Source organism: Oryza brachyantha, chromosome 5 (assembly GCF_000231095.2).
Source record: "Oryza brachyantha chromosome 5, ObraRS2, whole genome shotgun sequence".
NCBI lineage: Eukaryota > Viridiplantae > Streptophyta > Magnoliopsida > Poales > Poaceae > Oryza > Oryza brachyantha.
The window spans coordinates 11,351,370-11,421,303 of NC_023167.2; the positions used below are offsets into that span (position 1 = coordinate 11,351,370).

The 69,934-nt window shown below is 40.3% G+C and overlaps 7 protein-coding genes and 1 long non-coding RNA gene across 16 annotated transcripts in view; 7 read left to right on the forward strand and 1 right to left on the reverse strand.

The window, feature by feature from the left end:
* LOC102719018 (protein BONZAI 3) overlaps positions 1-3,045 on the forward strand; it is an 8,337-nt gene extending 5,292 nt beyond the window's left edge. The window contains exons 11-16 of the mRNA XM_006655192.3: positions 29-105; positions 181-318; positions 1,000-1,164; positions 1,241-1,354; positions 1,744-1,840; positions 2,150-3,045. Of these exons, the coding sequence (XP_006655255.1) occupies positions 29-105; positions 181-318; positions 1,000-1,164; positions 1,241-1,354; positions 1,744-1,840; positions 2,150-2,304 (746 nt within the window). The 3' untranslated portion in view covers positions 2,305-3,045. The remainder of the gene's footprint in view (positions 1-28; positions 106-180; positions 319-999; positions 1,165-1,240; positions 1,355-1,743; positions 1,841-2,149) is intronic.
* A 12,530-nt stretch (positions 3,046-15,575) lies between these two features.
* Positions 15,576-21,213, forward strand: LOC102706752 (RNA-binding protein BRN1-like). The gene is made up of 9 exons (XM_006654262.3): positions 15,576-15,942; positions 17,320-17,402; positions 17,824-17,875; positions 17,989-18,114; positions 18,223-18,305; positions 19,406-19,591; positions 20,189-20,525; positions 20,610-20,753; positions 20,836-21,213. The coding sequence occupies exons 1-9, from the start codon at positions 15,672-15,674 to the stop codon at positions 20,964-20,966; spliced, it is 1,413 nt and encodes a 470-aa protein (XP_006654325.1). The 5' UTR covers positions 15,576-15,671; the 3' UTR covers positions 20,967-21,213.
* Positions 21,214-23,441: 2,228 nt separating this feature from the next.
* Positions 23,442-25,603, forward strand: LOC102707031 (nascent polypeptide-associated complex subunit alpha-like protein 1). The gene is made up of 4 exons (XM_006654263.2): positions 23,442-23,593; positions 23,943-24,027; positions 24,804-24,928; positions 25,017-25,603. The coding sequence occupies exons 1-4, from the start codon at positions 23,522-23,524 to the stop codon at positions 25,350-25,352; spliced, it is 618 nt and encodes a 205-aa protein (XP_006654326.1). The 5' UTR covers positions 23,442-23,521; the 3' UTR covers positions 25,353-25,603.
* Positions 25,604-32,010: 6,407 nt separating this feature from the next.
* Positions 32,011-33,877, forward strand: LOC102707311 (nascent polypeptide-associated complex subunit alpha-like protein). The gene is made up of 4 exons (XM_006654264.3): positions 32,011-32,163; positions 32,547-32,625; positions 33,137-33,261; positions 33,339-33,877. The coding sequence occupies exons 1-4, from the start codon at positions 32,092-32,094 to the stop codon at positions 33,672-33,674; spliced, it is 612 nt and encodes a 203-aa protein (XP_006654327.1). The 5' UTR covers positions 32,011-32,091; the 3' UTR covers positions 33,675-33,877.
* On the forward strand, positions 33,856-37,319 carry LOC107304189. The gene is made up of 4 exons (XM_040524358.1): positions 33,856-33,891; positions 35,747-35,843; positions 35,985-36,225; positions 37,008-37,319. Exons 1-4 carry the CDS (start codon positions 33,856-33,858, stop codon positions 37,099-37,101), a joined length of 468 nt encoding a protein of 155 aa, XP_040380292.1. The 3' UTR covers positions 37,102-37,319.
* Positions 37,320-39,771: 2,452 nt separating this feature from the next.
* Positions 39,772-43,915, forward strand: LOC102707587 (eukaryotic peptide chain release factor subunit 1-2-like). Its single transcript, XM_006654265.3, has 3 exons — positions 39,772-40,000; positions 41,920-43,383; positions 43,467-43,915. Exon 2 carries the CDS (start codon positions 41,949-41,951, stop codon positions 43,266-43,268), a length of 1,320 nt encoding a protein of 439 aa, XP_006654328.1. The 5' UTR covers positions 39,772-40,000; positions 41,920-41,948; the 3' UTR covers positions 43,269-43,383; positions 43,467-43,915.
* A 2,345-nt stretch (positions 43,916-46,260) lies between these two features.
* Positions 46,261-63,730, reverse strand: LOC102707871. Of its 6 annotated transcripts, none has more exons than XR_005811784.1 (6): positions 62,754-63,730; positions 58,593-58,679; positions 57,218-58,481; positions 57,056-57,114; positions 55,224-55,728; positions 46,261-46,524 (listed from the first exon to the last, which is right to left on the reverse strand). It is a non-coding gene; the product is annotated as an uncharacterized LOC102707871 (long non-coding RNA). The 6 variants fall into 6 exon arrangements; XR_005811783.1 differs by lacking the exon at positions 46,261-46,524 and adding an exon at positions 50,994-51,402; XR_005811780.1 differs by lacking the exon at positions 46,261-46,524 and adding an exon at positions 53,498-54,020.
* On the forward strand, positions 57,853-59,981 carry LOC102708057 (cytokinin dehydrogenase 9). Of its 4 annotated transcripts, none has more exons than XM_015837696.2 (6): positions 57,853-58,468; positions 58,566-58,693; positions 58,777-59,037; positions 59,139-59,401; positions 59,488-59,539; positions 59,631-59,731. In XM_015837696.2, exons 1-6 carry the CDS (start codon positions 57,877-57,879, stop codon positions 59,640-59,642), a joined length of 1,308 nt encoding a protein of 435 aa, XP_015693182.1. In that variant the 5' UTR covers positions 57,853-57,876; the 3' UTR covers positions 59,643-59,731. The 4 variants fall into 4 exon arrangements, with proteins under 4 accessions (XP_015693182.1, XP_015693184.1, XP_006654329.1 ...); XM_015837698.1 differs by having other exon boundaries at positions 59,475-59,539; positions 59,631-59,721; XM_006654266.2 differs by having other exon boundaries at positions 59,488-59,981.
* Positions 63,731-69,934: the final 6,204 nt, after the last annotated feature.

A 69,934-nucleotide genomic window follows, 5' to 3' on the forward strand; every position in this document is an offset into this window, starting at 1 on the left:
GTGCTTCTATTCCCTGGTTTATCTTCAGCTTCAAATGGTGATCCCCGTGCACCTCAGTCTTTGCACTACATTGACCCCTCTGGCAGACCAAACTCATACCAGCAGGTCAGGGCTTGTTTGATCTGCTAGGTTATTATAAAATGATAGAAAGGCTGCAAACTGAATTATTTCATCTATCAGGCGATACTAGGGGTTGGTGAAGTTTTGCAGTTTTATGACAATGATAGGCGATTCCCAGCATGGGGTTTTGGAGCTAAGATACCACAGGGCTACATATCCCACTGTTTTAATCTTAACACAGCTACGAATGATTGTGAGGTGAGATTCATGGTTGATTAGTTATTTTTTACATGTGAGTGGTTTGTCCTCTCTCTTTCTAGTCTAGGAAAAATATAGGAACTAGAACTTCCCACCAATATGTTTAAATACATTTGTCACCATTGAAATTCTTAGATTGATGTGTTGGTTTGTTTCAGTATTTTCCAATAATAGCCTTCAGTAAAAGTTGGCATAGTCTTTTCTTGTTCACAATTATTAGATAATGCTGATTCTGAAATTTAGGAACTGTAGTAGGACTTAGGACTTTGCTTTTAAGCCATTTTTTGCTCAGCTGAAAATGCCTCCAGCTTTGTCGTTTCTTTTACTTATTTCGTATGTGTAGATATTGTTGATTCTGAAATTTAGGAACTGTAGCGACTTAGGAAGGTTAAAAGTTGGCATGGTCTTTTCTTGTAACATTCACAATTAGTTAATTGCTATCCACTGCTACAAGTATGTTTTTACTATCAATATTTCTGTATTATTGTAGATACCTGCTGTATTACCGAAATCCTGCTGAGCATTGCCAAAACAATGAGCGACATGCAGACTAATGTCATTTGCATTTTTTTTTTACTTTTTGCATGTCATTTGTATTTTATTAGGTTAATCCTATGGTTTTTCTGTCAATACAATATTTTTCACATTAATTCATCTATATATTTTCAATTTCCATTACAGGTCGTAGGAGTTGAAGGCATCATGTCAGCATACTCTTCTACCCTTTACAGTGTCACCCTTGCTGGGCCAACCCTGTTTGGGCCAATTATCAACAAAGCTGCAGAGATTGCCAGCCAATCCCTTAAATATGGAAACAATAAATATTTTGTCTTGCTCACCATCACGGTATGCAACCAGATTTTTGAACATTTGAATTTCGACCTCCGTCAAATCTTCATCACTCACCTGAACATTTTTGCAGGATGGAGTTCTCACTGACATTCAAGAAACAAAAGATTCTATTGTGAGAGCTTCCGATCTGCCACTGTCAATCCTCATCGTGGGCGTTGGCAATGCTGATTTCAAGCAAATGGAGGTAAAACATTTACTTCATGGATAGTAAACATTTACTCTCTGAGCACTAGAGCATGTTATTGGTCGCACTGTAAATTAAAATAGGTGTGATATTTTATACCTCATCCAGTAACCTCGTTTCTTTTCGTGATGCCTATCTGTGTGGTCTGCAGTAGCTCCTGCGTTTTTTCATGCTATGATGGCCAGAATTTTCTGATTGCATGTCAAATGTTGATAATTGGCCCTTCTACTATAACCAAAATGTCAAATGAGTGCTTATTGCAACCCATTGCTTTGTGTGATCTTGTTCTTGTTTCTTTTTTTTTTTTTGAACCGGAAGTTCATGTTTTTATTTCCATCCCCCAATGTAGAACAACACTGACGAAAAACCCACCTGTTCTCTTTTGGCAGATCCTCGATGGAGATAACGGCAAGCGGCTGGAGAGCTCGACCGGCAGGATCGCGACGCGGGACATCGTCCAGTTTGTCCCCATGAGGGATGTCCAAGGTCAGCCGGCTGACTCACTCGCATATGCAACCAGATCACACCCACTGACACAGAGTCACAGCAGTGCTCCTTTGAAATCTTTGCCCCCGTATTTTTGTCTTATGCTTATAAGTCAAAATTTGAATTTTTAACCTTAAATTTAGAGTTGATTTTAGGGTTTTCGTCTAAGTTTATTTTTTAACCTTGGCTTTCAGATCATTAAGAATATGTATATAAAATTTTTATTTATAATTTATTTTTCGTTCACAAATACACGGAACAATCACCTCCCCTTACCACTGACATGGACGGGCCCTTCCACTCGTGCAGGCGGTCAGATCTCCGTCGTCCAGTCGCTGCTGGAGGAGCTCCCGGGGCAGTTCCTGGCCTACATGCGCAGCCGGGACATCAAGCCGCGAGCAGCACCTCTCCACGACGCCTCTCCCGCCGCCGCGCCCGCCGTCTACCCTCCTCCAACCAAGTGAGGCCGCCATCCCTCCCCTCCACTCCACAGCACTCCTTCCCTTGTGCTTTGGATGGACAGGGCGTCCAGTCCAAAAACCATCCCAAAGCTCCCCGCAAAATCCCCAATGTACATTCATTCTCTCCTGCTTCCAAACCTTAGCCTAGAATCCTGTCAAATATGGGCACGCTCTGCATTTGTTAGGGTGATTTTTTTTTTAGCTCCTTTTGGGTTGGGTTCGGTGGTTGTGGTGGTTATGAGTTGACCGGGGGCGGGCGGTCGAGGGTGGAGGCGGAGGTGGAGGGTGGCACGGGGGGCATGTGGGTGCTGCACTGGACGCCAGCCTAGAGTTCGTGGGCACGTTATGGAGCCAAGCGAGCGCCCTCCCCTCTCGATCGTATCGTGTCGCGTGTGTGCGTGTTGGTCCTCTTTTGCACAACTGGAATTTGCTGGACCGGTCGTGTTTCTTTCTTCTTTTGCCGCCGCAGCCGCCGTTTACGTGGCGATATAGGAGTGTTTTTTTTTATATACTTCCTGTTGTTTCTAGTTCTGGTGTGTGCGCCCTTCTGGCCCGGTCTTTTTTTTTTTTGCGTGAGTACGATGGATCCGTTTCATATTAGAAGATTTTTTGTTTTTGTTTGGATTCATCAACTTATCATGTATATGTTTTGTGTATGTGTCCGTATTTATTAGTACACAAATCAATATAGACAAGACCAGAAAATCTTATACTATACATGGACAATATTTTCTTATACCATACATGGACAATATTACTGTATGTTGTTGACACAATTCGCACTAGTGTAATGCAAATATTGTACTAGCACACACGAAGCCACGAAGGCCTAGAAGATTTGCTAAACTTTATAGCAAGTCCAAAATTCTCGGGTTAAAGTGAGAACAAGTTTAGTTGAATCGGTCGATGGTGACCAGACAATCTGATTAGAAACATAGTAATTGAATTTATTATTAAAATAAATATGGAATATAATGAAATTTTGACCATTCAAAATCTAATTTACTTTATTAGGAATAATCTTAATATATTGGACTAAACTGAGATAATATAAGATTATGACTAATAAAAATAAATTAGAGATTGAACGAATCTATTTTAATTACTAAAGTTGCAGTAGCCGTCATTGGTATAAGTATAACCTGTAGTGAATAAATATATTAACCTAGTAATCAATTAGTTTAGTTAAATATAATCTTGATAAATCGAACTAAACCGAGACCGAGACAGTATAAGATCATACTTAACCAAAACAACATGTAGATAATTTAAGTAGTTCTATATTTTACTATCAATCTATCATAAGTTGATGATGAGCGTTTATGGGGAAACAACTCATTGGCTAAAACTCCGATGAAATAGTAGATAAAACAAAACAATCTAGTAACTACTAATTGATCAAAATAACCCTAAACATTGGGTCTAATCGAACTGAAATCCCAGAAGGAAAGCCTAGGGGTGGGGGGGGGGGGGTTGAATAAGCTTTTTGAAATTTTCTTCAAAATGCAACGGTTAGTAGGGTCGACCTGTCCGATCGGCGCTCTTGGGTTGGACCGAGACCTCTGGTCGGACCGTCCGGGTATGAACACTGAACTGTCCGATCAAGAAAAATAGGGACTTTGAAAGTCCCCCTTTTCTGTGAAGTTCCTGGGAACATGGGGTGCTCATGTGTAGAAGATAAAGATAAAAAGATTGCAGGAACACAGAGAAAATAGGAAACACAAAAAATAGAGACAAGCGATTTTCTCTCGAAGTTCGGATCATTCGATCCTACTCTCCGTTGAGGCGCTACTGTGAGTGGGAACTCTCTCAGTACTTTCCCTCTCTTGGCTTCCTCCCACAAGGCCAACACGAGTCTCCGAGTTCACACCTTTGAGCTAGCAAGCCCTTGATCTACCACCAAGGTCAAGATTAAGTCGCTTCGCTCAGCCAAGGTTATAACTTGCTCTACCCTGTAGTCCTTTATGAAGAAACACAAGAATCCACTATCAAACTTACCTATTTTCTTGCGGAGGTTAGACACGGACCTTCAAAACTTCTTCCCGGGCGATCCACAAGACTTGGAGACTCGCGGGCGACGCCTATCCGTCTTGGATATCACTCTCCAAGAGTAATAGGCCACCTTGCCACCACATGCATTCATTTTCAACCAAAAACAACACGATCTCTCACTAATCTAGAATCACAACCCTAGCCTTGATTCTTGCCTTAATCTCTCTAGGAAGTGTTTAGATTAGTGTGGGAGGCTTAGGAGGTGCTAAGTTAGCCCTAAGAACCCTATGGTTTGAACTGACAGACTCACCAATGGCTAGAATCCCGAGATTCAATTTACAGTGGTGTCACACGTCATGTAGTCGTTGGGAAAAGTGCCATGGGTTGGACCGTTCGGCTAGGGGGCCAGACTGTCTGGGCCAAGTCTTATGATAGAGTTGTGAGCAGGGGTCAGACTGTCTGGCTCTAACCGGACTGTCCGGTCCTGCTTCTCTCTGGAATTTTTCCAAACCTAAGCTTCTAACTCACTCGACTCACTCATGGATACATGTAGCGACTCAGTAACCCCTCTAAATAATACAGAGGTCCTACGACTCAAAAACAAAAACAAAAATCATCTTCAACCGCTTTGACTCCGTAGAATTTCGCCTCACATTCGCCTTAAGCAATTTCGCGCAATCCATTCATGAACCGATTTCTCTCCCTCTCTGCATTCACAAGTCATTAGTGCACACATGCTTGACTATCATTGCCATTAATCATCCAAAACACGCTTTAGGGGCTAGATGCACTCTAAGAGACAATGTAAGATCAATAATAACAAATAGCAATTAATAAACTTAACTTAAATACTCAAAGTGATTGATCAGAACAATTTAAGAAATACATATAACTTGAATCAAACTAGTAAGATTGATAGTAACAATACAAACTTTAATTAAAATATTGGATCGGACCAAGAAAATCTTACTCTAATTGTAAAATAAATTTACAAAAATTGTAATATGAAGTTGGTTCATCAGTATGAAATCGTTTTATGAAAATTTCATATATTTCAATTGAATTTCTCTCTTTCTCTCCTCTCTCTTGGTTGAGCCACGTCAGCTCGCTGCAACCACGCCGCCTGCACCCAGTCGTCGCAACTCCGCCGTTGCGCCTAACCGCGCTGCGCTGCTGCCCTTGCCAGGCATCAAACCCCATGCCCTAGCCTCGCGCGCAACGCTACAGTCGCGCGATAAAGCTTAGCTTGCTAATGGTTACGATACTCTCATTCTTTACATAAATGTTATTGTTATTAGGGCGACTACTTGGGGAGAGTATTTCCATGTCGGCGGGTGGATACACTCTACCTTTCTATGAAAACAATAGTTATATGAAAAATAAAAATAAACAAATGATTTCAATCAGGGCGGTTGGTTGGAATATAGGTGGTTTCTAGGAAAGGTTAGACTGCCCTAGTCAATTAAGGACCTAACCACTAAGCTATACCCAAAACGACTCCGTTCAACCGCGTTTCTTGAATGGATATATACCCAGCATAGTAAACAGCCGAGCTGAGGCAGTGCCCAAGCCGTGGTGGATTCATGTGAGTAGGCGGATGAAGCCTCCATGTAGGGAAATGGCTGGCAAGGTCTACCCTAGTGGTTATGGATTATGATTTATGTAGTTTACTTCTCACCTGAGAATGCTAGGACTCCCCTCGCTGCTAGAAACTGGATACCTCTAGAGTGCAGGGTGATTAAAGTCCTTAGAGAAGGCACTGGCGAAACAAAATTATTAGTTTTGTCATGACATGTCCCATGTGTTGGGGCAACGCTCACTTGTTGGGTATGTCATAGAATACGGGTAAAGTGTACTACCACTATAGTGTGCGTGAATCAAACTATTCGAATAATCATGCTCACGATTATGAGCACTGGGACATGGTATACACTTGGCTAGATTCTCAATAATATGATGGGATTGTGATAATGCATGATGACATTTTATGACTAGGTAACCCTCTCCTTGAGAGAGAGAGGCGAGGGGTAGGTTTTACCTTGAAAATCATGATGAAACTGTGGAGGGAAACAATCTTTGGGAGAACTTGAATGAATGACAGAACCTCCACAGTGAATAATGAGCTATGGATTAAAACTTGCTGCTAAGTGTAGGTTTATAAACTATTTTTATGAAACTAGCAGTAAAGCCAAAGAATCATAAGCCTTCCCTTGATATTACCCTGCATGTGCATAAATTCCATGATAACTTGCTGAGTACGATGGCTGTATTCACCCTTGCTATATTACCACACTAGCATTTGAGGATGATACCATGGTGGATCCTTATGACCACCTCTGAGGCTTCTGAAGGCGAAGTCGCTTAGTAGGTCTTAGTCGCTGGTTGTTGCTTGCGGCGAGCCGTTGCATTGTCTACTTTCATTGTCTTGCTGTAATTGCTTATGTGTGAACCTGTTCGGTTCTAGAACTCCTATTTGGCCTTGGGCTCTATCGTAATAATGTTGTTGTAAGACCTAAGGGAATGTCATTGTCATGCACAATGTGATTCCTGTTATGAAAACGGGGGAGCCTTGACATGTTAGTTTGGTTGGTCAAGGGGATGCCCCCATATAAATAAGATATTTTTGGAAAAAGCTAAAAATCAAAGTTTGCTTGTAATTATCGGCCCCCTTTCTTGAAAGGTTTTTTCAAAAATTTACTAATCCTTATTTTATGTCAAGCAAACAAAATTTATAGATGACGAGTATTGGACAATAGCTTGGATGGGTAGACACACCAGTCGGCTGCCTTGGAGGGTACGATGAGCACTTATGCAAGATGAGGTGTTTGCGCTACCCTACTTTCCCTACTTATAAGACACAGTGGCCTCTAGGGTAGCCAACTGGTGTGTCCATCTATTCGAGTGATTGTCCAAAACCCGCCATCTATAAATTTTGGTTGTTTGAATAGAATAAGAGTTAGTAAATTTCTGAAAAACCTTTCATGAAAGGGGGACGAGAATTACAAGGAAAACCTTGATTTTTAGCTTTTCCAAAAATATCGTCGGTATGTGGGGACATTCCCTTGACCAACCTAACTAATAGGGCAGAGCTCTAGTGGTCTTATCCTACAGTCATATGGCTTTGATATTAACTTGGTGGAACCCCCTGTTTTTGTAAGAGAAATCTCATCGTACATGACAGTGCCATTCTCTGGATCAAGTAGATGGCACACATGAATTCGAGATATAACATCACATAGCACATACACTTAGGTCTTACCACAACATTATTACAATAGGGCTTGAGCCAAATATGAGTTTGGAACCGAACATGTTCACACACAAGCAAAAGTACTGCAATTAGACAATAGATGTAGATTACGCATAAATTCACCATAGGCAACAACAAGAGACTAAGACCTACTGAGCGCCTTCGCCTTTGGAAGCCTCTGGGTAGTGGTATCTGAGGATGATACCATTGTGGATCCTTATTACCACTACCCGGAGGTTTTCGAAGTCGAAGACGCTTAGTTGGTCTCGGTCACCTATCGATGTATGTGGAGAGCCACTGCTTAATCTACTTCTGTTGTCTTATTGCAGTACTGTTGCTTCTATGTGAACCTGTTTGGTTCTAGTACGCCTATTTTGCCTCGAGCCCTATTTAATAATGTTGTTGTAAGATCCAAGTGTAAGTGTTAGGTGATGATATATCTCGAATTCGTGCGTGTCATCTGCTTGATTCAGGGAATGCCACTATCATTCACGATGGGATTTCTGTTACTAACATATAGAATCACACATCAATCAACTAGAAAGATTAAAGATATAAAGATAACTTGGATTGGAACCAATCTGATAACTAACAGTTGTATAAAATTGATCAAAATATTGGACAAAACAAAGTAAGTCTTGATCGAGAACTTAGAGTATACCCAGCAGCTCATCTAAATTTGATCATCCATATCTTCATTTAGATGATCATCTAAAACTGTTTTATCCTCCATATCTTTTTTATTCCAGCGGATCATCCATATATGACATCTTTTATATCTCTTTGGATGATGGAAAGAGAACATTCTAATATAAAGTTTCTCTCTCCAAATATGAATGACATCCATAAATAGAGAATATGATTGATGTTCTGCTGGAGCTTAACTTTTATCTTTTATCCTCTATTTTCAAGATGGAGGATGTGATGGATGTGCTGATGGGGATGCTCTTACCCAAGTGATGGATGTCAAACTTAACTGATGCAACTCATCTGAGAGCTCTCTTTGACGAAACTATGACTAAGAAGGCGATGCATGGAAAGCATATTGAGATTGATATATCTTTACAGGGTCCCGAGTACATATATTTATATTGTTGGGCAGAGTTAAAAGAAAATGAAATCATAAGAAACCTATTTTATCTCCTATTTAAAAACCATCGGTCTTTTTTGACACCTTCCTGCGCATGAATTGGCTTTCCAAACCTTTCTGAGACATACTTGAAAAACCGTCACCCTTACTGTAGAAACCTTCTCGGAAACGCATCGGCTTTTATTTTTTTTACTATATCTTCACAACTATCGAAACACTAACAACCAATAAAATATTACCGTTAATAGCAGTGCAGGGGCGCTAATTATGGACCAGAAATATCGGATCATTTTATTGTTTTGATGTCTATGAATTGACCGCTTACATGTGAAAAAATTGAGTGATATTAGCGTATGATGACACCGGTGAAGTGTTTTTTTTTTAATCTCCACTGATTATGATATTCCAGTATCGAAATGTGGTGTACCCAAACATCTACGGAAGCAACATTTCCAAACATCACATTGTGTTTTGTTCTCATAGTTTATGTTAAAAACCAATTAATTGTTTATTTACAAAACAACGAAAATTATTGGTTAAATCGAAGAAGGTAGCCAAGCACCAGAAGTGGAGGATGGCTTTGTCAAAGATTTTATCTGAAGGGGAGACAGCCGCTACGGAGGACTTTGCCCTTTGGGTTGGCAGTGTTTATGGGCATCATTCACCGTGTTCTCTTCTTTCCTTCCTTCGGTCCTTCCTTCCTTTTTCTTTTACAGGCCTGGTTGAGTTCCAAAAGTATTGTATCAAATTTTTGGACGCCTAATGTAACATTAAATATTGATAAAAATTAAAACTAATTACATAGTTATAGGGGAAATCATGAGACGAATCTTTTGAGACTAATTAGTGTATGATTAGCCATAAGTGCTACAGTATCCAGCATGTGCTAATGATAAATTAATTAGACTCAAAAGATTCGTCTCCCGATTTTCAGACGGAATCTTAACTTTGTTTTATAATTAGACTACATTTAATATTTCAAATGTGTGACCGTACGTATCGATGTGACCCATCTCCCAAAAGTTTTTTGGAATAAACAGGGCCTTATTCTAAACACATGCCAAAGCACTGGAATAATTATTTAGGACATGTTTAAAGGTAGAGCTTACTATGGACTCTTATCTAATCCACATCAATAACAAGAACATATTTTATAATGGTACGTGCACACGTAGACTCACGTATGGTATCTTCATTAATACAATAAAATAATTTTATTATACTATTTTTTATCCATCCTCATGCAATAAAGTTTTCTTTAATAAATGCTAACAGTCATGAATAACAATGACTTTTCTCTCCTCTTCTCTCTTTCCTTCGCGTTACAAGTTTGTTTACGTAACGATTAGTAGAGTCAACTAATAAGCATCGTGTACGTGCCCTTAGATCGCCGGTACACCATGTGTCTTTCTTCCGTCCTCTTTACATGTTTTGCAGCATTTGTTCTTAAGCCGATTCCTTCTTCGTTATCAGTTGACAAATTTCAGTTGCTGATGAAAGCATTAAATCCTACGTATAAATTATTCTGGAATTGGACATGCCAGCCGATCAGCTATTTTTAATGAACATGCATGCATCTACACCAAAGGAATAAGAGCCATAAATACATGTATTCATTAATTCATGATATTCCTTTATAAATTGAGCTACTATTAAAAAGATGATAGCATTGTTTTTTTTTCTGCGGTTGTGATTAAAATATTTGCCTCCATTTCGCGGGCAAATATGATGTGCAAACTCACTACAGAGGTGGAAAACATGAAACCAGCACGTGCGAGCTTCTCAATATTTTTAAATCTCAAATATGGGAGAGGTGATGTTAGACAGTTGTACAAAATTGCGAGGTCAAATCTAACTTTGTTTGCGATGACATATTCAATTAGCTAACGATGAACAAGATGGGCAAAATTTTAATCTTGAAAGTTTATACAGCTCACTAACATCATCTTATCTGTGCATTGGCTGTATATACCCCTTTTGGATAGAGTCCGGATATCAATCTATTATCTAAAGAGGACAATTATAAATTTGTTTGAATCGTTATTGCAAATCTATCACTAGAAAATTATAAAATTGTCATCAGCATTATCGTTCAAGTGGCATCTTTGCAATAAAAAACCAATGACAGATTTACAAATGCATGTTATCTAAAAAGAATATTACCTGTACATATTTCTGAATATTTTTAAAATACTTGCCCCTCTATAACTATTTAGTACTCGTCTCCACACTTACTCTCGAGCCTTCATGTGGTTGCATATAGCATATATGCACCTCCTTTTCATTTGTTTCGCATAGCACAATAACTAACAAATATATGTCATACTGAAAATATATCTAAAACATATTTTGTTGGTATATTAAAGTTTTAGACTTACATGTTTTATTTATCATTGAGAATTACTCCAGAATACTCAAAGAAGCAATTCGATGCTTCTGTAAAAATAACTTACGAGTAGACCCATAAAGAAATTAATCTCCTGTTTAAAAATCTATGTTTGTATTCTTATTCTAGCTAAAAAAAATAATATTGCCCCTACAAATTTAAGGCTCCTTCGGAAAAAAAACAAAAGGTGAAGATTTTTTTTGGAGATTCAAGTCCTTAGGATAAAATTCCTATGATGCCATTTGGAATATAGGATTGATGCCACAAAAGTTCTTTGAAAATCCTAAGAAATGAGTCCGATTTTGGGGAAAGGCAATCCATAGGCCGTACCTCACTGTTCTTCTCTTGCGTGCCGTCGGAATGACTATTTTACAAACCTTGCTTCATCTTATACATAGAAATTTGTGTTCATAGCAATTTAAAAGCTAAGGTCACCTCCAACAATAGAGATAGCATACTATCTATAAGCATTCTAAAAGATAATTTTTTCAATGGTCTATCTCTTAGCAAGTAGCTTATAATATAAATGACCCTACGAGTTATTCTCACTTGGCATTAAAATATGTGCAAGAGACCACCTCTTAATTAAGAGATAGCTTTTATCTCTCTTCTATTAAAAAAATTGTATAGTACATCCTATAGATAGCTTATAGATACCCATTGGAGGTGGCCTAAAAGTGGAAAATAAACTACAATAGAAAAATCTTTTAAGTTGACTCAAAAATTAAGATTGAAAATTCAAATTTTGGTTTATAAGCATAAACAAAAAAACAAAAGGTGAGGATGACTATTACAATTAGGGGCTTTTTGGATTCAGAGATTTTTTTAGTTTTTGTCACATCGGATGTTTGGACGTTAATTAGGGGTATTAAATATAGACCGATAACAAAACTAATTGCATAAATAAAAGCTGTTTCATTAGACAAATTTTTTAAGTCTAATTAATCCACGATTAGTAAATATTTACTGTAGCATCATATTGGCTAATCATGGACTAATTAGGCTCAATAGATTCGTCTCGCGAAATAGTCCAGAGTATGGGATGTGTTTTATTAATAGTCTATATTTAATACTTCTAATTAGTGTTCAAACATTCGATGTGAATGTGGTAGGGACTAAAAAATCCCTCAAAACAAACAAAGTCTTAAACAGTTGCAGAGCAGCATATTCAAGTGCAAGAGCAAAGAGCTAGAACGTCGAATATTAGTACTCCCTCCCTTCCATCGTCTAAAAAAAGACTGTATTTAGTCTATTTTACACAGCTGATACATAGCTGCAAGGATTAAAATATTCTTTTTTTTAACTCTAATGCAATTGTTTTTTTTCAAATCCTAATACATTTGTTATTCATTTAACAAACTCCAATGCAATGGTTGCTTAAAAAATAAAGTTTATGCAAGATAAAGAAAGAAGGTTTGTTCGGCTTTTACTTATAAGCTAAAAATTTCAACCTTAAATTTAAAATTGATTTTTAGATTTTCTTTCACCAAAATTTATTTTTCAGTCCCAGCTTTTAGATGGTTGAGGATACGCGTATAAAAAAATTATTTACAAATTATTTATTTATAAATCTGTTATTTAACTTTTTACGATCACTCCGAAGTTTGTTGAGATGGAGCGAGTACTTGAACAGAGGGATCATATACTAAATCTAAATCATTTGGGATTTGTAGCATTTTTTTTCGTTGTTGATGGCCCACATCATTCGTTCATATGTGTAGTCCCTTTTTATCAGAAAGAGAGTGACATGCCAGCTCCCTGGTAGGAGGACTGAGAGGGAGAGTTCCAATTGGCAAAGCCTCAGGCTTTATAGCCTGTCTGTCCTTGTCACTGCTGGCATGGTTTTCTGGGCTTCCATTCTTCCATGGGTGCCAAGTTACTCTCACTGCTACCGTCAGGCAAGGATAGGATTTACTGTAACTTTCTTGAGTTGACTTTTCTAGAAAATATTTAGTTTTTATTTGTTTGTTTATACTATTTAAATTGCAAGATGTAACCGAATCGTCTTTTAATGGTGAAACTTAACAAAGCGTGAGTAAGATAAGTACGCGTCAAAACATCTGGAGGATTTTTTTTTCATGGAGTTTAGTTTGTGCACAATGAGGATAAACTATGGTTTTTTGAACATGGACTAAATCATGATTGCAATATTATAGTTGACTATCGAACTGATTAGATATTACTCATAGGAACATTTATTCACGTAGCCATAAAGCTAATCCTAGAGTAGATGTTACATTATCAATAATGATAAAATCACCGAACATAATTATACCAAGCATGCTATACAAGTTAGTAGCAAAGCGATAAATATGGTATGAATCCTATGGTTTGCTTACACCAAACCAAAACAATTATTTTGACATAAGGTTAAAGTGAAGACAAATCAAAAAAAATAAAAGCGAAATGTAGTCCTCCTATGTCCTTCCTTTCATCACCCATGGGTACCTCAAAATAGAAGAAGAAGAACAAACTAGTAAAAAACTCTAAGCCAATTCCCCATCAAAAGGGTCATACAACTTATTCCCAATGATATGGCCGTTGGATATGTTACCAACTTATTATTATAAAAGTAATATATTTTTACACCACTTTAAATCAAAATATTCTTGATATACCACGTATGTTCCAAAATACATGGATTTTTACGTTATTTGTTAGAAACTCATGAGATATCAAAAGATTCCCTCTCAATCACTTTAGTGATCAATTTTTGATTTTCGAATTGATTAGATTCACTTTAGTGATCACTTTAGTCCAATGCCTATCGTTCAATAGACCCCTAAATTCGCAATTTTCCCTGGATGTCCTCTACTTTTGCGATTTCCATTAAAGTAATATTAATTCTCGAAAAAATTCCCATTCTTCCATGGTTGCCAAGTTACTCTCACTGCTACCGTCAGGCAAGTATATGATTCACTTTAACTTTCTTGAGTTGAGTTGACTTTTTCTAAATTGAAGATGAGATTCTAGAAAATATTTAGTTTTTATTTGTTTGTTTGTACTATTTAATCTGTAAGATATAACTGAGACATCTTTTACTAGTAAAACTTAACAAAGCACGAATAAGATAAGGGTGCATCAAAACACATGAATTTCTTTGCATGGAGTTTAGTTTCTGCACGATGATGGTAAACTATGGTCTTTGAACATGGACTAAATCATGATTGCAATATTATAGTTGACTATCGAACTGATTAGATACTACTCATAGGAACATTTATTCACATAGTCATAAAGCCAATCATAGAGTAGATGTTACATTATCAAATAAGACAATGATAAAATTACATAACATAATTAGACCACACATGACAAGTTAGTAGCAAAGCAAGAAATACGGTATGAATCCTATTGTTTGCTTACACCAAACGAAAACAATTATTTGGACATAAGGTTAAAGTAAAGACAAATCACAAACAATAAAAGTGGAATGTAGTCCTCCTATGTCCCTTTCACCACCCATGGGTACCTCAAAGTAAAAAGAAAAAGGGAAGGAGAAAAACAAACTGGCAAAAAACTCTAAGCCAATTCTCCATCAAAAAGGTCATACAAGTTATTCCCAATGATATGGGCCTCTTGGATATGCTACCAACTTATTATTATAAAAGTAATACATTTTTACACCACTTTAAATCAAAGTATTCTTAATATACCACACATGTTCCAAAATACATAGATTTTTAGGTTATTTATTATAAACTCATGAGATGTCAAAAGATGCCCTCTCAGACACTTTGATCAATTTTTGAATTTTGAATTGATTATATTCCCCTTCTAAGTACTTGATTGGCTTTGGAATGATTGAAATCATGAGAAAGAGTGCAAAAATGCTTATACTATGGAACCAAATTGAATCATAGAAATACTTATATTTTGGAACAAATATAAGTATTATTTATTACGTAATTGATTTAGACAATATTAGCTATTTACTTCATATCACAGAAACATGCATGCCCTAGGCAACGTAGTTCTCACATCACAATAATTTTCAAAGGAAAAACAGTTACCTGAAAGAAAATAAATAAAGAAAGAAAAAATACCACCAGTAGAAATAAATCCAAAGGCAAAGAAGAAGAAGAAGCAAGAGGGAGAGCCACAGAGATACAGGAAAGCAGTTGGAGCTAGAGCAGTCAAGAACTCAAGAGAAGAGAGAGAGGAGGAGGAAATCACAGATCACAAGGGAGCACACCAACACCACACCACCAAGCTGGCAACCTCCTCTCCCCACGAGAAATTTAACTTTTTGCCATCCTTACAAGCGGTCAAAATAGATTGTCACTCGCTGTCTATAACATATGGATACTCTTAAATCTATGACAGATGGATTCAGTGATAAATCTGTTATAAAAATCCATAAGAGTGGCAAAAAGTTAAAAACCCCCTCCCCACTGTCATCACAATCATCGTCATTACAACATCCCATATATCCATTCATTTGCTTCTCTCTCTCACACACGCGCTCTCTCTCTTCCTTCCTTCCCAATTTTTATTTCATTAATTATTATTTTACAGCTATTAATAATAATCAATCACTCCTCCTTCCCCCCTTCTCTTCCCGACTCCGTCCGTCTCCACGCGGCGAGAGGCAATCCCAGACCCCTCCCTGAATTCCCACGCCTCCTCCTCCGCCGCAAACCCTAGCTCCAATGGCGGAGGACGGCGGCGACAGGGAGCAGCAGCAGCAGGAGGGGGCGGGGGTGGAGGTGGAGGTGGCCGGGGAGGCGCCGGCTCAGGCGCCGGCGGCGAAGGGGGGAGGGGAGGAGCGGCAGGGGGGCAGGGGGGAGGAGAGCGTGAAGCTGTTCGTGGGGCAGGTGCCGAAGCAGATGACGGAGGAGGAGCTGGCCGACATGTTCGGCTCCGTCGCCGTCGTCGACGAGGTCACCCTCATCCGCGACAAGGCCACCAAGGCGTCCCGAGGTGCGAGATCCGTACGCGGGAAATTTTTCTCTGTTTTTTTCCCCCACCTCCGCGCTGCAATGCGGCTTTCGCTTCTTCGGTTTGGGGTGGTGGTGGTCGGGATCTGGGCCTCCGGGGCCGCCGCGTGCTTGCGCGTCTCGCCGCCGTCGCCGCCGCCGCCGTCTTGCGAGCGGGCTCCTCTGGCGCGGTTCCGGGTTTGACTCGGGGCAATGCCTCCGGGAAATTCGAGCTTCCGCTTTTCTGCTCGGAGGGGCTGGTTCCGTGGGGCCGGAAGGTTCCCCGCGGCTTTTTTTTTTCTGCGGGGCGCTGGTTGCTTTCGTGGCGATTTGTGTGCAATGTGGCGGGGGGAATTTCGGCTGTCCACGGGCGAATTTGCTGCCTGGGTCACGCTGGATTGTCAGCTGCGTGTGTGGTTTTGTGCTGTTTGCTATAGTCTGGTTGTTAATTGAGATGTGCATCTCATGGTCACTGCTTAGGAGCTCCGGGTACTTGCTTCAAATTTCTCGTCGACTCGCAATTGCGTTGAGTTTGTGTTGTGTTAGTGGGATTTGGCCCGATGCCGGTGCAAAACGCTTGGATTTGTTTGCTCTTATGGAGCAAGTCAAAGATTTTGAGCTATGTGGGGGTCGGGAAATGCTTTGAATTGTGGTGTTTCTCATGGATGTGTTCGACTCTGAGATGCAAAAGTAAGCGTCTGGTGTTCAATTTCATCTGCTTGATGGCCTTATATGTACACTTGATCTGGTCAACTTCAACCGGACACTAAGTATAGGTTGTCTGTGCCATCGCCAGATTCATTTTATTAGCCAATAACTGAATAAAGATGCGCTTTTTTATTCTTTTGCGTGTATTATTTGGCTGTCACTCAAGACCAATGGAATTGTACAGATGTTATTTGCTGCTTTTTTGCGTGTATTTTTAGTTCTTGCTATGATAATTTTGTCCCTTTTGCTGTAACGTCAATCACTTGCATACTTAGGAAAGCACAATGGTCAAATGGGACAATAACTGTTTCCAGCCTGTTGTGAGTCATTGTTCACTAGTCATTAACTCTTTCTATTATGATTTTGATTCTTCAGTGTCACATGCAATTGGATCTTCTTCCATTTGGTTGGTTTAAGCCAATTTTGTTCTTTTTAGGTGTGATTTGATTTGGTGCAATTCTATCTTGTTTCTTTGCTCTTCTTTCCAAAGGAGTCGGACATGAATATAGTAACTAAACTGCATTTTCCAGTGCACAAATTCCTGATTACATTTCCTACGAAAGTAGAAATTGTGCCCTTTCATGAAGAAAGTATCTACCTTTTTTTTTTCTCCAGATGACATTCTTAATTCATTATCATTTCCTTCATTTAAGATGTACTTGACCTTTTGCAGGTTGCTGCTTTTTAATCTGCCCGTCAAGGGACGAGGCTGACAAGGCGGTGAATGCATATCACAACAAGCGCACCCTTCCAGGGGTATGTGAACTCAACATTGTGTTTTCTACTATATCAGATTGACCAGAATTGAGCAGCTAATTCTTGTGAAGGATTTTTTTTATTCTTTAATTGTTCAATGTTGAAACCTTTAAATGTTCAATATGGTTCCTTTGGATATAAGTGGGGAGTGGAATCATTTTTATTTTCACCCATTCTGAGTTCTGACATGAGAGTGATACACCCATTCTTGTGATGGACAAAATTTAAAGTAGTCACCATGTGGAGTGGCAGTCCAACAGTCAATATGTTCTTTGACTTTCCACGACACAGTTATTTTAATTTTTATAGCACACCCCAACTTGCTTGAGACTAAAGGCTGTTTGTAGAATGAACACAACTTCTATCAGAGTTATTGCAACATACCTGACAGCAATTCCTTATTTTCTCTGTTTGAAACCAGGCTTCAAGTCCATTGCAAGTAAAATATGCCGATGGAGAGTTGGAAAGACTGGGTATGAAGCACTCTAAAATTAATTCGGTCGCAATTCATTTGTTATCCCCAGAATATTGTTTCAATAATTATACTGATATAAATTTGTTCTCGTGTTGACACTGTTGCTTCCAGAGCACAAACTTTTCATTGGGATGCTTCCAAAAAATGTTACTGATGCTGAAATGACTGATTTATTTTCACAATATGGGAGCATCAAGGATTTGCAAATTTTGAGAGGTTCACAACAGACAAGCAAAGGTAAAAATTTCCTGTTGACTGAGATTGACTGAGATGTAAAACACTCATCATATAGAACCGTAAACTATTCTGAGAACCTTTAGCTTACAACAACCATGGGTATTGCAGCTGGCTGTGCCTTTTTGAAGTATGAAACAAAAGAGCAAGCTTTGGCCGCTATCGAAGCTCTAAACGGGAAGCACAAAATAGAGGTTAGTGGAAATTGAATGATGAAACTTTTTTTTTTGTTGGCTTGAGTTTATAGCTTTTTGTTTGATTTATCCTGAAAATCAAACCATCTTAGGCATCTATTGCACTAACTCAAAGTCTCAGCCAAGGATAGTACTGTATCTGATCCAAATACAAACATAGTTGAACAAAAAAGTTCAAATACTGTCTCATTGTGCAGTGTTTAATATAACAAGTAATAGTTGCATGAGTTCATCCAGATCACGTTGACGACAGAAGAGTGCAGAAATAGGTTAGCCCAAATATGATGGATAATGTTTTCAAGTGGTCCGAATAATCACAGTTAGTGATGATTAGTTGTCCTAGTCAGTTCTGAGATGACTTGGTTCTAACCATGATTAGTCAGGAGGTTGCCCGATTCGTTGTGATTAGTCATCCTAATTGGTACTGAAGCGACTAGACTCGACTTTCCGATTTGATCCTGCTTCTTGAATTTATATAAGCAAAGGCAGCGTCAGATGCAGGATAAAAATTTTAGCCTACCCAAGTTACACTTATTTGCCATAAACGTGTTGATACATGTGCACATTGTCACATCACAGATTTTAGAGCAGTTCCAGCTGAATGCATGTTACTAAAAGGCGATATGTGATATCCAAAAATTTTGATTCTTGTTCCAAGAATATTTCTTAAGAATATTTTAGACATTCAAAAGAACCAGAATACCTAACTGAAAGCCTCGAGAATTTTCAACGTTAAAATCAATTAAATAGTGGTACCATATGTATACAGGAAGATAGCATGTTTTGGACCCTTGATATGATGGATTGATGGATAAAATAGTACTGTACTCAAGATTAAAGAGTGTTCAAGGCATGCATGCTATGTAATCATGTAGTCCATCATATGAAAAATGTTATGGCCAGCACTGACTTTGTCTATATAAGCCTAATCTAGTTTTAGTTATTTGTCTGGCTGTGATCCCTACTCTATTTCTTAGTTTAAACAACACCTAATAATAAATAAATGTAGCCAGCACCTTAGGTATGCATTAGCTATATCATTTTTGTTTGAATTTTCTTAGTTGGTTACATATATCTTGATGTGCCCTGATCCTTTGTAGGGGTCAAGTGTACCGTTGGTTGTCAAATGGGCTGACACTGAAAAGGAAAGGCAGGCTCGAAAAGCACAGAAAGCTCAATTTCACCCATCTAATATGTCAAATGCAAATGCAATGCAACAATCTTCATTATTTGGAGCTATGCAGATGGGATATGGTGTACCACAGTATAATGGTTATGGTTACCAGGTATTTATGACACCATGAGATTTCAATAAAATTAATTTCTTATTTTGGATTTTTAGGATGGAATAAAAAAAATTCTCATTTTCTGGGTCTAATGAGTAGATGGATAGTTCCTGGCTCCAATTCTAGTAAAATAAAAGGCAAGGAGCTTAACATCTTAATTGGAAGGACTCCCTGATCTAATTAGATGTTAAAAATCTATTAGTGCCTGATATGAGGAAAGGCTGGTTTTCCTATGAGTAGAATATTACACAACGACAAAACTATTCCTAGAATAGAAGTAATTCTAAACTTACTTTTCAGTTTGCTAAAACCAATGTTTATTACTGAACTATTAGTATTGCAAACAGCTATTGTAAAATTCATTATTATTATTAACATTAAATTGCATTATTCAAAACTGCAATTTGCACCTTCCTTAGAACTAGGACAAAACCTCGTGTGGTTGCTGTGGGAAATTTGTATGACAGAATGCTATGTTGGATACTTGGGTTTCCCTTTTTGCTAGACAACTTAGCTTTGTAGCTGCTTATAATTTGCACCTGAATATGATCTGACTTGAATTGTGTGATGTAATTCTACTTCTGTTGATCTGTGCAGCCACAAGGAACCTATGGACTAATGCAATACCCTTTATCTCCTATGCAAAATCAAGCTGCCTTCCAGAATATGGTTCAGTCTGTTAATCAAGGAAACTCAATACGTGGAGTTAATTCTGAACTTTCACCTAATTCTGCTCCTAGATCGTTTAATTCAATGCAGTTAGGCAGTCCTTATTCGCCTGTGCCTGGTATGCAGTACCCAGGATCATATCCTGGCAGTGCTATGAATAGTCGCCCTTTTGTGAATTCACACAATTCTATGAAGGTTCCAAATGCGAATGCTAGTTCCCCCACTTCTTCAAGTACTAGCAGCAACCCTGGTCCACAGATAGAAGGTGTCTCCATTATACCCTTGAAAATAAGTTATTACCCATTAGTTCTTGAATGCGTTTTATAAAGATATCTTTTCACGTGTGCAGGTCCTCCTGGAGCTAATTTATTTATCTATCACATCCCACAAGAATTTGGCGACCAAGATCTTGCCGGTGCCTTTCAGAGTTTTGGTAGAGTATTGAGTGCAAAAGTTTTTGTAGACAAAGCAACTGGTCTTAGTAAATGCTTTGGTAATTAACTTACCCTAACTGGAATTATGAGACTAGCCATTGTTTAAGCATGTTTTACTTATTGGTTCCTGACTGGGTGCAGGTTTTATAAGCTATGATTCTCCTGCCTCTGCACAGACAGCCATTAGTATGATGAACGGATACCAATTAGGTGGTAAAAAACTGAAAGTACAACTCAAGAGAGACAACAGCAAGCACAGTAAACCTTATTGACAGCGACCTTTGTATTGCCTACACGATCAGGAAATTTGGTACATATGTGTCACACAATTGATCGTTACAGTGTTTCCTCTGGCCTCCACCATGTGTTGTAAGGTGCCGGCTTGTGTATCTTTGTTCAATTCACATTCTTGAAAGTTTGTTACATTGTGTATTTTGTTGCAGCATAGTTGTAGAAACTGTACCATCAGATCCATTGTACATCAGACATTAATTCATTCAATTGTTTCCTTCTTTTTCACCACTGACGAATCATTCCTATAGTATACTCTTGCTGTGGACTTGGCTCCAGCGTTCTGATTGCATTGTCCTGTTTTTACTGTCTTGATCTGTCATGTTTTACGGGCAAATTGCACAGAAATTTAAGCCTGCTAGTGGGATGAAATCCAGTCCAAAACCAATCCAACCCACCTCTCTACACATCTCAACGCTTTCACGACCCTTCGACGCCCAAACCAAATCAGCCCTCTTCACAACCCACCCCAATCCATTTCAATTTAATGGATTCAATCCATTCTACATAAACGGATTTCATCCAATATGCTCAATTGGTGCCTAACATTTGCTCAAGGAAACCATTTTTTATGTAGAATTTCAAAGAAAAAGTCATTGTTTTCATTGTCTTACAATTATTGAAGAACTGAAAATCCGTCAAGTGTCTGCTACGAAACCAAAAGATTAAAGTGGGAAAAAACAGAGCAGTAGTCAGTGTATCAAGAATCATCATGTGTCCACACATTGACCTATTCAAACAGAGACTTCATGTGTATCAAGAAACATCATGTTTCAGTCAACAAATCATCTTGTAAAAAATTAAAAATTTCAGTGACCTGCGAATAGAAAATGTTTTCAGAAACTAATAATACAAATTACTGAAGCATGAAAAATGTATTATAGGATGACAAACCTCTAGCCTCCCTCATAAATGGTGATCAAGTTACTGCTAATGTAACCAAAAGAATTAAAAACATTAGGTCACTGTTAGACTATATAAAAAAACACATATATAGCATATAAGGACAATTTTGCAATCAAGTTTTGACAGGAACTAATCATTCCTCAACGAGAATGTACGAGTGAGGCTCTCTAACAACATCATGTGTCACATTTCTGCTTGTGTAATTCTGCTTTCCACCAAGAACAAACCAAAATGCAAAACTCTTAGTTCCCTCCTTGCAATGTTTGTCAGCAATACCAGGCTGCAAGGTTTGGAAACATCAGATAACCTTTTTGAGCGGCAAATAACTAAAAATCAAAAGAATCAGCTCAATCCAAATAACCCAAGCCCAAGTCTGCCCGATCCAACTAGTGTATTCCAGGTCTATGAAACTTAGTTTAAGGGGTTTCTATGTTCCGATTAATATTCATTTGTTTCGATTCGTATTCACCATGTATTGTATTCGATACTATTCGATTTTATTTTCATATCTAGGTTTCTGATTTTAATTTTAATTCAAAAAAATAAAAGCATATATGATAAAACTAGTTTCCGACCTGCCGATATGTCTTATTATGCTTGGAAGGTACCAGAGGTACCTATGCCTTAACAAATATTGACTTCTCCATAATACAGTGTTTTAAACATTGTATAGATAAGGTCGTTATAAAGTGTTGAATGGATCATTGTTCTTAAACTGGAAATAATTCTAGCACCTACTGCACCATAAAACATCAGTGTTTTTCAATTCTTTTTTCTCATATATATGTGTACTCCATTTTGGGGAGAGGTTTTCGAAATTTAAAGGGGACTGGAGTTAGCAATATCCATTCTCATCTTTTTTCTTCTGCTTATGCTTATAAGCAAATTAAATTTCCAACTTTAAATTTAGAGTTGATTTTGAGGTTTTTTCACCGTAATTTATTTTCCAACCTTAATTCTTAGATCATTAAGAATACGTATATAAAAGTTGTATTTACAAATTATTTTTTGTTTATAAATATGTTGAAAACAATCACCCCTGCGTATTAATAGCCTGAACTTAAAAGATTGATGAAACAGACATTGCAGTTTTCAAAGAGTAAAGAGTAAGTACATGCAAGTTAAAACAGGTCGATGTTTCTCGCTCGCAGTCTTAAATTAATACAGCCCGATTAATTTAATATTTAATATTAAATTAAATATTCCACTGTCGGGTATTTAATTTTTTACCATTGCTACAGTTGCTCGTAACTTTTTGTCGCTCAACATGTCTATAACATGTGAGCCCACACATTAAGTAATTGACAAAGCTATGGATGACAAATAGTTAAATATTCCACTGTTGACAGACCTGAATTTTGGGCTATTATAAGGCCGAAATCAGGCCTAGCAACGCGCATTAGGCCCATCCAATTGAGGTCTCATCTGGCCCAATAAGTCTAGTTCATTTTGATGGGCCGAGGAGCATCAGTGGGCCCAATAAGACGGCCCATTAATCCATTTCCATATAAAACGCGGCTAGCCTAGCCAGTGCCTCTCCGTAGCGACGCCGCCTTCCTCCGTCCGCAGCCAAGGTTTCTAGGGTTTTCTCCTGCTCGCCGGCGCCGCCACCTCCACCTCCGGCCGCACCATGACGGCCGCCGAGCTCGAGAAGCAGGAGGAGCAGCTCCGCGCCCAGATCGAGGAGCAGAAGCTCGATGGGGTGAGGACTGAGGACCCGGCCCTTTATCTGCCCCCACCGCGTCGGCCTTCTCTGTTCCGGTTCGGTTCTTGGGGGGCGATGGGCAGCGATGGTTTCTGTTGGATCTTTGTGATTGATATGCTTTTGAGTGGGTGGAGTATGGTAGATTGGCGGTAGAGGCTCAAGGATTCGGCAGCTGAGTTTGATGTGCCGGTGGTTTTATCGTGTAGTGATGCATCGGATTGGATTGCTCTGTAGCCTCAGTGAAATTTGCCTTTGGGGATCTATATACTCTGGTAGCTTTACAATGGTTTAGTCTGTGGTTTGATCCTAATCAAAACATGTCATTCTTTGGTTTCTTTGGTTTCAGGGAGATGAGCCAGTCGTTGAGGATGACGACGACGATGAAGATGATGATGACGAGGAGGATGACAAAGATGACGATGATGTAGAGGGTATGTGCAATTTACTCGATTCAAAGATGTATTGTGTTAACCTTCATCTTAATAAATGACGCAATTGCTGCATATTTTCTGTACACGTTATCTACTATTGTTGTCTAGTATGGCTTGTTAGTTTCTGAAAGTACACCTGTCAAGACCATTTTTGTTATTGGGGAAAACATTGTTTGTAAAACACCTATGCAAGTTTTTTGCTGAATGATTGAAATATTGCTTGCAGAATTTTAGTGATTTTTATGCTAAACTCTATTTTTTTAAACTTTTTGACGTGATATCTACAAGCACCTGAGCCTTAACAAATATGAATATCTGAGATAATGTACTTGTTTTGAAGTTACTAGAGGTAACCCAGCTTTAAAGTGATCATTGAGTCATTGTTCTTTAAATGCGGAGGTAGCTCTAGTACCTTAATTAAGCACCGTAAAACATGCCATTTTTTCCATAGCTTGGTTCACATAGACGTGTACTCCATTTAAGGGGGGAGATGTGCCTTAAATTTTAGAAGGGGACTGCAGTTGGCAATATAGATTGTTGCCTGAACTTAAATTGTTAATGTACCCTTTCAGGCTTGCAAGAAAAAAAGTATATTGAACTTATCGTGTGATTCTAATCCTGTAAATCTGTAATACATGTTCCTTTTTGGTAATTCTTCAAATAAAGGCGACTTATGTTTTCCCCATTTATTTGCATAGCTTTTCATTTTCAGTTGAAAATGTAAAGTCTAAACTGTTTTATTTCTAAACACATTTGCGTACTCCCTCTCTTACCAGGAGGTGATGCCACCGGAAGATCTAAGCAGAGTCGTAGTGAGAAAAAGAGCAGGAAGGCCATGCTGAAGCTTGGCATGAAGGCTGTCATCGGTGTCAGCCGTGTTACTGTGAAGAAAAGCAAGAATGTGAGCTTCTCACTGCTTGTATCTTGTCTATACAAATACTTATATTGGTTGGATTCCTGTTGCTTAGCTATTTTTGCTCCATATTCAGGTCCTTTTCGTCATCTCCAAACCGGATGTCTTCAAGAGCCCTACATCAGACACCTATGTCATTTTTGGTGAGGCCAAGATTGAGGATCTGAGCTCACAGCTGCAGACCCAGGCTGCGGAGCAATTCAAGGCGCCTGATCTGAGCAGCATGCTCTCGAAGCCTGAGGCTTCCACAGCAGCGCAGGATGACGATGAGGCCATCGATGAGACTGGCGTTGAGCCAAAGGACATCGAGCTTGTGATGACCCAGGCCACTGTGTCCAGGTCCAAGGCGGTGAAGGCACTCAAGGCTGCCGATGGCGACATAGTCACAGCCATCATGGAACTCACAAACTAGCGAGCTTCCCATTCGATCGTTTGATCTCACTTATGATCTACCTCATCTGAATGGGGGATATATATATGTTGAGATGTCTGCTGTCAGTTTTTTCATGCCATTGTTCTAAGCAGTCTTGGACGATGTAAGGATACTTTGAGTGGTCTTGAGAGTAGGTGGGGTTTCCTTTTCATCTGCATTTCTACTAGAGTAAGTTTGTTGGCCTTCTATTCTGGAACGGCGGAACAAAGAGAATAGCTATAAAAATTGAATAAGACGTGATAGGACAGATAGGACTATGGAAATGCTCAGTGTATAAATTTTTTTATGTTTTGAACGGATGGCGAATATTTGAACCGAGGGATTAATTGAGATGGAATATATTTTATATTAATAGATTGGTAAACAATAATTAACTTTTAGCTAACCATATTATTAAAAGAGGAGGAAAAGATAGTATACCAGAAATATGCGATATGGGTGCATACAAATAACAAATTTGATCAATAATTTATAAATAAACGATGGAACTCCTCTACTATTAGGCTTGTCTGGAACTCAAGCTTGGTACACAAGCTCGTTTGAAATTTCTAGTTCAATACGAAATTTCGACAAAACAGTTGAAAAAATGCATTATCGTTTTCGTTACGGTTTCTGGACAGCTTTACCGTTTCTATTTTCATTTCCGTGAATTTTCGTTACCGGTTAAAACGGTCGGGAGAAAGCGAAAATGAACAACCCTGTCACAAACCAAACTCATGCTGTTGGTGGCCCATGAGATTTTTTTTTGTCATGCCTTAGTCGAAGGAGTCCTGCTGGTTTCTGCCCAAGGCATTGATAAGAGAAACCCCACGCAGGGTTCTCGTTATCACGAGATCTCCGAAACCATGGTCATGGCTCACGATTATCATGGTTTCCTGCCGTCTGGCTTGGCAAACCCTGATCCCAGGTACCAACCATACAGCTAGAGCAGAGTGAATCCAGCGAACGCTGAAGGAGAAGGCCTTCAAGCTGCTACTGCTCTGCGCTGGCCATGTCCCTTCTTTGCAATGCTTAAATCTTTTGATTTGAACAAAATCAATTGATGGAAGAAACTCGAATATTGGATATCGTCAATTGTTTACCGTGCACAGTTGAAATAAATGCCTTTGTTTATTTCAGAGAGATGAGCCCAACGTTGAGGATGACAACGACGACTATGAGGACGAAAAGATGACGATGATGTAGAGGGTATGTAAACTGTTCTTTATTATATGATGTTTTAGCTAATCTGAATCTTAAGAAATTACTAGTGCTACAAGTTTGTCCTATGCATAGTCTTCAATTGTCATTTAATTGGTTGGATCATGAGACAACACTATGTTTTATGTTGGGTTCAGATCTCCTGAAGTTGCCCTCAACTCCACTAGGTGGATTTGGAGTGATCTTAGCCATAGGCTCTTATGTATGGATGGGATTAGTCAATTAAATCACCTCTTCCTAGTAGTGTTCTTTCTTCCACAACGTGTTGTCCTTCTCTGCTAGCCTATAGATCTATTTTTCCTTTTGCATTGTACCGTGTCAAGGCCTTCGAACTAAATAATTTCATCAATTTTTTCTACATCGACCAATTTACCTGAAAAAGATGCGGGATTGATAACTGCGTTTGTTCCTGAAGAGAGGTGTTCAGAAGTTGCAATTGTCGATCATCTAATCAAATGTTTTCTTTTAAAAAACATCAAATATGGTTTTAAATGCTTTGAATATAATTTCTGCTATGGGAAATGCCCTGATCGATGCAGCTCATGCATTCGTGCTTTGAGTAAAAGAGGAAAAAGAAGATACATAATGTAGGATAGTAGAGGGGGAAAAAGAATAATGTGAATATTGGATCTATTATATTGAGCCTCAAGGGGGCGGTATATATAGGAGTACATGTGGAGGAGATAAGTAAGGATTACATATATGAAAGGAGTCCATACAGATCAATCATATCCTAATATGACTCTAACTACCATATATTCTAATATCCCCCCACAGTCCAAGCGTGAGCAGCATGAACACTTGGACTGGAGAAGAAACCGATAAGAATGCTCAACACGGATGATAGCCCTTTGTGCCATAGTCGACCTAGCCAAAGTGATGGGTGCGAGAGACTCATGGCCGATTAAGCCGTGCATAGAGTAGCTGTGGTCGATGTAGCCGAAGTCAGAAAGCTGATGTCGAGGTAGCCGAGCCGCAGGTTACGCATGGGGTGTCATAGAGTGGTCGTGGACGCACCGGAGGGCGTCGTGGACCAGGGTGCGCGAGGAGGCACTAAAGACAATGATGGTGACACATTCAGGGCGGTTGTTGAGGAAGATGACACCAAAGAGCCGATGTAGTCGAACCGTGAAGGACGAGACATTAGGGTTTGCCAGACCTGGGGACAACTCGGGAAGAATGCGCGCAATCGTGTTGCCAATACCGTGCAGGCGAGGCAAGGGAACACCATGAATCATACGCCAATGTCGGAGGAGACTAGCATAGAAGCCCTCTAGGATGGTCGCGACGCGAGAACGACGTAGAGCGAGAATTGTCAGAGTAGCACGCAGTTGCCGGAGAAAAGCAAAGTGTAGTTGAGAAAGATACGGCGACGTTGGCGATGAGACATGCAGGACGAAGAAGAAGGTGAAGTAGTGGGACCAACGGCCTAGACGGCGACGTCGATAGGCCAGCGTCAATAGCCATGTAGAGATAGCTGAACCACCGGCCTAGAGCGGCGACGATGGCAACTTGGAGATGCAGCGGCAATGCTCGAAGTAAAGGAAGAAGAACCTGAGCGGTTGATGATGACCAGTGCGAACCGCGAGGTTGTCGATGCAGTAACGACGATGAAGACGATAAAAGCGACGAAGCTGAGGTTCGAGAGGACAACATAGTTGCAACTCCATGTCGATGCAACGACAAGAAGTCCACGGGTAATGCAACCATGCTGAGGAGGGCGCCTCTCAGCACTGCAATAACCAGTGGATTTGTGGACCATAGGCAATGACACTACGGCCCAAGGGGAGAGACACAGCGGCAACCCGAAGCTTGATGGCGTAGACGTGTAGTCGAAGACTATCGACGGCAAGGTGTCGTCGTAGCCGGAAGCTTGAATGAGTGATCAATCCGTCATTGTGCAAGGCGGGACGATGTAGTTGAAGCAGAGTCGATGCCGATGTTGGAGACATGCATGCATATGTCGACGAGGCGGTTGGCGACGCAAACCCGATCTTTGACCGGGAAGGAAAAGAAAAAGGCGACCGCATGGATAGATCGATTTCTTGGCGGTGAAGTAGAACGACGAAAAAAGCGGTGGCCGCCCCCGAGAGATCAGATCGCTACTCCCCGGCGCAGCGACGGTAGAAGTGTGAGAGCGGCGACTAGATCGCCTGCTCTGATACCATGTAGGATAGTAGAGGAGGAAAGAATACTGCGAATATTTGATCTATTGTACTGAGTCTCAGGGGGGCAATATATACAGGAGTACAGGTGGAGGAGATAAGGAAGAATTATATATATGAAAGGAGTCCATCCAAATTGATCCTATCCTAATATGACTTTAACTATCATATACTCTAATACATAAGACCTTCTCGAGCTTAAGTTTGTTGATCCTTGGCTGCCTTGGGTTCAAGAACTCGTTAATGTGGATGAACTCTCATGTATCCATGTTGTTGCTAGGGTTACTACTCCTTGCTCAGCGTGAACCAGATGTGAGGAAGGAAGAAGAAAGGGTAACATGGCTTAATCCAGCCCATTAAACAAAAAGCAGCAACTCAGATGACAGGGAATCCACCCAGTGGCGTTGAGGGCAACTCTATACTTTATTTTTCTCCGGATGTTTTTTGTGCTTAGAAGGTACTAGAGGTACCTTAACCTTATGGGATATTTATTTCCCTCCAAGTTTTTTTAAAGTCCCTGTTATATTAAATGTTTAGATACTAATTAAAAGTATTAAATATAGACTATTAATAAAACTTACCCTATATTTTAGACTATTTCGTGAGACGAATCTATTGAGCCTAATTAGTCCATGATTAGCGAATGTGATGCTACAGTAAATATTTGCTAATAATAAATTAATTAGGTTTAAAAATTTTGTCTAATGAAATAACCTTTATTTATGCAACTAGTTTTGTTATCCGTCTATATTTAATACTCATAATTAACGTCCAAACATCCGATGTGCCAAGAAACTAAAAAAAGTCTCTGAATCCCAACAGTCCATTAATAAGTATTGACTTACGAGATAATACAGGTAACATACTATAGATAACTTCACTTTAAAGCGATGAATGGATCATTGTCTTTAAAGTGGAAAAATAACTCTAGTACCTACAGCACCATAAAACATCATTTTTGTCTGTGCTTTGTTCACATTGATGTGTACTCCATTTTATGGGGGAGTTGGCAATGTAGGTTGTTGCCTTTGCTTAACAGGTTGATGAAACAGACCATTTCAGTTTTAAAAGAAAAAGTATATGCAACTTAATTTGCTATGAGTATGTGCAACTTGTGTTCTGATGATATTACCATAACATATGTTCCTTGTTAGTAATTTATTAAATAAAAAACAGCTATATTTCCAAGTTGATTTATGTACCTTTCTAGTTGACACTGTAGTGGGCTCTAAATTGAATTGTTTCTAAACACAAATGCCTATTCTTTTTTAATAGGAGGTGATGCCAGTGGAAGATCTAAGCAGAGTTGTAGTGAGAAAAATAGCATCATCCTATCTTTTCACTTATGTTTATGTTTAAAGCTAAAATTTAAAATTTTAACCTTAAATTTAGAATTTATTTTAGAATTTTTTTATCGAAGTTTATTTTTTGTCATTGGTTTTTATATTGCTAAGAATACGTACATGGAAAAACCAAACAATAACCCAACATGGAGGCCATACTGAAGCTTGGTATGAAGACCACGAAAAGCAAGAAAGTGAGCATATTTGGTTGCTCTTGTCTTGTTTTTGTAAAGGTAGTTACTAGATTCTTGTTGTACTGGATTCTATTGTTATCTGCTACGTAGTTTCTGCGATATAATGATTTTGCAAATGTTTCTCGATTGCAGTCTTGCATTCGGAATTTTTGGATTTTCAATTTTATTTATTAAATAATTCATAAATTTGTTTTTTCATTTTGAAATATCATAATTCTAACCTCCTGCCGCTCTCTAGAAGGACGGAAAGCCTACATGCTACACGGCGTGGCGGACCGCGGTGAACCCGATGACGGCGCTCGATGATTTTTTGCGTTTTGCCCCTTTCCAGCCTTACAAAGGGCGGCAAGGGGTTTTATGCAAAATTGCCGCTCACGCCCGAGAACTTCTCGATTAAATCAAACCTACATATATGTATAACATCTATAATTGTTTAATCACAACTACTAGCTTTAACTCAGTGGTTAATCCTTATAGAAGCGTATTATTTTCTCCTATTTTTGACAAACCGCGAGTGGCAATTTTACATAACGATGGCGGATGGCACGAGGTTAGATCTATGATTTTTTAAAATGAAAATTCAAATTTATGAATTATTTAATAAATAAAATTAAAATCCAAAAAATTCCTTGGATTCGTAGCAGCAGAACGGAGCATACTGGGCCGATTAATTGTACTAAAACTCCTGCCCACTACTGTCAGCTAGGCCTCATTTCCCGGCTATTGTTCGGCCAAATCTCCGGCCCAGTTACGCCGATTAGGCCCATCTAATTGACGTCTCATCTGGCCTAATAGCGTCTAGGTTTGACTCCCTCAAAAGTAACCGGATCTAATATATGACCATAAACTATAAAACCAGATATTTTAACCACCGAACTATTAACCCCATGGAGGTTTTGGAGGGCGGCTTCGCTAACGTGGCACTTACTGATAGGTGGGGCTCACATATCATACTCTCTCTTTCTCCCCCTAACCCGTACTGCCTTCGTCGTTGCCTCCCCGTGGCCGTGGCCGCATCCGTCGCCGACGCGGCCCCGCGCCTGCGATTGTTGATGACGTTGATGCCGATGCCTCCCTGCGGCTGTGGCCACCACAACCGTGCCTGCCACCATCTCCTCCCCACGCCCGCGTCCACAGGCGACGTGACCCTGTGTCTGTGGTTGCCGCCAACGCCGACGCCACCCCACAACCGTCGTCGTCACCCCTTCAGCTCCCACCGACCGCCACCACTCCGGCCCCACTCATGCCAGTGACATCCACCACGGCCCCATGCCCTGGACCGTCTTCGTCGTCATCTCCCCATGGCCGCCCCGCAGCCGACGGGACCCTATGCCTACCGCCACCGCCACTGCCTCCCCACTTGTGCTCGCAACCTCCGCTTCAGCTCCCGCTGGCCGCCACGCTCTATCACTGCTCCACCGAAGGGGGAGAAAGTGGGAAGGAAGAAGAAAGAAAGAGGACGACATGTGGGCCCCACATGCTAGTAAGCGCCATGTTAGCAAAACCATCCTCCAAAACTACCAAAAAAGTTAAATTACACCGGTTTTGATAGTTCAGGGGTTCAAATATCTAGCTTTACGGTTTAGGTCATGTATTTGATTCGGACCACTTTCAGGGAGTCTAAAGTGGACTTATTCCTAGCGTCTAGTTAGATCCGATGGGCCGAATGGCCCGGAAATTAGCTGTCTCTTTAACTCATCGCCATATAAAAAACGGCTAGCCCAGTCACTGCGACGCCGCCTTCTCCGTTCGCAGCCAAGGTTTCTAGGGTTTTCTCTTGCTCGCCGGCGCCGCCACCTCCACCTCCAACCAAACCATGACGGCCGCCGAGCTCGAGAAGCAGGAGGAGCAGCTCCGCGCCCAGATCGAGGAGCAGAAGCTCGACGAGGTGAGGGAGGACCCGGCCCTTTATCTTCCCCCCACCGCGTCAGCCTTCTCTGTTCCGGTTCAGTCCTCGGGGGGCGCTGGACAGTGATGGTTTCTGTTAGATCTTTGTGATTGCAATGCTTTGAGTAGGTGGCGTATGGTAGATTAGCGGTAGAGGCTCAAGGATTCAGTAGCTGAGTTTGATATGCCGGTGGTTTTATCATGTGGTGATGCATCGGGTTTGGATTGCTCTGTAGCCTCAGTAAACATTTCCTTTTGGGTTGTATGCTTGTGCCTTTACAACGGTTTAGTCTGTGATTTGATCCTATTCAATCTATGGAAGAAGGTAGAACATTGCTAATTGTGTATGGTGTATGAGTGAAACAAATCCTTCTTTTGTTTCAGGGAGACGAGCCAGTCGTTGAGGATGACGACGATGAAGATGATGACGACGAGGATGACAAAGATGACGATGATGTAGAGGGTATGTGAAACTTTACTCGATTCAAAGATATATTTTGTTAACCTTAATCTTAATAAATGACGCAACTGCTGCATATTTTCTGTACACGTATTCTACTGTTGTTGTCTAGCTTGTTGGTTTCTGAAAGTACACCTATCAAGTTCATTTCTGGTTCCGTCTATACATTTTTGTTATTGGAAAAACATTGTAAAACAGCTGTGGAAGTTTTAGGCTGAATGATTGAAATAGTGCTTGCAGAATATCCATTTTATGGGGGAGATGTGTCTCAAATTTAGACGGGGACTGCAATGGCAATATAGATCGTTGTCTGAACTTAAAGGGTTAATATAATAAGCCCTCATCATGTGATCCTAATCCTGTAATATATGTTCATTTTGGTAATTCTTCAAATAAAGGGAAATTCATTTTTCCCATTGATTTGTGTAGCATTTCCTTTTTAGTCTAAAATGTGCAGTCTAAACTGTTTTGTTTCTAAACACACTTGCCCTCTCTCTCTCTTACCACCTACCAGGTGGTGATGCCAGTGGAAGATCTAAGCAGAGTCGTAGCGAGAAAAAGAGCAGGAAGGCCATGCTGAAGCTTGGTATGAAGTCTATCACTGGTGTCAGCCGTGTTACTGTGAAGAAGAGCAAGAATGTGAGCTTCTCACTGCTTTTTCCTTGTCTATATATTTTTTGGATTCCTGTTGCTCAGCTGTTTTTGCTCCATTTCAGATCCTTTTCGTCATCTCCAAACCGGATGTCTTCAAGAGCCCTACATCAGACACCTATGTCATTTTTGGCGAGGCCAAGATTGAGGATCTGAGCTCACAGCTGCAGACCCAGGCCGCGGAGCAATTCAAGGCACCTGATCTGAGTAGCATGCTCTCGAAGCCTGAGGCTTCCACAGCAGTGCAGGATGACGATGAGGCCATCGATGAGACTGGCGTTGAGCCAAAGGACATCGAGCTTGTGATGACCCAGGCCACTGTGTCAAGGTCCAAGGCGGTGAAGGCACTCAAGGCTGCCGATGGCGACATAGTGACAGCCATCATGGAACTCACAAACTAGTGAGCTTTCCGTTCGATCGTTTGATTTAGCTTCCGGTCTACCTCATTTGAATGGGGGATAAATGTGTTGAGATGTCTGCTTTGTCATTTTTGTGCCATTATTCAAAGCAGTCTTGGATGATGCAAGGATGATGATTGTCTTGGATGATGTAAGGATGATTTTTAATTGTCTTGTGAGTAAGATGGGGCTTCCTTTTCTCTTCCGACATCTGTACGAAGTTTGTTTGAACTTCCAGGCCAGGGTCTTGGCTCCTGAGGCCCAGAGGAGAGGGGGTTCAATATGTTTTATGTGGGTTGGTTTTTGTTTTTTTTTTCCTCATAAATCGCTTAACTTATGAATACTAATAGATGATGATAATCTATTAGTTAGTAGGTTAGCAGCTGGTTGATTACTTGTTGGTTTATCAGTCTCATCTAAAATTTAACTTTTAAAACTTAATTTTAGAATTGATTTTATGGTGTTTTTATTGTAGTTTTCTTTTCAACATTAGACTTTTAACCACTAAGAAATAAATATCAAAGTTGTATTTTTAAATTATTTTTTATTCAGTTTATTTTTCTAACCTTTTCCTTCATAGTTTTTCAATTTTAGTGTCATCCTATTTATTTATTGGTACTGAAAAGTAAGGCTATATGTCAAGTTAAAGGTACTGTATGGATAAATGATTTAATGATTTATGAATATATTTTACAAGTAAATGTTTATTTGGCCTCGTTCACTTGTAGCAGTATCTTTTTACATATGGTCTTCGAAGGTATAGAGTTGGCCCTGGAAAGGCCCAACGGAGGGAACAGCTATAAAATCCAGTGCCGAACGGAGGGAGTAGCTGTCTTCTAAGTAATTTGGATAATTTCCGTTTGACCAGATCATTTTTTTTTGATTTGGATAGCAGGTCAGAAGTTCTAGAAATTTTTGAATTTAGAATCGAATTCACATTTTTTTCTTCGGATATAAAAACAAATACAATAAGGTTGATATCCGTCAGATTCGGATAACGGTTGGATACTATACGGAGTTTTTTGGATATCTGGACCAGTGTATCAACCATTCAATCCATCAGTTCAACCTAAATAAGTCTATCCAATAACTCAACCAATGTTACCCTTAACTGGTTTTAACTAATTGGCTTCAAACATTCTAGACGTGCATCCTACAACTGCCACATACGTTTCTTTTTATTGTATTAATAATTACTTATGTTTAAAAATATTGATGAGTTATATACTTATATTAAAAACTAATAAGTTATATTTATTCAATTATCTGTGAAACTTAGTTAAGAGGTTTCTATGTTTCGATTAATATACGTCATCATATTCGTTTTGGTTCGTATTCGCTCCGTATTTGTATCGATAATATTCGATTCCGTTTTCATATCCGAGTTCCTGATTCCGATTTCAATTTCGAAAAAAATAAAAACAAATATGAAATAACTAGTTTTCAACCGTATCCGATCCGTTTTCATCCCTAGCCGTATGTGATAGCTTGATAAAACAGTAGAATATTAAAAATAATATATATATATATATATATATATATATTCTTAGCGATTAAAAAACTAAAGTTGGAAAATAAGCTTCGATGAAAAAACTTGAAAATTAACTCTAAATTTAAAGCTATAAATTAAAATTGTCTTATATGCATAAGCAGAAGTGAACAACTACGTGTAAGTATATAAAAATGATTTTATGGGAACGGAGGGATCCTAGGAATGCTCAAAATATTGGAGAGAGAAAGTGATATGGAATACGTTTTTAGGATTATAGAATGGGAAAAATAGTTAATTATTAATTAACCATATTAATAAATATAGTATCGGTACATAAATAAATCCATATACTATTAGGCTCATATGGAACTCAAGCTTAGCTAAATAACAGTCTCATCACTTAGGGTTGATTTTAGATTTTTTTTCATCCTATTTTATTTTTCAACATTTATTTTTCAAAATACAGATATAAAAAATATTTATAAATTATTTTTCGTTAATTATACGCCGTCATTACAACGACACACCAAATTGGCACTCCAAGCTCGAGCCCCCTCTGTGCCTCGAGTGCTTTCTAAGACAGACCCCATCTACCAACCGTACGGCCGCCGGTGCAGAGCAGAGCAGAGGGAATCCAGCGGACGCCCAAGCACGAGCTGCGGCTGCTCTGCGCCGGCCAGGTCCCTCCCTCCCTCCTCTCCCCCCGCCCCGCGCGCACGCGACCTGTTCGGCGTAATGCCGCAGAGACGTTCTCTGCTGGCTGCTGCACCCATCAGTTTTCAGCACCAGTCTATCATCTTCTGCGTTCTTCTTCTTTTCAGTGGTTGCGATATCTGTGCTGGTATTGGCCTCTCGGTCTCGGAGTCGAGTCCGGCATTTCACGAGGAAAATTCCACACCGAAACCACCTGGCAGATCAGACGAATTCACCTCCAAACCTTGGCGTAGCAATGGGATACCTGCTCATCGTATTCGGTATCCTGATCTTGGTCGGTTTCCTCTTCGCTGCCGTCCTCTCCGGGTCTGACGACAACGGGCCCTTCTCCGCCATCCAAAATGACAGGTAGCAGAAGGAAAACCTCTGAATTCTCACCCGGAAGAGTACGAACCAAAATTAAGATTTTAAACAGTTGATTTTGAGGATTTTTTTTATTATAGTTTATTTTTAGTATTCGGTTTTAGATCTATAAGAACACGTATATAAATACACTTGAAGTTGGTTTTAAGGGTTTTTTTACTATAGTTTATTTTTCAGGATCCGTCTAGTGATCAAATGTTTGAAAATTTTGATTTCATCAATCAAATCCTGTCACTACTATTAGATGATAATTTGAAAGCGTGCATGCAAGTCAAAAAACACATACACGTCCTCCCCCAGCCTCCCATGTATTGACCGCGTGTTTGACAGAAGAATAAAAATCAAACGTTTGATCAATAGCAAAAATGATTTTTCACTATTTAATTTTAGATCACTAAGAACACGCATACAAATAAACATGGAGTCTATTTTAAGGGGTTTTTATTATAGTTTATTTTTCAGTATTTATTGTTAGATCACTAATATCATGTATAGAAAAGTTAATTTCATTTATAAATTATTTTTATTTATAAATATGTCATTTTATTTTTTTCACTCAAAAGACAAACGATGACCACCTATATGTGTTTCATCACTAGCTTGTGACTCAGGTGACTCTTCAGTGTACTCTTGTTTACACTACCATCTTTGATGTCCTGTTGATTCGTTTGTATGGCATGGCATCGATCTAACCTGTTCATTTTGGAACGACTACTATACCGGCTTAATATGTTCCTGCTCTTTTTATTTTTTTCTTCCTCTTGCAGGTATTACGGCCTTCTTTTACCCCTGACGCTTCCTGTGATAGTTGTGGCCGTGTATCTGCACTGGCTAAGCATGAAGATGTTCAAGCATGCCTAGGATTGGTGTGCGGTTTGTTAACCAAATTCACGATAAGTTGGTGAGTGGCATTTATGGCCTTTCGAAAAAGATGAGTGCCGTTATGAGTTACTATGTTGGAATCATGAGTTCACCCTGTCTTCTAGTTGTCGACAAACTAGTGCGTTGCTCACATTACAAACACCGACCCCCTCTTTCTGTTTCTGTTTGCTTGGGTTGCCAAAATTTAAATTTTTCATCTTAAATAAGAGTTGGTTTTAAGGTTTTTTTCACAACATTTCTTTTTAAATCAATATGAATACATACATAAAAGTTTTATTTAAAACTTATTTATTATTTATAAATATGTCGTTTGGTTTTTCTGTGAAAAAACAAATATTCACCCCTAGGTACTTTGTTGGAGCGTGAGCTCGTCGAGCAGGGGACCGTGGGACGCTCTTTGTGAGTTCGGTCCAGGGGTGCTGGCTAGGGCCCGAAAGCCTGTCAAAGAGAATGGATGAAAAGAGAAAGAGAGATCCAGGGGGGTTGGGCCCCTCGATGGACGCAAACGAATTATACAGTTTTAGGCCACCATGAGACGTAATACCATACTCATGTTGTTTGTCAACTCTGGGAGCAAGGTTAGAAGCTTATTTGTGAATGCTCTACTTGTCTTGTGTCTTCCCTTTCCGTTAGCTAGAGCCTCCTTTTATACTGTAAGGGAACACCATATGGGCCAGGTTTTTCCCACCTGCGGTGCACAGGGGCTCATTCTTCTAGGGGCTGTCGCAGAGGCCGCGGCTAGTCAACATTCTTCCCTATGCCACCGTGCCGTCGTCGTTCGGGCGCACCGACTAGTGGGTGGAGGAGGGGGCAACCCCTTGGACCTAGCGGTCCAAACCGGGGGTCACTCCTCTTCTCACACAGTCGCCCTGCGCATTTAATGCAGTAGTGACCGCGGGAAAGACAAGCCATTCCTACGGTGATCGTGCTGTCACTGCGCGGTCAGTGAGAGCTTGACATCCCCTGCTTTTTCTAGAGAGGGGCGTGGGCGTTAGGCATGCACCTACAACCGCATTGAATGTGTTAGGGCCCGCACACGATGTCCTAGGCCGCGGGGGTCGGGGGCGGGGGTCGGGGACGTCCCAACTCCACCAGTGCTCGACTCTTAGGTAGTCTTTCGGGCCTAACCCCTTTTCCAGGGATTCAACCACGTGGGCCCACGAAGCCACGTGCCACACAGGGATATCACCGGGCCCATATCTCCGACATACTTACCTACAAAAGTTTTAGTAATCACCTTAGCTAATTCTTACGCCTCTATTTATCTAAATTAACTAAGCGATATCAATATTTTTCTCTTTAAATTTAATCCATGCTAAATAATATACTAATAATTATATTTTATAGTGATTGGAGTATCTATTATATATCATGACTAGTAGTTTCTAAAATGCTAAACCAAAAAAAAATAGAATACAAGTAACTTATTTAAACAGACCCAACCAATGAAAAACTTTTAGGTGGCAAAAGTAATTGGAGGTTGGGCCCCTGGGGTCATGTGGAAAATGGGCCATGTGATTGTTAGCTCAGTTTCAATTTAACTCACGAGACTTCGGAACTATTCAAATTATTGCCAAAATAACCCTTATCAATTGGCACCCCCAAATGTTGTTACGTTGATGGCATTGCCAAATTTTAGAAGGACAATATATATTATTTTGGTTGTATTAGTTTGTTGCCACATTTTATGTATCAAAATTTGGCATCATGCGCTTCTTTGCAAGGTAAAAATCACCAATCTAAATTTTGATAGAATAATGTGGTTGTTGCAAAATACCGTAGACAACATTGCCAACATTTAGTAATAAAAAAACTGAATACCTCAGTTCTCTATGGGTTGACCAACCAATGATATGGTTTGGAGTGGCATTACTCTGATCGTAAAGTGTGCCAATCAATAAACATAAATTTCTCTTCGCGTTAGAGCAGGTGCGTATTATAACCGACTATAAACATATTTTAAGAAAATTAAAGATAAGAGAAGATTATAGTCAGTTATAACACAAATTCGAACATTGTAGTATATGTTTTTATAGAGAACTATTATATAAATTAATTATTAAATTGACTATTTGGTATTCTATTGTGCTCTTACTGGGACGATAAATACCACGTGGCATTCCCCCGCGCGCGCGCATCTTCTACGACTGAACGCGCGACCGACCAACCACGCGGACGGACGTGTGCACGCGGCGGCGCAGGGGAACTCAAAATCAATCTCTGTTGCCGCGAACGGTGCCAGGTGTTGCTATGCTGCCGCGCGCGGCGCGCGGCGCGCGAGCGCCAGGCGTGCATGCTCCGCGAAACGCGAAGGCGTGAAACAACGTCGTTTTGAGCACCCGTCCTCCCGTTACGCTATATCAATAGCTATAAAAATTATAAAAAAATTGATAAGATATATTCATATGAGTTATACACTCTATAAACATGTAAGTTTAAATTTGACTTTTACAAATTATATTAAAAAACAAAACTAAAACTAAGTGTATACATATTTAAAATTGTTTTTTTATGTTGTAGAAGTCGAATTTATTTATATAACTTATATTAATCTATCTTATTAATTTTTTTTATAATTTTTTATAAATATGTAAGTAGGTAGATACAGTAAGTAGATGGTGTTTACAGGATGTGCTGCAAACTGTTTCCCATTACTGCTGTGGATTCCTTTTCTCCTCCTCCTCCTGTTTTGCAGGACGGACGCACCGGGAACTCGTGCAAGATTTCGCCACCTCCGCCGTCCCTATAAGCGCGGAAGAACGGGCGGGAGCCCCTCACGCCGCCGACTGCCGCCACCCGCCGCCGCAGAAAGAAAGCGCTCCACCGAGCGGCCGTCCCTCCGATCCTCCGCGAGCCGCGCGCTCCCTCGATCGCGCAGGTACCCTCCTCCTCCTCCTCCTCCTCCATCCTGATGTGCGTGCGCTTCGTGTTACCAGTGAGAAAGAACGATGGGAGATTGGAGGGAGTCGATCTGTAGGGTTTTGAGGACCGGCAGATTTTGATTTTTTTTTTTGTTTTTATTCCCTTTCCTCTTTGTTTCTTCCCGTCCAAACATGACGCTCATCATTCATTACTTCTTGATCGTTCGTTCTATTCAATTTTACTTTTTTTGATTTGACAAGTTATAAGTCATGCTTAAACTACTTGTAATGATAAAGCAAATCACGATAAAATAAACAATAATTGTGTGTTGAAATCTTGATTGTTGTGTTTTTAGTAAGATTAACTTTTGAGCCATGCATGTATTGGATCTGTTTTATTTATTTCATGTATTGGTGGACACCTCTCGTAAGATTGTCTTATGACTCTAGTTTGCAGAAGATTATCTTGACGGTTCTTGAAAAACCGCTCTAACTCGCAAACTTTAAATGCAAGTTCTGCTACGTCCAGCCAGTGGCGAACCTAGGATTATCTTAGCTAAGGGTATGCCCATCCAAAAAATAACCTATACAATTCAGTAAATCCATTTAAGCAAATCGATAATAATTGTAAAATCAACAACGTGATTTAATATATATGCACCGAGTAGCACATATTCATATTCAGATTAGTTTTTTAAAAAAAATACGTATGTACACCGATTTATACCAGGCATGGAGAGCAGGGTATGTATGCAAAGGCGTACCTGGCATACCCTGTAGCTCTGCCATGCGTCCAACTACTTCAATTCAACAAAATGCCTTGCAAAAAACAGTCCCGTTATGGTCAAATGCAACTTCTTATGTCCTATGGAGTATTTTGCTGTGTTTTTCTTTTTTGATAAAAGACTTGATAAGAGCCCTGCTTTTATTGAAAGCGTAAAGAAGTCACTGCTGGGGTTACCAGCTTACAAAACAGAGTGCAAACAGAGAAACTAAACATTCACAGAAACCAAAAGCAGCCAACGCATCACACTTGCAACCTCTACTAACAACCATTACTGGAGAAGAGAAAACAGAACCCAACAGCTAAGCTTATCATCCCACCGTAATTTGCAGTGTTGGCACCGTTTTATCCATTTACAAGACAACAATAAAACAACTTTGTTTAGAACACACGGAAAGATAATCTAAAGATATTCCATTTACTCCCATGGACATGGTTGAGTGCTGCAGCTGGAACACTGCATAGTGCACATATTTCCTATGTCTATACTGTTTTTGGTCAGATGGGTAGCTTGCTGCGAACAATTGTTCATGTGTATAGGCCCTGTTTAGTTCTTAAAAAGTTTTCTCAAAAATATTACTTCGAATTTTTGGACATCTAAATGGAGCCTTAATATAAATGAACATTAAAACTAATTATACAATTATGGAGAAAATCATGAGACGGATCTTTTGAGCCTAATTAGTATGTGATTAGCCATAAGTGCTACAATAACCTGCATGTGCTAATGACGGATTAATTAGGCTCAAAAGATTCGTCTCGCAGTTTCTTGGCGAAATCTGTAATTTATTTTGTAATTAGACTGCGTTTAATATTTCAAATGTGTGTCCGTGTATCCGATGCGATGTTTTTGCAAAAAAAATTTGTAACTGAACAAGCCCTAAGTTGCCCCCTAGACTTCTTTACTTTGCTGTATATGGGTGTGTGTGTGGCGGTTTTATTTAATACGCCGTGATCCTAGCTTCCTAGGATTTATTTAGGTTTCAATGATTGAGCATGTCTATATTCAATTCTGGATATTTAAGTCCTTTCTGTATGAGTTCTCTTTCGTTAAAATTATTTCTACAAATTTTGTTTAACTTATTCAAGTTGTTCATATCAATCAATCCCCAAAACTAAATGTTCAGATCCATTTAACTTTCTCTCTTTCAGGTCAAGTGAGCTGTAAGCACTAGTCAAAGATGGGCGAGGGACATGAAACCGACAAGAACATCGAGGTATGGAAGGTCAAGAAGCTCATCAAGGCGCTTGATGCTGCCAGGGGCAACGGTACAAGTATGATCTCGCTCATCATGCCGCCTCGTGATCAGATCTCTCGAGTCACCAAGATGCTGGGTGATGAGTATGGAACTGCCTCTAACATCAAGAGCAGAGTCAACCGGCAGTCCGTGTTGGCTGCCATAACCTCTGCCCAACAGAGGTTGAAGCTGTACAATCGAGTTCCCCCCAATGGATTGGTGCTCTATACTGGGACTATTGTCACCGATGACGGCAAAGAAAAGAAGGTTACCTTCGACTTTGAGCCGTTCAGGGCAATTAATGCTTCACTGTATCTCTGTGACAACAAATTCCACACTGAGGCACTGAATGAACTTCTGGAATCTGATGACAAGTTCGGTTTCATAATCATGGATGGCAATGGAACACTCTACGGCACACTGAGTGGCAACAGCAGGGAGGTTCTTTACAGGTTCAACGTTGATCTCCCAAAGAAGCACGGCCGAGGCGGGCAATCTGCTGTCCGCTTTGCCCGCCTGCGCATGGAGAGGCGTCACAACTACTTGCGAAAGGTGGCCGAGCTTGCTACCCAGTTCTTCATCAATCCAGGCACCAACCAGGCAAACATTGCCGGGCTCATTCTTGCTGGCTCTGCCGATTTCAAGACCGAGCTGGGAAAATCTGAGATGTTCGATCCACGCTTGCAAGCCAAGGTAATCAAAACTCTCGACGTGTCGTATGGAGGAGAGAGTGGCTTCAACCAAGCCATCGAGATGTCCGCCGAGGTGCTGTCCGACGTCAAGTTTGTCCAGGAAAAGAAGCTGATCGGGAAGTACTTCGAGGAGATCAGCCAGGACACTGGGAAGTATGTCCTAGGGGTGAAGGACAGCATGACGGCTCTTGAGCTGGGTGCTGTGGACACGCTGATCGTGTGGGAGAACCTTGATGTCAGGAGATATGAGCTGAAGAACATCGCCACAGGAGAGACAGTGATCAAGTATCTCAACAGTGACCAGGAGGCAGACCAGAGCAACTTTGTGGACGAAGCAACGCCAGGAGAGTTCGATGTCATCGACAAGCCGTTGCTGCTGGAGTGGTTCGCGGAGAACTACCAGCAGTATGGCTGCACGCTGGAGTTCGTGACCAACAGGTCACAGGAAGGATCGCAGTTCTGCCGTGGCTTTGGTGGGATCGGTGGGATCCTGCGCTACCCGGCCGACATTGCTACCTACAACGACGACGACGACATGCTGGATGAGGCCGAGTATGAAGACTTCGAATAGCAATCAACTGAAACCCCGATGATGAATCCGGTCCGGAAGGAGCCTGTGCTGGCCCCAACCGCGCCGGGACAAGACCCTGAAACATCCAAAAAGATCGGTGCGAGAAGGCTGAAATGTATGAACAGTGGAGCTTGGTAATCTTGTGGTATCTTCCTTATGTTCTGTGTTTGGGCTGATCTTCTTGTACTTTGATTTCAGGAATTGGAAAGATGATCCCAGAAATTTGATGATGATGATGCTGATGCCATGGCCCATGGGGATGATAGGTCCTTCCCTCTTCACTCAAGCTTGGAATTTGTGGAAGTTCTCCCATCAGAAGAGTACAAGTAATAGCCTAATACCGTATCCACATATTATTATCTCATGTTGCTACAAATAATGAGCCAGCGTCAGCGCTGGCCACTGGTGACTGGTCTGCACTGCACTCTGCAGCATACTCGTATATTCTATGTGCCTGTGGGGCTTTCGTTTTTTTCCTGAGTTTGTATTGGGTCTGTGGCTCTGCTGTTGCACTCACCAATCACCAATTTAATTTTTTTTATTAAAAGCAGAGTCGTCATGTGCTGCTTCGCTTGAGCTTGCCATATGTTAAAGCGGATGCAACATATGTGAGGTTTTGATTTATACTACTATAATATACTCTCGTTCCGACGACATTGACTTTTTTATACATGTCTGACTATTCGTCTTATTCAAAAAATTTACACAATTATTAATTATTTTTATATTATTTCATTTATTGTTAAATATATTTTTATGCATATATATATATATATATAACTTTATATATTTGATAAAAAAATGAATATGACAAATAGTGGAACGTTTATAAAAAAGTCAACAGCATCAAATATTTAGGGACGGAGGTAAAATATTTAGGGACGGAGGTAGTACTATCTTTGTCCTTGAATGTTTGACGTCGCTGACATTTTTATATGTTTGATGTTTATGTTTGACTATTTGTCTTATTAAAAAATTTATATAAATATTAATTATTTTTATATCATTTTATTTATTGTTGAATATATTTTTATGTATATATAGCTTTACATATTTTAAAAATAAATTGAATAAAATGAACGATAAGCCAACAATATCAAATATTTAAGAACATGTAAAAATAAATTAAATAAAATGAACGATAAGCCAACAATATCAAATATTTAAGAACGGACGGAGCATTTCATGCCGGTGTTATGTGTTCATCGTAAGCTCTGAATTATGCTGTCTACGTACTGCGCATTGAAGATGTTATTGATGATGATGCAAGCTTAAGCTCTGTTCCAGCAACTTGTACATTGAAGTCACGCACTCACGTAACCACGAATGCATTTTACATCCACAGCCCACACAGGCAGCATCGGCTTTTCACTTATGCTTATGAACTAAAATTAAAATTAAAATTTAACTTTAAAATTAAGATTTAAATTTTAAATTTTAAATTTAAAGTTGTTTTTATCATATTTTTTAGCCTTTGCATAGCACATACGTAAAAATTTTATTTGTAAATATACCATTTACCTCTTTTAATATGGTGTGCCATATATTAAGTGGATTTATTTGCAAATATACCATTTACCTCTTTTAATACGGTGTGCCATATATTAAGTGGATACCAGTTATTGTTGGCTAAATTTCCTTCACATGAACACATTCAACTCAGCCCATTACAGCCCACTAGTCCAGCGAATTTGAACCATTGATTCAAGCTTTAAATGGATGGTGGAGATTGCCTCATTCTTTGAGATATGAAGAAAATCCTAGCCTCCTTTGAGAGAGCAAGTGTGCAACCATTTGAGAGTGTGAAGAACACAACCAAGCAAGAACACAAGAGAGGAGAGGAGAGTGGAGAAGAAGGTGTGCACAGGAGAGGAGAGTGGAGAAGAAGAAGGTGTGCAGATTTCAGCTTGGTGGCTTTAATCCGGTCTTCATCAAGTCAGCGATGGGAGGTCAAATGTGCTTGGATCGACACCGAACTTGGTTAGTTTGTTCCTCACTTGGTGAACTTCAATCGGTCCAGGTTTGGTAAGATTTGGTTGAGTAGAGCATCAAATTTGAGTAGTGGTTTGTTAGCTCGAGTGACTGCAGTTTTAGCATGCACAACTTATGGTAGAATGTTAGTTTGAGGGGTCAAACGGTTCCGATTGAGCTGATTTTTGGTCAATTTGTGGGGGACTCATAGATCATCATTTCTGTCAAGTTTCGTGCAATTTGTATCTATGGTTTGGGAGATATCAGTTGATAACCGAAGAGTACAGGATCTATCATTTCTATGTTTGTTGTTGTTATACCTCTTGTTAGTTGCTATGGTTGATGTCGTGGATGCCAAGTGTATAACTTGATGATGTTGTGGATGCCAATTGTATAACTTGATGATATTGTGGCTGTTATGATGTACCTTTAGATGTTATAGAAAAGACTCTATTTGTACCCATTATTGATTATAGTGAAAATTTGGAGTGGACTGGTTGGTACCGTGGTTTTTTACTTCTTAAGCTGAAGAGGTTTTTCCAAGTTAAATACTTGAGTCATTTGTGCATGCGAGTATTGTTATTCCGTCGTTGTTTCCTTGTTGAAACTATCCTCAAAGTTCATGGCAAGATGAGGGATAGATTGTGTGAAATATGTTTGTCCGTTGATGAGCTGTAGTTTGCATCGAGAGTGTTTGGTTCAGCCCCAACAAAGTGGTATCAGAGCTAAGTTAAAGTTGTTGATTTTTCTTGCTATGAAAGATGGAAGTGAATACTAGCAAAATGTATCTTTGAATGGTACAAATTACCAAGCTTGAAAGAGTAAGTTGGAGGATTTGCTTTATGTCAAATAGTACTATAAGTCAGTGTTTTCCAGCGAGATGCCCCTATATAAAACAGAGGATGAATGAAAGGCTATTCATCGCCAAGCTCGTGGGTTCATTCGGCAGTGGGCCGATGACAATGTTTTGAACCATATCATTGATGAGACACATCCACGAACCTTATGGCAGAAATTGGAGAAGTTGTATGCCCGGAAAGAAAGTGCAAATAAGATGTTCTTGATCAAGAAATTGATGAATTTGAGATACAAAGCGGGTTCTCCTGTTGCAGACCATATCAATGCATTCCAGGGGATCATAAATTAGCTCTTTTCAATGAGTATCACATTTGAAGATGAAGTGATAGCTTTGCTCCTGCTAGGCTCATTGTCGGACACTTGGAAAACCTTCAAGGTCACCACATGCAATTCAGCACCTAGGTTGCTTCGGCTCGAGTGTTGTTTGCTGGCATGAAAAACACGGTAATATATTAGTACATGAATAATTAATTATTAATTATAAAATTTAGAAAAAAGATTAGTTAAAATTTTTAAAACAACTTTCATGTAGAAAATTTTTATAAAAGTCACATCGTTTAAACCGCTTGGAAACGTGTGCGCGGAACTTTCCTCATTTTCTTTGGTTTCTCCTGGTTGGCGGCTGCTCAATGGCACTGGTGGCAAGAGAGAGGCGGTGGACCGGCAAGGGGAGGCCGGTTCTTGGATCCTGGAGGAGACGGGGTTCCATTCCCCTAACTAGCGGCGGCTGAGGTGACGGCTAGAGCTAGGCGGCGGTGGCGACCATGGAGACGGCAGCTCCGGTGGTTTCCGAGGAGGGGGCAGTGACCAGGGCAACGAGGTGGCGCTGGAGAAGGCCTCAGCTAGGGCCTGGAATGGCGGCGTGGCGTGTGGCCCGCAGCGGCCGAATAGAGTAGGCAGAGCAGATAGGGCGAACGGCGATGCTCTGGTGGCGATCCTGCCCGAGAATGAGAGGGGAAAGAGTGAGAGACACACACGAGGAACCACTATCGTCACCCCCATTTTGGGGGATTTGAGAAACAGTGGCGGCGGATTTTGAAGAAACGGCGTCGGCGGCTAACCGAAGGTCGGCGGCTTCTCAACGTCGCCGGCGACAGCTTTGATTTCTCAAGAGAAACTCGAGAGAAAGAGAGAGAGAGATGGGCTGGTATGGGCCGGCTTAGCGGGAGGCCAGAGAAAGATAGGCCGGAGAGACAAACCAAGAGAAATTAGGCCCAAAATAAATACTGAAGGGGTATGGAAATTTATTCGAGAGATATTTACATAGACGGTTGTACGATATTTTGTATAGGGTTTGACAGAATTTTTCGAATAAAGGGATCTCGGGAATTTTTTAGAAATACTTAGATGGGAAATGGGTAATTACGGCGGAATTTGAATGGTGTGAATGAACACGTTCAAATAAGAGGGAATTTCGGAATTGTTATATCTTGATATATTTGTAATGACAAGATTTATTTATACTTTTGGAATTTCTGGCATAAACTTGATAACTGATGATCGCGAAAGAATTGGGATTGGTGGCGAGCATTTGGATTGATGGCGGTACTTGGAAAAAATAAAAGAAGAAAGAAGGGAGGATTTTAAGATGCTCCAACTCAACGAAAAGAAAGACCGACAACCTAAATATTTTTACAAAAATTTTACGCTATAAAATATAGTATGTTATATCCCTACGTGTAAGGATAGTTGTGAGTCGACCTTTAGATAATTAGGATATGATATAATTTAACTAAATAAACTAATTTTTTAGTGATATTAGTTGATTTAATTGAGTGTAGAGCGTGTAGACTATGAAGTGCCGTGGGCTAGCCCATGTGCATCCACGGTTGAGAGAGTACGATGGGGGCAGGAACAGAAAGAGACATACACGTTTAGTCCTTTTAATCCGTATGATTATTCACCTTTTCAAAAAAAAATATCTGTGTATTATCTGTGCACGTTTTAAGAATCTTAATGGCATCTAGACATCTAGTGGTACTCTTTTCATCCTACTTATTTAAAATAAATAGTTGAAAAAATATTGTTCGAGAGACGACAACGGAGATATGAAAAAACAAAAATCGGGAGAACATATCCAGAGTTGAACTTTGCCAATAAGATTAACATCACAATTATGGGTATCACCACGATATAGTTAGTGCATTAGTACCATTTTCTGATGGAACTAGACGTGATCAAACGTAATGATTCAGCGAGCACGTGGCCGTCACGGTGGCGAGCTAAGGATGACGATAAGCAACTTTGAATTTCACTAAATGGAACATATTTTTTTAAAAAAAAAGTGAGACCATGTTTGTTTGGCTATATCTATGCTAGATTTAGAGTGTGTAAGTTCAATTAAAATGGTTTAATTTTTTCTCTTCATAAGAAATAGAAATAAAATCATCTATCTATATAATATTGTTTATTTAATTGTGCAACTAGGAATATTTTCGAATCAAAGCCGTACCATACCGAACCTAAATTAAAATTTAGGATAACATGTTACTGCCAAAATTTTAATTTAGATCATCATTTACCTAATTTTTAATTGAAATCAAGTAAATTTACTTTTGTGGCGCTATGGAACACCCTAACTGTCAAATCCATCGACATACATCTGTGAAGCCAGTGTACTTAGATGTACTTGAGAAGAGACATGGGGAATAGTCAAAGCTACATCCCAGATTATAGCTTAGGCTTTGTTTAGTGTTCAAAAACTTTTATCAGAAACGTCACATTAAATCTTTGAACATCTCAACGGAGCATTAAATATAGATAAAAATTAAAACTAGTTACATAGTTATGGGGAAAACCATGAGACAAATCTTTTGAGCATAATTAGTGCATGATTAGCCATAAGTGCTACAGTAACCAAATTAGACTCAAAAGATTCGTCTCGTGGTTTTCAGGCGAAATCTAAAATTTGTTTTGTAATTAAACTATGTTTAATATTTTAAATATATAATCTATACGTCGATGTGATATCTCTCATAGAAATTTTTGAAAACCGAAGGCAGCCTTACTCCTTTTCTTTTAGTTACACTAAAGGTGTATCTGCCTGATCGAACATTCATCGGCGCCAAGAGTTAAACCTCACGAATCGAGTCATACAGTAACAGTCACCACCACACCGCTGGTTTCGCGATTTAGGCTGCGTTCGTTTGTGTCGGTTACTAACCCAGTTTCTCTCGTTTCTCGAACACACACTTTCCAAACTGCTAAACGGTGTATTTTTTAATAAAATTTTATATTGAAAAGATGCTTTAAAAATCATATTAATTAACATTTTAATTATTATAGCTAATAATTAATCGATGATATGTTGGCCTTACCAAAGAATTTAGCATAAGAGCATCTCCAAGAGAATGGCTAAATTTTGACTCTCCAAATCAAAATTGGTTATTTATTTTAGTTTTGGCAACTTGAATTCTAAGAGTACCTCCAGGAGACTCTCCATCGTCACTCTACAAATCCTGGTAAGGGAGGATGACAAGGAGTCCACCCACGTGGGACCCACGGATAACAATTTTGCTAATAGAGAAATAAGTTGTCAGATTTAACCATTGAGGATTCAAGTTTAGCTATTTAAATGACATGACAAGTCAAATAGTCATTCTCTTTAAAAATATTTTTTATACAGAATTATCAAATTTAAATATGGCAAATGAGATGATCATTCTTAACGCATCATGACTCTCACGCCCAAATTAAAACTTTTACACGACACCATATCATGATCATGGTTGGATAAGCCGGGCTACAGATGCAGATATATATATGGTATCTCCAGACCGACCAAAATAATCCCCACTGACTAGTGGCTACAGTGGCAAAATGACCCCTACTGATCAAAAGCTGCACCGTTTGCTGTGTGGACTTTAGTTTGATGCAAAAATTCGACAAATCAGCGAGACCGTTTGTGCGCTTTTGTCGAGTAAAGGATTTGCCTGTCTACCTATCCAATTGGGAATTGGAGTAAAGAGTTCATCATTGACACGGGAATTTTGAGACCATTTTTTGGTAGGAGTAAACACGGGCATACTTTTGTTACTATGAATTCAGCTACCACATGGAGTATATGTGGTAAGGCCCAATAAGGCATTCATAAAAATGCAACAACCATAAAGGATAGACTGCAAGGAGAAAAACTCAAAATGAAGTTCAAATTTCGGCTTCAAATTTAAAATTTGGATGAGGTTAATTGGCTAACAACCAGGTAATGAGAGATATTTTTACTGTGCGCCTGGACATTAAATATGTAATATCTATTCAGGAAATCCTAAATGTAAACTCCTAAATCCTACAAATTAAACCAGAAACTAGAAACTAAAAAAAAGTACGACGCATGTACTGGCTAAGGGTGTGATTTTTTTTTGGCTTTTTTATAGAAAAAAATCAAATGACATATTTGTAAATAAAAACTAATTTATGAATAAAACTTTTATATATTTTTTCACAGTGATCAGGTTGGAAAATAAACTTTGGTGAAAAAAATCCTAAAATTAACTTCAAATTTAAAATTAAAAATTAAAATTTTAGCTTATAAGTATAAGCAGAGACGATAAGATATAGGTGAAACTATCTAGCGCACCAATGAATGCTTTGATTTTCTAGTATAATCTCAATTATTCCTAGCCTCTATGTAAATCATCTTAATTAATTATTTTTAGCGATTCAATCCTTGATCTGTTGTCTCTTGTTTCTTACTATGCAATTATTGATCCCATCTTTTCGCTACTACTTAATTATGTTTATAGCAAAAATTTAAATTTTAAACCTTAAATTTGAAGTAGATTCTAAGATTTTTTTTATCATAATATATTTTCTAACTTTGGCATTTAAATCGTTAACAATATATATGTACAAATACGTTGTTTGGTGTTTTTTTCTAAATAAGCCAAGCAATCATCCCCATTATTTCTCCAAATATGTGAAAACGCACGAGGCATATGAAAATCAATCCGGATAGCTACGAAGCAAACCTACTGTTATCATCCAACCTGGTTTATCCCTGCAACAACAACAACATCATGTGCCTTTGCAATTGTTCATTCGGATAATCGTCCAATTCATTCTTGCCGCGGTATTTGCCTATAGCCCACAGCACCGCACAGCACAGCACGCAGAAAAGAAAGCCTACACGAAGATACTCCCTACATTGTAACTGGTGAAGTGTAGGTAGGGGGGGGGGGGCACAGTGAATTGAAGTGGCCAATCGGGACACAAAGGCTGCACGTGACATCCAGGTTTAAGGCCTGCAGACGAAGCAGTTGCCGCCCTTTTCGTTGCGTGCTTTTACGACTGCTGCAAAGTGGTGCTCCTATTTGTCCCCAAAACAAACTTTAGGGTTAGACATGAGTATTAAATGACTAGGTAAAATTAGGTGAGAAAATTAAATAGTGAAAAGTTATAACTATTAACAAGAATATATATATACCAAAGTTATTATATTTTCATGATAAATCATAAATGCTATAAGCTATCATATTTTAAGACGAAAGATACACTGGACAGGGTCACACTAGTCGGTCTCCTGTTCTAAAAGCATCTGTGCTGTGCAAACCCCCCAAAGTTTGGGGTTCCTGCCTCCGTTTCCAGGAGCCGACGCGACACGGCAGCAAAAGGAGGCCCATGCTGGCAAAGCCGTTGATTCCTTACCATATCTCCCCCACAAAAGCGACGAGAAATATGTCAATTGGGCCACGTGAAAAAGCGTGGGCCCAACAGCGTCCACTTAACTGCAATTCTAAGGACGGGCCAATGCGACCGACGATCCCTTCTCCTTGATGAGTCACCGATGCGATGCCCCCCCTTCACCTAGTGTAGTGCAGTGCGTGCGTGCGTGCGTGCTGCAGGGACCATCGTTTCCATCTCCCTGCTGACACCCAGGAAGATGTGCATCGACGATATATATGGCCACTAGGTCCACGTTGGATAGTGCAAGTAAAAGAAAGGGGGATATTTATCACTTCTGGAACCTTCTCTCCTGTTGGGCCGATTGCTGGGGGTTGATTGGTTGGGTTTTTTTTCGTGAGAAAAGTCGAGATATATTTGTCAATAATAAATAAATTTTTATGGTTAAAAATTTAAATTTTGATTTATAGACATAAACAGAAGCAAAAGGATGCAGTGCTTGCTGCAATGACATAAGGGTTAAGAGTGGAAATGCTATCACACTCATCTTTTCACTTTTGCTTATGCTTTAAGCCAAATTTTAAATTTTAAACCTTACATTTAGAGTTATTTTGAAGTTTTTTAATCATAGTTTATTTCTCGGCATTTACTTTTGGCTTGTTAAGAATACACATATAAAAGTTTTATTCATAAATTATTTTTAGTTTGTAAATATGTGTTTGACTTTTTTCTTTGAAAAAACCAAATAATCACCCCCTATGTTTGGTTACTGTGCGTGAGAGTTTTATGAGGGGGTGGAAATTGGGAGAAAAATTCATTAAGTATTAGCCTATTAAATATGAGCTATCCATCATGATTTAAAATCTAATTCCCATATAGACTTTTTGTGACTCTCGTTTCTTTTACCAAATAGTAGGCCAAGAATAAAAATCAAACTCGCATGACTAATCTCACCATCAAATACCGAAATTGTGCCCTTGCGATAAGCGAGATAATCACGGTTTTGCAAACCCTGATGGTGACCATGGTCTGAAAAAAAAAATTGGGGCTAGTTTGAACGGTTCCCATGAAAACTAGAACCTACACGACGACTTGGATCCTTCAGGCCCACACATAAGTGACTACAATGTCTCTATCATTATAGAGTAACGGTAGAGAACGTGAATACCAAACACAGTGGCTCTAAATAGACTAAGAAACTAAAAGAACTTCTATTCTTAGCAATCCAAGCTATAGACTAGAAAACATTGAAACAGACCCAAAACCAACTCTAGAATTAGGCTTTACTTTCTCGGATACAAAATATAATTATTTTATGTGATTCAAACTTTTCAAAATATTATTTGTCTCATCAATCACTTTTCAATTAAAATTATCACGTATTTATCTCATCTGCCCTTTCATATCCATTCATTCTATATTTATTAAAAGAAATCCTTAACATTAATCTCTAATAAATAACATAGAAATATTTATATTTTAGAACGATAGTAGTAGTATTGAAATGCTAGGTACAACTTATAAAGCAATGAGCAGCCAACGATGAAAAGAGTAGGATTTCACTTATCGTTTTGGCTACCAAAACCACATGCCAGTGGTAGGACAATTATTGTTAATAATCACGATAATCATGAAAAAAATGCACAAATTTGAATTTTAAAATTTTGAATCGTACCGCTACGGTTTGGGTGGTTAGACCATGCGACAATGTGTGATTATCATGCGATATTATGTAAATATCATGGCTTCTTTGGTAGTGACAATAATCACAGCATCTGAGATCTTATTGACACTGATTTTGACAATAATGATAATCACAATTTTGGTGTTTAAACCACATGATATGTCACAATGATCACGATATATCACCACAATTTTTTCCAGATATTTTCCGAGCAGAACCGTGACAAACCATTATTATACCCTAGCAGCTTGACCGATACGATAATCACGATAAGTGAAACCTGAGAAGGAGACAGTCCTATTTCGAAGGTTCATTAAGGAAGGCAAAGGTTTTCTATAAAACAAAAATCTTTCAAAACATAGCCCGACAAGCAACCTCTGCCCGCATGATTCCAGAAATCAGAAAGAAAGAAAGAAATACTCCCTGTCCATCCTTCGCAGCTTTCCACCTTGCACACAATCCGTCTCGATCTCCAGAATCATTCCAAGCAAAAGCAGAAGCGTAGCGTAGCGCAGACGTCTCTGGGTGACCGCGGCATCAACGGCTGACTAGCGGCCTTTGGGCGTCCAAGGTGGCATACCAGAAGTGGCCATTGTTGGGGCCAGCCAGCATACTGTCCACTAGATTTGCAGTGTGTTAGCCCAACCCCACTGGTCTGGTTGTACGAGTCACATATCCCCATATATGCGTTCGAGTGTATAGAATAAATTGCTTTGGGTATGTGCATGCAACTTAACAATTTGTATATATGGGTGTAGTTGTTCTGGGGTTTTTCCCACACTGGAAATTGATTTTAAAAGAATGCAAGTCGATATTTATTTTAGTAAAGACCACCTTATCAAAGTTAGGGTGATTTTGAGAGGGGGCAGAAGAAAAAGAAGAACGAGGGAAGCCATTAGCGTATGATAAATTGAGTATTAATTATTTTAAGCTTAAAAATAGATTGATATAATTTGTAATGCAACATTTATATAGATTTGTTTTTTTAAAGAACACATTGTTTAGCGGTTCAATAAGCGTGATCACGGGAAATAAGATTTTTTCTCTTTTATGTGTCGCGGAACATTGCCTTAGTCAAAAAGTTTCAGAACACTAATAAGTACTTTGTTGTCGTTTTATCATTTTAGGTAATATTTATAAACCACTTGATAAGTTAGGAAGTTGCAAAAAGATTGAAAGCTATAATTCAAGTTTTGGGGGCTAATTTATCTGAAATTCACACCAATGACCCACCCAGTTGTCGACAAAACCACTAGGCTTAGTGGGCGGTTTTCGGTGGCCAATAGGTTTCGCAAACGCTGCTGTGGCTTTGGTTGGGAAAAATCAGGCCGGAAAGTGGCGTTCCAACGTCGACGAGGGGGCCTGGCCACAGCAGGTAGAGGTAGAGCGGCAGGGCTAGGCCATTGGTGGGCTAACATGCCGTGTGGGGGACTCATGCTGGGGACTGCGCGACGATAGCCTACTGATAATCGACAGCATGGACGGGAACAGCAAAGGAGCAGCTGAAAGCATGTAGTCAGATGCGGATCAATGTCACCTTTGTGAATTGCAGGTCACGAATTGGGGAATCTAATCTCCATTCTGGACTCAGCCTACCATGCCCATGTGGGGATAGTGCTAGGCTCCTTTTGTCAAGATGGGCACATTTCGATCTAACCATCCATTTGCTTCGGCGAAATAGTTTCTATTTTCTTTTTCTGGTAGAAAAAATTGAACTTAAGACACACAGCAAATACTCTACCACCCGACAGTTCCCACTCAGCCAAGATGAAATTAGAGCAGAATAAAAACAATAACTTTAGGCGGTTGCTTCGTGATGATACCTGTGGCTGCAGTGGCAGATCTGTCATGATACCAGCTTAGGCCATAGAGACCTCCTAAGCCCCCCATTAAATTTTCTGGGGTAAGAACGTAGAAAAAGGGGACTGAAGTTCATTCTAAAGATTAAAAGAAGAGATATTCAGCTCCCACTATTATTTTCTTCTGGATCGCCGGTGGCTCTATGATGCTTGTGATATTTCTTGGGTTAGATCATGGCAATTCCATATGTCGTTCCATGCAAAACAAACGAAAAAGGAGCTTTCAGTTTGCACATCCAGTTCCCACTTCAAGGACCAAGGAAACTAAAGCATAACCAATCCTCCTTTTCAAGTGAAGAAATAAGTCATGTGTTGATATATTTGATACGGAAATCTTTACCTTTCGTTTTCCTGGAAAAGATGTACTCTCTTTAGAGAGGCCTATTACGTGTGCTCTTAAGCAAGAAGAGCACTACAGAAAGTCATTCCTTGAAAATGATATTATGTATCGTCGCTTCAGCTACATTTTCTGCAGCCAAATCAGGATGTCATTTAGCCAAGAAGCACATAAATGTAACTGATAAGGTGGACTCTCTTCAATTACCTATTGATGATTTTAAGTTTCTACAAATTTCTGGTCAGTGGAACAGGGTATACATTGTGTTATAGGTTCCAGTGTTCAACATTTTAGTTTATTGAAATGTACCTTTTAAATGTAACTTCTGTGTTGGAAGTAATGCTAAATTGCTAAGCCCCCAAAAAAGAGTCTACCAGTTTGGTGTTCAGATCTTAATGGAGCTTGCTTTGCTAGTGTTAACATATGACCCTTTTTTTTTCATGTATGTTTCATAGAGCTGAACACCCTGCCGGCCTGCCCATGCAGGAGAGAAAGCTGTCTAGTTGGTTGTTAGAAATTATTACCTCCGTTTCAATTCATATGGATACTAATGAATCTAGGCACGCATATAAAACATATTCGTTGATCCGTATATGAATCCATGGTATGGCTAAAATATCTTATAATATGGAACCAGGGGAGTAAGTAGGTGTAATTGGAGGAATCTTTTTAGCTGTTTTTCATGAAGAAATGTACAACAAAATAACCTGAATAGTGTACATCATAAAAAGGATACCAGATCCAATATCTTAATCAAAAATGGAAGAATTAAACATACTTTTGAATTTATGCACACAAATCCCTAGAAAACTACAGTAACAGATTAAGATGCATGACTGAATCCCAATAATTTTACAAAACAGCTGATATAATATAAGATTAGACAGGCATGAATCAAATTGTTGACAAAGTTAGGCATAAAACTATTTCCCTAAAACTTATCCGTAACAAAAGTAAATACTTGGTTTTTCCCGGTCCCTTTATCTCCACTTTGCTTTACATCCATCCTGTCTATGTTTCCTACGTTTGTGGAGCTCCCAGTTATCCACAAAATTGCTGTGTTAGCTGTTCCCTAAGTTTCTTAAGTATAAACTATGAAGAGCAGGTATGATCGAATATTAAGTTTTTTTCATACATCCGTTCGTGTTGCCTTCAGACAGATATGATACACAACAAAGATCCATTGATTTTATTTTTTTTTGTAAACTCGAGCAGAAACATTGAAAAAATTACCCTGATAACTCGGCAATTCTTTTTTGGATAAAACTTAGGATGGCAACAGCATGCATGTGGGTGAAGGGATTCTACATTATCAAGCAAAAGTTTCTGGTCACTAAAAAGGGATTCTACATTGAGCTAGCCACAAAATACAAAATTCCTGAACCACAAAATATTGAGAAGGAATTATATCACTGAAGCATCAACTTGTCTAAAAATGGCCAGACAGAAGCATTGTTACCTGTTTATATGTTCTGCAAAAAATTGATCTTCATGCTGTTGGAAAACAGGCCCCAACATCTGCCAAAACATACGGGAATAAACTTTATCAGATATGCTTGACGGGATGCTTGCCACTTATGAACATGAAAGAACAGAGTTAGCATGTGATCCTGGCAAAGACCTATACGGGTTTCTGCATAAGAAATCGAATTTGAGGGATCGAGCAGGCCTTCTCAAGAGCGATCAGGTTTGCCACTGAGCACTTGATATCACATTTTTCTTATCCTTCATATGACTTGATCAGAAGCTCAATCCTTCTGAGATTCACATCAGATACATGTTCAAAACCTATATCTGTTCACTGCACCTGTTTGATCTCTACCATGTCACTGTCCCCTGAGCAAGTTGTAGTGCAAGATATGTACTGCGGGAGACTAAACGAGAGCATTATTTTTCCCTACCTCCAATCACTTACTGACAGATGCCACACCATCCTTAAAACAGAAGCCAGGAAGAAAGAATATTAGCCTCTCAAATGGAACCATCAACCACCCCAACATGTCTTCCCCCAAAAGAAGTATGTCTTCATCCAAATTTTGTACGCAGCGCATCTTCACATGGGTTCTAGTCTACCAAACAGTACCCAGGACTGGTTTGACCACACCACTTCCTGCACCAGTCCGCATACATCCTTCCAAGTTTTCCTTTAAATCTCCTTCTCTCCCTCCATCTGCACCCCCATCCCTCTGCTCTTGGCAGCGAACTATCCTCCCACACATTTTGTCTTTCTTCTCAAAACATTGCCGCATATTATTGTTCATTGTTACATAGAGAATAGCCATGAGACCATCACACTTGCATTATCTGAAGCTGCTCCTGTTAGTTGCCCTTGGTGGTGTCACCACCACACATGTGCCTCTACAAGATGTGCCTTCATCCCTGAAGGCACTCCCCCTTGATGGCCATTTCAGCTTCCAAGATGTGTCTGCTGCTGCACGGGACTTTGGCAACCTATCCAGCTTCCCACCAGTTGCCGTGCTTCACCCTGGCTCAGTGGCTGACATTGCCACAACCGTCAGGCATGTATTCTTGATGGGTGAGCACTCCACACTCACAGTAGCAGCCCGCGGACATGGGCACTCGCTGTATGGGCAGTCCCAGGCTGCTGGGGGAATTGTCATCAGTATGGAATCCCTCCAGAGTAACAGAATGAGGGTGCACCCTGGTGCATCACCCTATGTTGATGCTTCAGGAGGGGAACTCTGGATAAATGTTTTGCACGAGACTCTGAAGTATGGTTTGGCACCAAAATCGTGGACAGACTATCTCCATCTCACGGTTGGAGGCACACTGTCAAATGCAGGTGTCAGCGGGCAGACCTTCCGGCATGGCCCACAGATCAGCAATGTTAACGAGCTGGAAATTGTGACTGGTATCAGACAGACCTATATAGCATGATGATTTTATCAAATTAGAGGGTAAATAACTAAATATTGTAGCTAATTATTTATCATGATTGCCAAATGCAGGAAGAGGTGATATTATCACATGCTCACCAGAACAAAACTCTGATCTTTTTCATGCTGCCCTTGGAGGCCTAGGTCAGTTTGGCATCATCACGAGAGCCAGGATTCCACTTGAGCCTGCTCCAGAAATGGTAAGCGAAAACAATTATTCATGTCAGCTTGATGACTATAGCATTTCAATAGCATACTCATGTGTTAATTGGATGCATGACAGGTAAGGTGGATACGAGTTCTCTACTCGGATTTCACAAGCTTCACTGCAGACCAGGAAATGCTCATTTCAGCAGAGAAGACATTTGACTACATTGAGGGATTTGTCATTATAAATAGGACAGGGATCCTGAACAACTGGAGGTCATCCTTCAATCCGCAGGACCCAGTGCAGGCTAGCCAGTTTGAATCAGATGGAAAAGTGCTCTTCTGCCTTGAGATGACAAAGAACTTCAACCCTAATGACGCTGATATCATGGAACAGGTGAGCCAAGCATTACCCTTATGTCACTAAAGATGTTTATCCACCAGGCGAAAAGAGGCCAAGTCTGACGGGTTGAATTCTGTATGTATATATCTCTACAGGAGGTCAACACACTGCTGTCTAAACTTACATATATACCTCCCTCCCTATTCCACACAGATGTAACATACATAGAGTTCTTGGATAGGGTACACTCCTCTGAGATGAAGTTGAGAGCTAAGGGCATGTGGGAAGTGCCACACCCATGGCTTAATATCATCATTCCAAGAAGCAGGATTCATAAATTTGCGAGGGAGGTCTTTGGGAAGATCCTCAAAGACAGTAACAATGGACCCATATTACTCTACCCAGTAAACAAGTCGAGGTAACAAGCTTTGTCTCTTAATCACAGATACCCTAGAGATGCATCATTTTAAGTGAATAACCATCCCTGTTAGTCGTTTCATGCAGATGGGACAACAGAACGTCAGCAATCATACCAGATGAGGAAGTTTTCTACCTGGTAGCATTCCTATCCTCAGCACTTGGTCCCCATAACATCAAACATACATTGGACCTAAACAACAAGATAATAGAGTTCTCTGACAAGGCAGGTATTGGGGTAAAGCAATATCTGCCAAATTACACCAGAGAACAGGAGTGGCAGTCCCATTTTGGTGCAAGGTGGGACACATTTCAACAGAGGAAAAAAGCCTATGACCCCTTGACCATACTAGCTCCAGGACAGAGAATATTTCAAAAGGCATCAGCATCACTACCCTTGCCCTCATGACAGTATCTAGTGTAAATATTTTTTTTCCTCTGAGCATATGTTTGTAAAGAACTGTAGGTAAAGCCATAAAATTTCTTCTGTGAAAGTAATTAACTGTAGCATGGGAAACACAGTTACTAACTAATGACTATTAGCGGTGAACTGGCAGTGCACTCGTGAACATTTTCATCAAGGAGATCAAAGGAGAGCAGCATTATCTTACTTTGAGTTTTGACTTCTGCATGAAGCTCTTTGGAAGCAATAATTTGAGAATTGTGTCAATCCAAGCAACATGAGAATTCCAGCAGAACTTAAAGCAGAAAGATAAGAGTGCAATGATGAACTGAACCACTAACAAGAGGAACTCATGCTGAATGCTGTGTTAATTGGTGACAGTAGCAAAAAGCAGCTATGGGTGGGGTGATGATTAGCAAATAAATTGACTACCATAAGATACCTGTATAGTGTATACACATGCAACATGACGAATGTTCCATGACGAACAACATATCCATTTTCATGCAGGAAGCCATAATTTAATATGATACCTATAATATATTTATATAATCTGTATGGTCCAAGGTTGCCCAGAAACCACAACTACAATTCTACAAATGAGTTTTTGAAGCTGAATGGCATGCAGTATAATAGCACTTATATTTTCCTGAGCAAAACAGCACTGAACTTCATAAGGATGTATATAAAATGGGAGGTATGGTTAAGCTGCGTATATTGAATGCAGAGGTAAGAAGCTAATCAAACTACAAATACTTGATGTTTTCTCATTAAAGTTTAACTTGCCTTAATAATAAAAAAAGATTTGAGGTATTTTAGAATCCTAGTAATTATTTCCATTTAACATCAATTGCTCCAATGGCCATGGTGCTTTGTCTTTTGAGATACAAATATATGATCAACAAGGGTGTGAATTCATTTGATTAGATATAATTGTCAAGACGTAAACAGCTCGTGAAAAGAGATAAGTTAGTTCATCAAGTTCTAATGCCCAAGAGGAATTTGCAAAAGCATATGTGCCACAGATAAGATATAAACATAATAGGCATATATCATTAATATCTCTAGACCTCTATGAAAAGAGGTATAGGGATTAACCAATGATGAGGAAGAGAAACAGCAGAAGACAGAAAGGAATCGCATTCGAACAGTACCAGGTTGATCAAGAAAGTAGAAAACCTGAGCATATTTTCAATTTCCAGGGAGAAAAAGATCACATGTTTTAGTGTTAAGCAGGAAACTATAGCACAATAGGTGCCTATAAGTGGGATACGACTGCACAATCGTTATAATAAAGGAGGTGTTCAAGATACACACTGACAAGCAAGTAATAGAATTAGCAGTATTATTTTGCAATAGTTACTTTTAGTCTGCTTTTGTATCCATGATTAACAGACAGATTGTAATATATAATGGCTCAAAGTTCAATCAAATCAACCTAAATGTTTCACCCCTACAAGATATTGTCATCAACATTAGCATGTCACACCTATCACCTATTATTATAGCATGCACATATAGAAATTAGCAAGCTCAACTGAAGAAGATAACTTTGTTGATACTTGAAGTAGGGTAGAAAAAAAACTGACTGAACCAACATCAACATCAAGTGAAACAATAAGAAAGTCCATGGTAAGTTTAGCTTCAAAGAACAAAGATAGAACTGCAGAAGCGTCCAAATATTAATTACAGGTCAAAATCACTGATGGCAGGAAGATGCTGAATGGATCCACTTGATTCAACCATCCATACCCTAAATGAGTTTCATCGTTTGGTGTCCATGTGACCTGGCTCGTTTTCTTTGCAAGTTCTCATTGATATTACATTTGGATTGCATATTCTATCTATGATTCCAGGAAGTACTTTAAATGCCACAGAACTTGATGAAGGTAACAGATAAGATGAAAAATATTCCAGAGGCAGACTTCTATATTTGTCTAATTGACCTAAATCATATTTTTTTATCAATAGGTTCCTTCAGGCATTTGGATTGCATTATTTCATTTTAATGGGCAATTCCCCATAATCACGTTATTAAAAGTGAAGGTTTAGTGGCGTGCTATCTATTTTGAATTTCCCAACTTCTTGGCGATGAAACTGCATTCTTCAGAATTTCTAGAATATTGAATATTTTTCTGTAGTATTATAATCTGCACTCTTCGCAATAATGCTGCACAAACACTCTTAAAACATAGTTAGATAACACAAAAGGACTTTTTTACCCATGGTTTCATTCTTGAAACTAGTAACAACAAATCATCTGAAGAAAGCTGCTTCAAGTTCCAGCTTAGCTCTATTATGAAGTATGAATGTGTATCAGAGTTGTAACCCACGTCAACATCCTGAGCAGAATACTGTTGTGCCTTATTCACTTGACTAGGGTAAATAATCAAAATGAAAAAGAATAACATAGTAGTCCTGAAGTATATGATCTATATACTCTTATCTTCTGGTTTCTGCATTTCATATTGCAGTAACCAGCATGGCTAGAATCAAGTATTTAACCTTAGTTATGTATTGAATCTTAGTTTTCTAGATGAGCAGTAGCTGTAGCTCGATATGGTTCCACACCTTGTAGACCAAATCAGAAACTAAACATGGTAATATATGTAGCACACAATATATGTAACAATATATCATATTCATTTGAACTATTCAATAATCATGAAAAGTGACAACAGTTGAACAAAAGGCGGTCCTTCACATGAAACCAAAGGAGAGTCCCGGGGCCAGAACTACTATTGGTAATGGACCTCATTTCAACTAGTCAATGGAATGTCTAATCCATCTTATCCATTCTAGCAGCAGCTAAAAAGTGACACCAAACATCCAAAGGAGTACTCTCATGAGGCATGCCAATAGGCAAGCATGATGAAGACTTTGAAATGCGTTTGATCCTGGGTTATCAACAGATGAGGTCACAGAAAAAGTAGTTTGTCACATCAAATACCTTGCAGTATGAGGCCACGAAACTCCAGATAAACAATAATTGTATCCACTTAGCATGTTTGACATATCAACCTCGAACTCATGCACCAGCAGTACTCAATCCTTGCAGAACCAATGCTGTGGGGCTGTCGGTTTGAATGATGGTTGCCTAACGAAGCACATGATAGACTGCAAGAGTGCTAGACTGCTGTTAATCAAATTAAGATAAAAAGGGCATACTGCACTAACCAAGGACCAACCAGTATCTAACCAATTACCAAATCAAATACCATTAGTATCACGCAACGGGATTTGGCTAGCCATAGCCCAAATCGTCCCCGTAAACAACTTCGCGGGCAATCCCTACTCCAAATTTCAACCAATGCGTGCGGGGGGCACAGTGAACCTTCCACCTACTTCTCTCGCCTTATCGCGAAGCATGCGGACACCGAATCTGCCGGGTCCCCTGCCATCTATCCAGACAAACGCCCACCCTAAATAGGGCGGGTGTACGGCGACGCTGAAAGCCGGACGACAGGGACCGGCGCCTCCGCGCCCCCCCCCCCCCCCAACAATCAAGCAGCGGTGCCGCAGCCTCGATCATCGCGTGACGGGGCGCGCTGTAGGCAGAGGAGGCGAGTTGTCGCGGGGTGGGTGGGGTGGGGGGTACTCACATCACATGGTAGCTAGCTCAGCGGGACACCCGCACCGTCGAGTTACCCGAGGAGAGGGAACGCGCGGCGGCGAGCCCCCGCGTGCGCTTCCGTCGCGCCGCGCCCATCCCGAAATGGGGACGGGACGGGGAGAGGAGGGTGGGGGACCAGGGTGGCCACGGATGGACGCACGGTGGCCGACGCGCCGGTGCGACACGGTCGGCGACGGGGAAGGAAGGAAGGAGAGGCGGCGGCGGCTTCGCTTCGGATTGTGCGATGCCGTTATGGGCCGCTCCTGGGTCACAAATTGATGAACGATGGGCTCTGATAGATCGGGTTCTATACTGGAGGCCCAGTATGCTTCTTTTCTTTTTCCTTTTTAGTGGTTTTTTTTTTTCCTTTATGGAAAGGCATTCAATTTTAGTTTGGTACACGTGTGTTTGTTCCAGCATATAAGGTCCCACAGTGCTAGAAACTACTCCCTCTGTTTCATAATATAAAATGTTTGATTTTTTTATAATGTTTAATCATTTGTCTTATTCAAAAAATTATGAAAATATCATTTATTTTGCTTGACTTTTTTTATTATCAAAAGAACGTCGAGCACGACTTGTCATTTTTTATATTTTTACTAAACTTTTGAATAAGACGAATGGTCAAACGTTGCAACCAAAAAAGTTAAACATCTTACATTATAAAAGAGACGTAGTAATATGGTTTCTATACTTAGGATATCGTGTTAAAAAACTGTTTTTTACGGTGCAACTTTTGTATCTTATTATCATATAGTCCACGCGTCTCTCACAGATAGAGTTGTTTTACGTGAAGGCACTGGGTCTTAATCTAGAACCAGTTTTTTCATTTATATTTCTCTCTTTTCAATAAATAACATGCCACGTCAGCAAATTACTTACGTGTGATATTAATAAATATAGATAGAAACTATCCTTGGGTCTAACATTGAGAATGTCCTAAATGAGTAAATGACAGGACCGAATGGACTGATCTAGGTACCTCCTCGTTTTTTCACGCATGCCTAAGAGATGAAGGATGTATTTTCCGCCTCTTTTAATGCTATCATGTGGGGGCAGAGTATGCCAAACACCATGTGTGTCTGGTATGATGCATAGAGATGGCAACAGGAAATGCACCGCCGAGGGTCATCACTGCGTCCCTGTTCCCACGATGAAAAAATCCCCCCGTTCCCATTCACGTTAACCACGATGGGGCTATATTTAACCCATTCCCAATCACTGCGAGGGAGGGGGGATTTCCCATGGTTTCCTCGGCCCCACACCGCAATGACTGAGGCAACGGGTGGCTGCCATTCCGGTCTTTAGCTTTACCGGTAATGGTAATTCTCGGAAACGATAAAGTTGTCCAAAAACGATAATACATTTTTTCAACCGTTTTGTGAGAATTTTTCGTATTAGGTTGGAAATTTCTAAAAAATTTCGAAAGCCCACAAAACTGCCAGCTAGGCCAAGTTGACAAGAAAGATTCAGAAAGTCTAATTAAACTCCCAGTTGTCCCATCAACTTCTTAACTCTCTAACCCTACCTCCTCGGAGTCTTAGACTCATAGGCCTACAATGCACACAACAACCACACCGCGCCCTGCACCGTGTGCTCTATGCGGTCTTGCCGCCACGCCACCGCCACTGTGCCGCTTCCTGACCCCACGTCACTGCGCTGCTCTCCGCGACCCTAAATTTATAATGATGTGATCGACTATGGATGAATATCTGTTATATTATTTGCCGAATTTATTGTCACTTTGTCATATCGTTGCACTTTTGTTGATTGTCTATACTTATTGTGGTATTAATTGATCTGATGTGAATATGAAGTGGTAATGTCAATCTGTTGTGCACTTATCCTTATTATATAAGACTATATATCGTTAATTTCGACATGCATTTCCACTTACCGACCGATATAGATATATTTTCGTTCTGGTGATACCATTTCTGGAATTCTGACAACGTCGATATCGTTTTCATTTCTGTCTTTACCATTCCCTTTTCATTTCCGCACAAAAAAAATATGGAAATGGAAATGAGAGATATAGTTTTCCGACCATTTTCAACCCTACCCCTGATGTCAACACAAGCCAGCCTCTTCGTTGTCCGTCGACATGCGTTGCCCCTCTATGCCGACTTCCGCCCGTTGACACCGACACACATAAATTTATAGGGTGACTATTGAGCTCGGAATTTGATGGTTAAGATGAAGAGGGGGACGATTTACCCAGGTTCAGGCTCTCGATGTGGCGAGATAATACCTTGCTCTTGCTTGACGATCGTATTGCGTAGATGATTCTCCGTGCCCTCAAGGGGGCGCCCGTACCCTTTATATAGTGGGGATAGGGCTACAGATATGATAGAGTCCTAGTCCAACAAGGTTAAGATCTATCTTAATTCGGTTACGGCTCGGGTCCGGCATACATGACATGCAAACCGATATCTACCAAACTCATAGCCGACACCATACAAATATATTCTCCTTCCTATTTGGTACCCTATTGACCATACGTATCTATGTAGTCTACGGATACCCCGGTATAAGTATCCCATACGTGCCATTTTCAACCCTAGTCGGGAGAGAGGGGTGGCATATGTCAGTAGAGGACGGCAGAGAGAGGGGTAGGCAGAGCAGCCAAAGGCCTGATCGGCCGATTCACCTGGGCTACAAGTGTTCCACGCCTCCACGGTCTGAAGCCACGCCACTCGGCGGCGCCTCCCCGCGTCGGCACAGCACCGCGCCTCCGCCTGCCGCCTTTTGTAACATTCTGTTAATTGCAAATCTTAATCCAAATTAAGATTTCCTAATGGATCTAGTCCAAATTCTTAAGCCTAGTGTCCAAATTGCAAACTCCCAAATTCCAGATTAAAATTTCAATCTCCAACTTCCAAATTCCAAAATCAATCCAAGCCATCTCTTTCACGTTCTTCCTTCTTCCTGGTTCATGTTCCCTCCCTGTTCATCTCTCTCACTCATGCCGACGGGCAGAGGAGGTGCCTTCAGGCTAGCCTCCGCCAAACGCATGCATGCCACCGCGCCACAGCTGCTGCTGCCGCACGTTGCTGCCGCCGCACGTCGTTGCTGCTGCTGCCTCGCATTAACGCCGCACGTCGCTGCTGCTGCCGTCGCTGCCGCCGCACGTCGCGCCGGCTGTGCCGCGCACGTCGCAATAACTCCATCACCGCGCCACCCCACCGCCACGCGCCGAGCCACCGCAGCGCCACTGCCGCGCCACGCGCTGCGCCGCGTGCGCATGCCACCACACGTCGCCACCATACCATCGCGCCACCGCAGCACCGTCGACCTGCATGTCGTGTCGCCGCTGCACCGCCCTCTCCACGCCGCAGCTCGCTCACGTCGCCGTGGACCCGGCTGGCACCTCTCGCCGCCGGGAGCGCCTATAAAAAGGGGAGAGCAGCGACCTCCCGTCGCTGCGCCCTCACCTCGCCTTGCCTCTCCCTCTGCTCCGCTCTGCTGCGCCCCGCCGACCGCCGAGAGCTGGCCATCGCCAAGCCAGCTGCGCCGTCGCCGGTCAGTCTTTTTTTTCCCTCCTCTATTCTCAGCCGAACGCCTCTGTATCTCCTTCTCTGTCCTTCTGCCCGTGGACTGATAGGCAGCCGTGGTGGGCCAGCTGGGCCATTTCTCACTCACTGCTTCCTCCCTGTGCAACCATACAAATTAGCAAGTCTGCTTTGCCTCCTCACAAACCAACTGCATAATACGTTAGCCACTGCTCTGAGTATAGCAAAAAAAAACAGTTAATTACTTCTCCCTTCTAAAAATATTATTCCTGTAAATTACTCCTTGAATTAAATTAGGAATTTCCTCCCTTTTAACCCTTGTTTTGGTTCCAATTAATCTAGCAATTTTTTTTCCGTGAAGCTTAGAGCTAAACTAGTTTAAATCTTTCAGCTCCCGGACCAAAACCATATCCATAATTTCTCGGCCACATTAATTCTGGACTTGCGAGATACTTCGGTTAGCTGAAAAAGTTCCATTATTCACTTGACCACCCCGAGACCTATATTTATGTCATGACTATCGACCCTCCATTTTATCAGATTTCGTAGCCGCGAACGAATTGGGCGAGGGGCCAAATTTGCAGGACTTCGAGCAAGGCAAGTCATCACCCCCATTGAACATGTTGTACCTATGTTGCGAAAATGTTTCCTTTACTTAAAATTGCATGCAGAACAAGTAGAGACCCACTTTAGTTAGATATAACCTGTCATATGTTTGATTACCATGAAACCTTTGTCGCCTCATGTTGCAATTATAATCTAGTCAATTGATGACATTGCTTAGCCATGCTATTAGCTACATTTTATTCAATATTACACTTTTGAAATATTTATGATGATGTTGAGACATTACTCAGTGGGAGTAATTGCATGATGGCGGGTGGAGACATGAGCGCCACCCGACTAGGTTGTGAATAAGTTGTTAAGATAAAAACTGTTTTCGATCGAGGCGGAATGGTGAGAATATGTGTGGTCCTAGGGAATGGTTAGCCCGTCCTGATCAGTTAAGGACCGAGCCATGCAGCTATACATGAAACGACCACGGTACAACCGTGTTTCTCGAATGAGTATAGACCTAGTTTAGTAAATAGCCAAGCGGAGGCGGTGCCCAAGCCGTGGTGGTTCTTATGAGTGTGCAAGTAGGCAGGAAGCCTATTGCACAGGGGATGACCGGGTAGGTCAGTCCCAGTGAGTTGTGATGTATTGTGTTGTGGTTATTGGTTTACTCCTCCCTTGGGAACGCCAGAACTCCCCTCACTACTAGTAAAGGACGTTTAGAGTGCAATGGGGACTAAAGTTCATGGAGCGGGCACTGCCAAAATAAGTTTATCGAAAAGCTTTGTCACGACTGTCTCATGTGTTGGGACGAAGCTCATGTCTTGGGTAGTCGTGGAGCACGGGGAAAGTGTACAACCACTGCAGTGTGTTTAAATCTATTTGAATAGCCGCGCTCTCGGATATGAGCACCGGGACATGGCATACACATGGCTAGACTCATAAAACCCAAAAGATGAGTATGGGATGAAAATGAAAATGTTATATGTGTGTCTAGGTGATTCACTCCTTGAGTTGCAAGGGGTTGAATTACCTAGAAGATGGCATAGATGCCATGAAGGAAAACCATCAGTGGATGGCTGACAGAATCTTCATGGCTATTTAATTATACTCATGGTATAGAAATTGATGCTAGAAAATAGGTATTGTGAAAACTATTCGTGAAAGCTGCTTTTATGCAAAAGAACCCTATAAGCCTTCCTGTTATAACCATGCATGTGCATATTTTCGTGGTGACTTGTTAAGTACTCCGTACTCACCCCTGGTTTGCTCACTATCAGTGTTTGAGGAAGACTCAGTTGCAGACCCTTACGAGTGCTTCGAGGACCTCCCTAAAGGAGAAGACGCGTAGTGGTGCTTTGCCTTCCAGTTGTCGCCTGTGGTGTATCGCCGCTTAGATGCCGCTACTTTTATCGCTTCTGTTTAATTTTTGTCCTTTAGCTTCAGACTCTTTATCTGGCCAAGTGCCTGGTTGTAATAAGCCATGTGAGACACTGTTGTATGAACTACTGATGCTATGATTCGATATCGTGTGTACCATCTACTTGATCCAGGGAATGTTATAATTAAGCACGAGGTAATCCCGATACCTGAGATCGGGGTTCCACAGCTTTGAACCCGCGCCGCCACCTTGCGCCTTGCCGCCTGCTCCGGCGTCCTCCGGCGCCGCTGCATTTCCCTTGCGCCTCCCCATGTCACATCTGCCTTAGTGGAATAGAAGGAAAGATAGAAAAGAAAGAGGGAGAGAAAGAAAAGTAAGAGTATAACATGTGGGGTCACAATGTCATAGACTTAAAATAGAGAGGAGGGATGGAGAGACTGTTGGAGTAAAAAATAAATTTGAGTGGCCAAATAAAATAGTGAATGTCCAAATAGGTATTTGGAGAGTCCAATTTGGGCTGTCTATTGGAGATGCTCTTAAACTGACATTTTACCAATTGTTGCACAAACTGAAACTGCAGTCACTCGAACTGACAAACCACCACTAAAATCTGGTGCTCTACTCAACCAATTGTCACACAAACTGACCATTTGAAGTGCTCAAAGTGAGAAAGAAACTCACCAAGTTTGGTGCCAACCCAACCACGTTTGAGCCTCGAAAAACAAGCCCAATTGGACACCATTTGACCCCTCAGATTGAGATTCTACCAACTATTGCACAAGCTGAAATTGCAGTCGCTCGAGCTGACAAATCACTCCTTAAATCCGATGCTCTACTCAACCAATTTTCACACAAAATGACTATATTTAAGTGATCAAAATGAGGAATAAACTCACCAAGTTTGGTACCAATCCAACTACGTTTAAGCCTATAATCGCTGACTTGATAAAGATCACTGAGCCAAACAAAACTACAACTCTTCTTCTCCACTCTCCTCTCCCTCTGTTGCGTTGTTTCTGGTTTCTTCTCCACAACTCCTCTCTCTCCTCCAATGGAGACTATGTTTTTTC

Bases quoted from the DNA above. Each gene is read 5' to 3' on its own strand.
- LOC107304189 (XM_040524358.1), top strand. From the start codon at position 33,856: ATGGGGCTTCCTTTTCTCTTCCGACATCTGTACGAA. The intron at 33,892-35,746 runs GTTTGTTTGAAC...TTTCTAAGACAG, and splicing joins TCTTCCGACATCTGTACGAA to ACCCCATCTACCAACCGTAC. The intron at 35,844-35,984 runs GTCCCTCCCTCC...TCTTCTTTTCAG, and splicing joins GGCTGCTCTGCGCCGGCCAG to TGGTTGCGATATCTGTGCTG.
- LOC102707587 (XM_006654265.3), top strand. From the start codon at position 41,949: ATGGGCGAGGGACATGAAACCGACAAGAACATCGAGGTATGGAAGGTC.
- LOC102707311 (XM_006654264.3), top strand. From the start codon at position 32,092: ATGACGGCCGCCGAGCTCGAGAAGCAGGAGGAGCAGCTCCGCGCCCAG. The intron at 32,626-33,136 runs GTATGTGAAACT...ACCACCTACCAG, and splicing joins AGATGACGATGATGTAGAGG to GTGGTGATGCCAGTGGAAGA. The intron at 33,262-33,338 runs GTGAGCTTCTCA...GCTCCATTTCAG, and splicing joins CTGTGAAGAAGAGCAAGAAT to ATCCTTTTCGTCATCTCCAA.
- LOC102707031 (XM_006654263.2), top strand. From the start codon at position 23,522: ATGACGGCCGCCGAGCTCGAGAAGCAGGAGGAGCAGCTCCGCGCCCAG. The intron at 23,594-23,942 runs GTGAGGACTGAG...CTTTGGTTTCAG, and splicing joins AGGAGCAGAAGCTCGATGGG to GGAGATGAGCCAGTCGTTGA. The intron at 24,929-25,016 runs GTGAGCTTCTCA...CTCCATATTCAG, and splicing joins CTGTGAAGAAAAGCAAGAAT to GTCCTTTTCGTCATCTCCAA.
- LOC102706752 (XM_006654262.3), top strand. From the start codon at position 15,672: ATGGCGGAGGACGGCGGCGACAGGGAGCAGCAGCAGCAGGAGGGGGCG. The intron at 17,876-17,988 runs GTATGAAGCACT...TGTTGCTTCCAG, and splicing joins TGGAGAGTTGGAAAGACTGG to AGCACAAACTTTTCATTGGG. The intron at 20,526-20,609 runs GTGTCTCCATTA...TCACGTGTGCAG, and splicing joins CCCTGGTCCACAGATAGAAG to GTCCTCCTGGAGCTAATTTA.
- LOC102708057 (XM_006654266.2), top strand. From the start codon at position 57,877: ATGAGACCATCACACTTGCATTATCTGAAGCTGCTCCTGTTAGTTGCC. The intron at 58,469-58,565 runs GTATCAGACAGA...TGCCAAATGCAG, and splicing joins CGAGCTGGAAATTGTGACTG to GAAGAGGTGATATTATCACA. The intron at 59,402-59,487 runs GTAACAAGCTTT...CGTTTCATGCAG, and splicing joins TACCCAGTAAACAAGTCGAG to ATGGGACAACAGAACGTCAG.